This window comes from Rhinolophus ferrumequinum, chromosome 10, assembly GCF_004115265.2.
Source record: "Rhinolophus ferrumequinum isolate MPI-CBG mRhiFer1 chromosome 10, mRhiFer1_v1.p, whole genome shotgun sequence".
NCBI lineage: Eukaryota > Metazoa > Chordata > Mammalia > Chiroptera > Rhinolophidae > Rhinolophus > Rhinolophus ferrumequinum.
Window position 1 is genome coordinate 65,256,115 of NC_046293.1, and position 72,089 is coordinate 65,328,203.

Here is a 72,089-nt window from a genome sequence, read left to right on the forward strand (position 1 = left end):
CTTGGAATTAAATGGGCATAACTTAAAAACTTAAATGAATTACAGAGTTGGTTTTTTTTCCTGTTTGTTTTTAACTTACCTCTCCTCTGTCTTTACCCCTGGACAAGAACAATTCTAGGTTAAGCTTCCTGAGCACAGTGTTAATTCCTAGTTATTGGTTCTTATACAAAAGCTGCATTTTAACATCTTAGCAAGAGTCAGTATCAGTCTTCTCACAGATCTGTCTCCTGGCAAACCAGATAATTATATTGGGGGACCTAAAGTAAGACTAAGTTCTTCCTTCTTCCCACACTTTCTTTTTAACTGCTCTTTGAATGACAGAAAACCACTGGATGACGTGGTTGCATTCCTCCCTTATGGAGACATGAACTAAGAATGGCTTCAATGTTGCTCAAAACTGGACTGTTCTTAGGAGCATTGTGCAGCTTTTTCTATATCTATGGTGAGTGATTGGAAAATCCCCCATTCTAAGTCACCTCATCTATGCTCTATGATAAAAATTGGGGGGGGAAGGAACTTGAATTTGTTCACTTAATGAAGGCACCAAATAGGTCCTTAAGAACAATCCTGCCAGGTTATAGGTGTTCCCTTTGGAATGAGGAGGGTGTGGCAGATTGTATTTCACAAAAATCGCTGCAACAGTATTTCTGGTCCCATGTGCTCTTCCAAACTCTGCCACTTCCCCATCAATACCTTCTGGAGTCTATATGCCCTCCACTTGAACCTGGGCAGAACTTGTACATGCCTCAATGAATAGAATGTGGTAGAAATGACAGTGCATGACTTCCACCTGGTTTTCTCTCTCTTTCTCTCTCTCTGCCTGAGCCTCAATGTAAGAAGTCCAACTATCATGAAGCCATGCTTCTGGAGAGACAATATGCAGAGACTACATAGAGTTACCCAAGGAGCCCAGCTGTTCTAGCCCCCAGATGATTGAGTCTTTTTAACTTGGTACTAGACATATGAGTGAGCAGGACTTCAGATAATTCTGGCCCAGGCACCGTCTATAACTGCGTGACAAAAGCTGAACAAGAACTGCCTAGTTGAGCCCAGTCACCCCCTATAATCAAGGGAGATAATAACAATGATTATTATTTTAAGTTGCTAAGTTTTAGGATAGTTTGCTAGCCATCGCAAAATTTAAAAAACAGAAACCTCATTTAAAATGGAGTCAGGACGCTAGAAGACAGACTCTCACACATGTGTCACTCAACACATACCACTGACCCCAACAGGAAGAGATGTACCTTGCATCTCTGACAGTAAATGATACTACCTTACTACCTCAGGAAGAAGAAAAGATTTCTTCTTGCCCAGTAACAGTTCAGCCAATGGGAGATTGCCATACTCAGCCAATGAAAAGTCACTTTATTTCAAACCTTTCAGTTTCCGCCAATGAACTCTTCCTTAATAACTGCTCCTCCCAAGTCCAATAAAGAGCAGTCTTCTCCTTTGTTTCTCTGGACATGACATGGTTTGCCATTAGACTGCATGTCCTGAATGCAATTCTTTGTCATTTCCAAATAAACCCATTTTGCTGGAGAAATATCTGGCTGTCTATTTGTTTAAGGTCAACAGCAGCAATAGATAACCAAAACAGAGGGCTGGCTAGTCATCCATTGTGAAAAAGGTTTTGGTTAGATATCTCAATTTTCATAAAAGCTTTTTAAAAATCTCATTTGATAACTATCATATACATTGCCACTCTAAATGAGCAACATAGAACAATCACCCTTCAGGCCTTGAGAGAAGATCTAAACTTCAATGACTCTTATGAAAGGTCTGATTCCAAGAAGTTATCTTAATGGAGAACTGTTTGAAGGCTTGTATTCCTTGGGATTTTCTACACATATTCTTTAATTTAGCTAAAATTTTAGAAAATTTTAGTCTTAAACCCTATTTCCTTGGTCTCCTATGAAATTTCTTCCAATGAGTTGCACTGTGGGACATGCCTCAGGTTTCATGCTATAAGACACAGCTTTAGAAAAGCCCTATTGGATTTGCTGTAACAATATCATTGAGGACACTGCCACATCACTCACTGTCCCAGATATAAAGCTCCATACCAGAAATTTATATTAGGGTTAAATTCTAGTAAAAAACTTCAGGAACTAGAATGTTTTGCCTCTGCAGTCATGAGAATTGTGATTGGCCTTCCTTTGTTCAGCAGAAAACTCAAATCTGAATCTGTGGCTCCATAACTATATGGAGCCCTATTGCTTCCATAACTCATTCCATTCCAGTGACTTAGTTTTGCCTAATATATGCTTCCAATGATCCTGGCTGTATTTATTATTTATATTTGATCATAGGTATTCTTACAATCTTTTCCAAATCCCTTGTGGAAGAATACATAATAGAACTAAAGTAAGAAGTAAATATAAGTAAATTACCTTTTGAGACATCACCAAATTATAGTCCTCCCACAGGTCTGGTTTAACGATTCATCCATTTACTTCACAAGTATGGATTAAGCATCTAGTATATGAATCAGGTATTGTATTCAGAAGGGTCAGCGCAGCTGAAAAGATTAAAACAAACAAACAACCAACCACCATCCTTGCCCTGAGGAAAATAGGATGGCTGAAAGTGGTCCAGAAGTTTGGGGCCCAGTAACAGCAAGCCGCGATTACAAACAGTAACCTCTTTGAGGTCCCATCGTCATCACAAAGTCAGATCTCCTAATATTTTTCATAAATAAGCCTGGGGTTGGGGTGGGGCAGAGAACGGAGATGAATATACAGTGTAAGTGCCTGGCCAGGCGCATCTAGAGGCTATCATCTCAAAAAGTCCTTCTAGTTCTAGAGAAATTGTTGGCAAAACTCGCCCCTCATACCCATATTGCCACTTCTATGCTTACCAATTCATTTATCCCCCAAGCGACCAACACTTATACCTCTGGTTTGTGACTCTGGCTGCTGCTAGTTATATTTTGTTACTGTTTTCTTTGACTCCTACTCAGGTCCTCCGCAATCTTCATTTGTACCAGTTGGGTAAAGTTTTACAGGACACGCCAAGGTCCTCTAACGCTGAAAACTCTCAGCTTGTCCTGCCAAGGGCGACAATCCACCTAATCCGACACATCAACTTGAAACCGTCACGTTTAAACCTTCATTACTTCTGACAGCGTTTTGGTGAATGCTTCTAGTTTTCTGGTCTCTGTCTGTCTAGTCTAGTCTTTGCCAGCAGGTGGCTCTGTATCCTTGTCCCCAGGAGTTCCCTCTACCACTTGGAATATTTTGCTCCCTTTTTCTAAGAGAGCTGCCCCACCCTATCCCAACATTGGCAAAGGCAGTTACTAATTCTATTACTTTAGAATCTAGATTCCAAAGAAAATGCTTGATTTGCTAATGCGAGTATTCATAAATACTTTATAATTAAATAATAAATCCCTTCTGGCTTTTCTAAATGCTGGGTTCTAGATACTTAAAAATGGAAATGAGCCTGTCCTTCTGTTGGCCCTTGTCCATGGAGTTTTGACAAACTGTAGTACTCTGAACTAAATTTAAATAGGTGTAAATTGTTTTTTGAAATAATCATGTGCTGTTTTCCATTTACCTAATAAGGGATCTGTGACCTCAGTTCATTTCCTGACTTGTCGAAAAGTATGAGTACTCTTCCTGGTGAACAGTCCTCATGGCTGCCAGTTTTCCCAATGGAACATAAAAAGGAACAGAGATTCCCCCTTCCACATATAAAAACATCATTTAGTGGTAACCTGAGTAATTAATTGTCCACCTCACCTACCATTGAGCACTCTTTGCTTAGTGATGACTTGAAACGTCAGTGCTGCGAATGAAACCACACTCCGGCGATGAGAGCCCCGCAGCTTAACACAGCCTTGAAGTGTGAGGTCATCTCTCATCGATATAGTACATTTCGTCTCCTGCTCCAGCCCTTCATTAGCACCGTCCACCCCGACTCCCCTCAGCATTTTGTCAAAGAAATATCCGTCTCTAAGAACTATCCACACCAGTCTGAATGCTGTTTTGAAGGATATAGTTCAAAATGATATAATTTTTGCATCCTCCTGTTCACCTGGTTGGGTTTATAGGTAGGTCTTAGGGCAATACTCCAGGCTGTACTTCTACAGAGAATAGTAAGGTCTATCCCATAACCAAAGCAGATTTTATACACAACTCACTGCATTTCTCTACCCAGAATAACTTATTTCACAATAGCTGGTTCCACGTCTCCTATTTATCTATATCGTTAAGCACCACCATTACTCCCAGCAGCTGGCCAGTTCCTGTAGAAGCTGTAAGCCACTAGAGAAAGCCTGCAGGAAAATCCTCCTATCTGCCCAAAACAATAGGTATTTATTGCTACTGAACACCAAGGAAATATATTGAATAAAGGGTATAGTCTAGTTATTTCTTTCTTTTTCTTTTCTTTCTTTTTTTTTTATAGCTTTTGATTGGGGAATATTGGGGAACAGTGTGTTTTTCCAGGACCCATCAGCTCCAAGTCAAGTCATTATTTTCAATCTAGTTGTAGAGGGTGCAGCTCACTGGCCCATGTGGGAATCGAACCGGTGACCTTGGTGTTATGAGCACTGTGCTCTAACCAACTGAGCCAACCAGCCTAGTCTAGTCATTTTTACTGCAAACATATCACCTGCCCATGCTTTTTATAAAACTGAGATCACTAGCACTGGGCTTCCTCCGGGTCTTGAAAAACATTGACCTCATGGCCTATTCTATCAGAGAGAACACTTTCTATTACAAGTGACAGAAAATCCTATTTAAAATGATTTAAACAACAAAGGCAAACTGTTAGCTCATGCTTGTGTCATGCGGGGACTTTGGTCCTGCTCCCCGCACCAGAACACAGAGTACGGTGAGGCCAAAACAGAACACCAACGGAGCCATAGATAGGGGAGTCATACCACTATATTCTCACTGGCGGCTGGGTTGGAGACTCAGGAAGCAGGAGTCACACGATCTGCGGCCTGCCGTCCACTTCTCTGCCAACCAACCAACCCACTGGCATAGCCACGACAGTTATATTAGTGGCTAATGGCTAACCGGTGACAGCTGATTGCCACCCAGCACAGTGGATGGCCCTCTGATTACAGCTGATGGCCATCTAATAACAGAGCCAGCACCTTTCCACATGAGGCCGAGAGCCTGGAAACTGCTCTCTGGGAATCTGTCCCCAAAACTTGTAACTCAAAAATCCAGAGTGAATGCTGGCTTTAAGAGGCTTGAACTTGCAGCACAAACCATCTCGTTAAGGACTGGGTTTCTCTCCAACTCTCCACTCAGTGTTGGCTTTATCCTGTCTCTGCACCAAGGTCTTTTGATGGTTCTAGAATCCTCTCATGTTAATGAAATGACTGCTGCAGTTCCAGCACATTCCATCACACCACACCATCCGGGCACACATAAGTAGTTCCTGAAGAACTGAGAGGCTTTCCTAGAAGTCCCAGCAAACATTCCGTGGGTCTTATCAGCTATGACTAAGATGCCTGGCCATCCCTGAACAAACAAGTAGTATCTAGGAAATGAGACTGGAGCTTTCTACCCCAAAGAAAATCAAGATGAGAAATGGATTTGGAGTAGTGAAAACAATGTACATGAAATATTCCTACCCGTTGGGCATTTATCCTATCTTTCACAACCCCCCATGCTACCTGACACCAGTGAAAGAAAACTTTGCTCATCTAAACAGATGTTTAAGTTTTCTACTTTCAACTCAGGGGGCCACTTTCCCTGGCTTATCTCATCTACTACCAAGGCCTTAAATACCATACCTCTCAAAGCTGTACCTTCAGGCCAGACCTGTGCCCTGAATGTCACAGAGATATGCTCAACTGTCTGCTGGATGTCTACATTTGTTTTATTCAAAAGCATTTGAAACTCTATTTTTAAAAACAAGAAACCTCATCTTGTATAAATACACACTAAAATGTTAACAGAAGAAATGATATGACATTTGAAATTTCCATCAAAATACTCCAGTGGAGAGAAGGGGAAGTGTAGGTTTAGCTTAAATCTGATAGATGAAATGGTAGTTGCTGAAGCGATAGGTGAGTACGCATGAAATTACCATACTATTCTTTCTACTTTTCTGTATGCTTGACACTTTCCGTAAGAAATTGTTTAAAGGCATCTTGAACTCAACATGTTTGTGAAGTTAAGATATAATCAGCCACACAAATAGAAACTTAAAATAATACTGGTTTTACAGGAGAAAAGATATTACTCTTTCGTGTAAAAGTCTGGTATTTTACTCCACAGTGTCAGCGGGCCAAGTTCCTTCTATCTTGTAGTTTCACTGTCCCCATGGTGTTTGCTTGTTCTTCATGGTCCCAGATGACGTAATATCATATCACGTTTTGACCAGAAGGAAGGAAAAGAGGAGGGAAATACACCATTCGCTTTAAGAGTGCAGCCCAGAAGTCACACATATCACTTCCACTGAGATCCCATTGCTCAGGACTTAATATGTAAATAGTCTAGTCGCAAGCAAGGCTGGGAAATATATTGTCTTTTGGGGTAGCCATGTTCCAAACTAAAGACTTCTAATTCTAAGAAAGAAGAGAAGAGATATTGAGGGGCAACTAATAGTCTCTTGCCCATTCTGCCACTCTGGTCACACGAATATCCATGTGCACCCTTCTTCCCACACATTTATTTCCTCTCTAGAGGCAGAAATCACCAAAGTCCCATCCAGTTTCTGCATCCAGCTCAAAGTGCACATCTCTGATTAATTCTCAGTCCTCTTTGCGATGTCTACATATAATTTCTCATGGTCTAGAAGCTTATAAACTAAAAGACTTGCAACTAGATTATTTACATATAAACTAAAAGACAAGTCATCTGCTTCCAATCTTCCTGTTAGAAATTGCACAGAAGGAATGAGAGATCATATATATATAGATATATACACACACATATATATGTATATAATATATATGTATATGTTATATATTATATACATATATATGTGTGTATATATATATACACACATATATATGTATAGATATGTGTGTGTGTATCTATATATATATATATATATATATATATATATATATATATATATATCTCACATGGTCTTTTAGATACAGAGGGTGCCAAAAAAAGTATACACATTTTAAGAAAGGAAAAAACTGTATTAAAATTGTAATACTTGTTGGAAGTAAAATCGATCATTCCCAAAAACATCTTTTGAGTGAACGTCATACTACATATTGCTACCGTAATTCAATTCAACTTCGAAAAGTAATACATAGATAACATGTCTTAAAATGTGCATGCATTTTTTTGGCACCCCCAAGATTATATATACGTGTGTGTGTGTGTCTGTGTGTGTGTGTGTGTGTGTGTGTGTGTGTGTGTGTAGATAGATAGATAATCTACTTGAAAAAGGGAAGAATGGAAAAGACACAGCAGCCTCTGTTTCATAGCCATCACCAAATCCTACAGAGCAGTTATTGCAAAGCCTCCCTTCCCTGGTAGTGGAGTTCAGTTCCTAGGTTATCCGTCTGGCAGTTTCTCTTTTGCTGCCTGGCGGGTGGGCGAGTGGGGTCCGTGGAGACCTTTCTCCTGAATCCTTGTCCCTGTCCATGACCCCTAGGTTTTGTCCTATGGGAGGTTCTTCCTGTCCATTCTTCTCTAGGGCCACATCTGAAGTAGGCTGGGTAGAATGTGCTTGACTTGGGATTGCTTAGTTTTCAAAACGGACTTCTGTGGCATCGGCATTGGGAGACTTTGTGCAAGTAATCACACAGCCAAAGGTTTCCTCTGGAATGTTTTAAGTCTGAAGACTGATCTTGTATGGAAAAGGCATGGAACAGATTCTCCGGAAAGGAACAAGGCCTGCTAATGCTTTGATTTTAGGCCAGTGAGACCCATTTCAGACTTCTGACCTCCAGAACTGTAAGACAATAAAGCTGTGTTGTTTCAAACCACTAGGCTTGTGGTAATTTGTTACAGCAACCATAGAAAACTAAGTCTTCCACTGTTAACATAGGGAAGCTGTAATACTACTGAAGCCAAAGAAGGAGGTAAGTTGGAGGTGGCAGGAGGGGCATGTTTGGTGATAGCTCTGCTCCTGACTCTTTGAACACCCCCTCTTGTGCCACACAGAGATAAATGCCATAAAGCCAGCAGTAACAGCTTCCAGCCAGGTATGTGGACAGGCCCAGACTGCAGACTCTTCACCATTTGGTCTTTTCTCTTCTCTGCTCTCCGTGCATTTTCCATTCTTGGCACAACTCTGACTTCTAATATCTGCCTCTGCCCCTCACCCTCAGCTGAAGATCAAGAATTCTCTTCTCCAGCTCACTCTGCACAACTCAACATGTAATTCTGTGCTTGGCACGCTCCTGAATACTGAGACATTTACAGTTTCCAGCCACAGACCTCCCCCACCAGCCTGGCCGGTCCTTACGACTAAGGAAAGTAGGGATTCAGGGAAGAACAATGTTGTGATTGGGATATCATGTTACCAAAGACTCAGCATCAAATAAATCACAGATTTAACCAATGAAATATCAAAAAAAGCAAAGAATCAATTAGAAAAGTCTATACCACCTAAAAATTGTAATAAGTATCTTAAGTCTTATAAAACAGAAATAAGTGTCCTATCTGCATAGATTTCCTAAGACTGACTACCCTATCAAGAACATAATCAGCACATTAAATTCAACATTATTAAATCATAAATTTGACTTACCCAGGGCAAATATGTTAATTATAGAAATATTAATTACTAATTAGACATTTAATTAATGCTTTGCTGATGACTTCCTTTTATTTAGAATAACTTTGAGGCAAAATCTTGGGAACCCAAATCTCAAAAAATTATCCTGAACAATAATTATTGTTGCAGCATCTACGAGTGAAAAATTGTGAACAACTTAAATGTTCAAGAATAGAGAAATAGCTAAGTCAGTTATTCACAGACAAAATATTATTTGATTATTCATATATATCTTTAGGAAAAAATTTTCAATAACATGAGAAATTGCTTATTTTATTGTAAGTGAAAAAGGCAAGATGGAAAATGATACATAACATTATTTCAACTTTGTAAAAAATATGCATTGAGAAATATTAGGGTAAAGTCACACAATGGATAATAAATATGCATGAAAATGATATAAAGGAATATCTGCTGATATAAAAAGACATTTACATTATATCCTTGGGTGAGAAGGGGGCATATATTATGATGCCATTTTAAAAACAAATATATATTTATACATATGCATCAAAATATCTGGCAGGATATACACGAAGGTAATAGGATTATCTCTAGGTATAAGGCTAATTAATTTTTATTTTCCCCTTTTTACTTTTCAGCATTGTCTAAATTTTTCTGTACTTATCATGTATTAATTCTCTGTGGCATATTAAAAAATAGAGTTATATTTAGTCAGGAAATAAAGCAAAGGAAAATACTCAAAGAAAATACCCAATGTATTGATAGTAGTTGCCTCTACACAGAGATTTTTCTTTCATCTCATACTTTTTTATGCATTCTAACATTTCTTTAAAGAAGAGACATTGTTATACTTATTTTTATTAATGGTTAAATTCTCTTTTAGCTGATATTAATATAGCTATGCAAGCTTTGTTTCCGCTGGTACTTGCTTGTTACAACTTTTTGTGTCCCTGTATATTTAACCCTTCTGTGAGTCTTTGTTTAGGTAAGTTTCCTATAGAATCATTTCAAGATCATATTGACTCTGATAACTAGGTCTTTTAATTGGTGAGTTTAATTTGATATACATTGGTTGTGTCCTGATGTATTTGGACATAAACTCTCATTTTTTATTTTGTGTTTTCTATTTATACTTCTGTTTTTCTTTCTTTTCTCCTTTCTGTTTCCTGTTAGATTAGCAAAAAATTTCTAATTCCCACCTTTTTTCTCCCTGGTGTGAAGGCTATACATTGTCTCTCTGATTTTAGAGGTGACCTTTGATTTTTTGAATAACATACATAATAATATAACAATTTAACATATGCTTTTTTCTAACAATGTCTGAAGTTATTCAATAGTTCTATCATACTTCAAAACAGAACCTTAGCACAGGCTATTTCTATCTATTCCATTTTCTTCATCATACTGGCTTTTGCCATATTGCCTTATGGTTGTAACATGGTTGCCACAACTGCATTAGGTATCAAGTTTACATTCAAGGCAGAAAAAAAAGGAGAGGGGAAATAAAGGTTTATCTATCCTTTTTATAAAAGAAAGCCAACATTTTCCCATATTCTACTAGCAGAATTCCAACTAGGTTGCATTGGCTACTACCAAGTCACAGGGCTTTCCTAACTACAAAGCAAACTAGGAAAACTAAAGCAAAAAAGTGTTTGCTAATAGATGAGGATTCCATTTCTACTTTAGGCAAAACTTGAAAATCGTTCATAAAGAAGGAACAAAATGCATCCTTTGTATGAGCTGGAGCAAGTCACTTTCCTCCATTGAAAAATTAGCACATTGAATTAGATTATTTTTGTCGGTGATATGTGGTAATGAAGGCACGGGTCAGGATAATAACAGCAGAATAAAAAGTATTTGAGAAATATTTAAAGGAAAATTCAACAAGTTAGAGACTGAGTGACCCCAAGCTTTTCAACAATTTGCATTTTTTTCTTTTCATTTTTTTTCAACACTACCTAGTAAACAAACACCTGTATCTCAGTTCCAATTGCTTTTACCTATTTACTCAAAGATTTATGTGGTAGGATCAGCACGTTTTACCACCAACCTGTTTAGCATTAGTTTTTGCTTCTGTAAAAAAATGGGGGGACTTGGATTCAAGGTCCTTTCAGCTCTGAAATTTGTTGATTCGTTTTAACAATTAAATTTAGCCAACATTCATTCAATACCTTATATGATTAAGGCATCCTTCCAGATGCTATGCGAACAAAAAGATGAGAAAATGTGTTCATTGACCTCAAGGAATTCACAGTATAATAGTGTGATATAAGGGTTTATCATCGTCATCATCATCATCAATGTTCTTTTCTTCAGGTCTGCTTGCGTCCAAGGCCAGTCTTAACACCATTGGAGGCTAATGCAGAAATAGTTTGTAACTTCACCCTAGGTATTTCCGTTCTTGGCTCCATGTATTTGGGGTTGTTTTTTGAAGAAGGGAGACTGCATATAGAAAAGAGTGGCAGGATTCGCTTAATTTTGTGAGGGTCCATGAAAATGAGATGGAGTTGGGGATACAATAGCTTGCTAGTCGGAACCCATGCTTTGTAACAGCTTACCAAGCTCTTGAGATGAAACATTTCTTCTTGACTCTGGGTGATGAGGAGACATTATTTTTAAAAAACCTGAGAAAGTGCTCACTATTGAAAATTTAATCACTGAATTGGCCATGTGGAAGGTTTATCAGAATTAACTACTGGTAATATCCACACTTTAATGTCACCACTGTTGAGCTAGGATTTAGAATAATGCGGGTTTTGAAGTAAGCGTAGCCTAGAAAGATCCCTTCTCTGAAGTCCCTGGTCTCCAAACAGGTGTATTAAAGCTTTTTGATCTCACAAATCAACATACATGGAAGGTAACATTTGCTTATTTCTACACTTTCTGTGCTAGATAATCTCCTTTGCCCCTTCAGATCTGCTTTCTACCCTCTCCACACTGCTTTTAGCCCATATCAATGGTACCTCTTCCCTCTTGACTTCCAGTTGGGTTCAACTAATGGGAGACCCTACCACAGATCTAAGGTCAAGAGAGGAGTAATATCAAGTATAGAAGTTCCCCCTTATCTTCAGGGGATATATTCCAAGACCTCCAGTAGATGCCTGAAATAGGATAGTACTGAGACTTTATATATATATATATATATATATATATATATATATATATATATATATACATACATATATATATGTATTATTTTTTCCTATACATACCTATGATAAAGTTTAATTTATAAATCAGTCAGTCAGAGATTAACAATAATAAAATTGAACAATTTAACAATATACTGTAATAAAAGTTATGTGAATGTGGTCTCGCTCTCTCTCAAAATATCTTATTCAACTGTACTCACCTTTTCACGTAAAGGAAGCGCTTTACGGCTTCTCTTTGGCATATCTGAGTTGCCACCATCACTACTCTTGCTCTTTGGAGCCATTATTAAGTAAAATAAGGGTGACTGGAACACAGGCATGTGACAAAATGACAGTCAATCTGCGGACTGAGACAACTACCACATGCCTGATGGGTGGGAGCGCACAGTGTGGATATGCGGGGCAAAGGGATGATTCACATCGCAGGCTGGCTGGAGGAAGATGGGGAGATTTCATCACACTACTCACAACGACATGCAACTTAAAACATGAATTGTTTACTTCTGGAATTTTCCATTTTATATTTTCAATCTGCAATTGACTGCAGATGACTGAAATCGTGGAAAGTAAAACCATGGAGAAGGGGGGAACCACTGTATTCCCTTTCCAGGCTTTCTCCATTGTCTGGCTATCCTGAAGGCTACAGCACAGTCAGGTGACCTTCGCCTACAGTTACAGATTTCTCTCTGAGCTTTAATAACCGATTGTTTCTTTGTCCCTTCAGGCTTACCCGACAGTGCTTTGTCATCTTTCATTAGTTTCTCTTAACCCTGCCCACAGCCTCATAAATAAATTCTCCTTCATTTTCCCTGTTGAGTGTGCCATCTCTTTCCTGCCAGGTTCTGACTGACACATCTTTCCAGAGAATTCCAAAGTGACATCTGTGCTTCTAAGGACGACCAGCAACCTCATCTCCCACACTGTACATATACTTTCTAATTTGATTTGATGCTTATAAAGCATTCATCTCGGGACTGGCGCATACCATGTTTCCCCGAAAATAAGACCTAGCCGGGCAATCAACTCTAATGCATTTTGTGGAGCAAAATTAATATAAGTAGTATATACTATAAGACCTGGTATATTATATTATATTATATTATATTATATTATATTATATTATATTATTATATTATATTATATTATATTATATTATATATTATATTATAAAGACCCGGTCTTATATTATAGTAAAATAAGACCCAGACTTATATTAATGTTTGCTCCAAAAGACGCATTAGAGCCTATTGTCCAGCTAGATCTTATTTTCGGGGAAACACGGTATTACTATGTGTTCAATAATTGTTGACTTTTTTCCATTTCTCTCATCCTCAACCTGATATTTCATTTGAGGTAGATATTATTATCCCTATTTTTTTAAAACAGGTCTTGTTGAGGTTAAGTAACTCTTACCCAAAATGGCACAGTTGGGTATCAAATGACAGAGTTGTGTATTAAACTACGATCCGTCACATTGCAGCTCACCATGCCACTTTCACTACATTATAATTTTATTTACATTTGTATTGCTCATTACTACCTACTACAGTGGCCACCGCACAGTAGTTGCATTAAAAATATTTGTTGAATAGTGAAATGAATAAATCCTGTCATTACACATTTATTTAGTTGTATAAGTTGTAGGAAAAAATAAACAGTATAATTACTAATTTTGAGTCCCATTAGCTCCACTAAAAAGCAGTTTTTGATATTGAAAAATACTTCCACTCATATTAATGTTATTGTATTTTGCTGAAGTCCAGCCCTTCACATGGACCTTGTATTTCAATTTCGCCTTCAGTAATTTTCAGAACAAATCATTAAAAACACAACAACAAACACATTTTACAAAGCACAAAATAAGACCACTTGTAACAAACCACACACTTTAAAACCATGACAAGAACTATTTATTTTTTTAAACACATGCTCACACTGTGCTGGAAAATGGTTTATGGTGAACTACAGTAGTGTTCAGAATTTTTATTTTTTAATCAGGTGTGTGACTCCTTATGATTACAATTTTCTAAATGCAAAGCTCCATATTAAGTCCAAAAGTATAGTTATACTGCATAATAAAATCTTAATTCTACGCTTTTCTAATTTTAAAGTTAAAATTTTTTCTTGATTATAAAGTTAATAAATATTGTATGTTATTAATATATATAAAGTTAAACATAGCAATATTGACAACACAAAAAAATGTAAATAAATAAGAAACTAAAAAGACTCATAATCTCACTGCCCCAAAATGATATTAAATTTGGACACATTTCTGTCCAGTATTTTGTCTATACATACTTGAGATAGTTTTTTTTTTCCTTTGGCCAGTACCTGATCATGCTGGTGGTGTGTACATGAGCAGGTGCTATATAGTCTTATTGTTCCAACTTCAGACTTTGAATCGTGAGGGAATGTACAAAAGAACAACACTTAGAGTTGGTATGAGGTGGCTGCAGGTGAGTCAAAGATGTGGCGATCTAGCAATAAGCGACCATTAATGGTGGAATCCAGTAAAGTGACAGCAATTGTCTAGTGGCAGCAATGCTAGTAATGCTTCCTAACCAGTTTATCTCTGCAGCATGATCCTGACTCTCTTTTGCCTCTTTTGATTTCTACCTGTTTTCCAAACTTGGTTCTCAAGCCTTTTGGTTAATTTTGTGAGTTCACTCACCATACATTTCCTTATTGTTTATGTCAATTTGATTCTTGTTTATTTCATTTGCAGCTGAATGCATCCTAAATGATATAGTAGGGTAAACCCACAAATTTGCCAATGTTAGACCATTTTTGACCTATAAAATTGTAATTTTATATTGTTCACTTTAACAGAATTTGGTAACAGTAACTACAGTGCTTAAAATATGGAACTGAATGATTCAAGGAGGGGTAGTAGAGAGTATGACATCCCACTTTTCTGGGCTTGCAAAGTCTTTCTTATTTAGCCACCACAAAATAATTGATCTATTGTTTCTAACGTGGAATATACAAATCTATTCATTCAGATGTGGAAAGATTAGATTATGTACTTTTACATTTTTATTTTAAAAATTGAAAAATTAAGCTTAACTAGTATTTAATATATACTTGTGTCCTCATTCAATTCATATATATCAAATAGTTTTATGTCACTAAGGTATGTGGTAGGCATGAATCTAGGTTTTCCAGGGCCTGATACATCTATATTTTGGGAGCTTTCTTAAATAAAAAGAACACACATTTATTTATTCATAACTTTTTTTTTTAAAGAAGGGCGAAGCTCATAGTGGCCCATGAGGGGATCGAACCTGCAACCTTAGTGTTATTAGCACTATGCTCTAACCAACTGAGCTAACTGGCCACCCCCAAGAACAAAACATTATGAATACAAAATAAGGTGTGAAAGCAAACTGTTATTTAGATGAAGAAATAGGAATTTCAATTTCCTGTGATTTTCTCATAAAGAGAAAAAAAATGTATGATGAGTTCATAATTTTATATGCCTCATTATTTAGTGTATTCCGACAGTAGAGACTTCCATTTTGACTAGACATTAATGAGAACCAAGTCTTCCACTTACAATTTTTTCTGTCTCTTTAGACTAATTTTCTAAAGAATAGTATCTGATTCCATGTTTCACATTTTATTTTTCCTCCACTACCCACCTACTCCTAGTGACTACCGTGGTTAGACTCCTTAGATCATGAAATGACCTCTGACCTTGCATCTTCACATTACAGCAGCTGAGCCAGCACAGTGGCAGTAAAAATATTCCTGGAAAGCATTCCTATATCAGGATCGCTTGTAACTAAATAAGTATTTATGTGAACTTACACATAACTATTTTCCATTAAACCCAAACTAAATGTACCCCCTCATTCAACTTCCACTTAGATCTAAAAAGATGCCTGGTGCACTCCAACGCCCATCCAACATGAAGCAGGGGTATATGATAGAGAGGAAAGTGGAGTGGAAAGGAATAGTGATCTCAAATAACTGGTGCAAGGGGCACAGGAAAGTGAGGGGCTTTGAACCATCAACTTCTTCTACTTCCCACATAATCCCTCCTGTTGAGGCAATCCTGAGGAAAGAGGGGGATTTCTTCCCCAGTGCAGAGTATTCTAAAGAGCATCTCTCACACAGGCATTCAACATACTTCACTTGCAGTGTATTATGATACATGGCAGTTTATGAGAGCCCGTTACGTAGATTGACAGATTATATTTTCTAGCGTTAATTAAGCTAGCCATCACAAAATGCCCAAGTGTCTTAAAAAGAATCCTAAGAAACCATGGTTCATAGCTAATAGCAATAATGTAAGTACAAGTGAAAGACAAGAAAACAGCAGAGCCAACAACAGTAATCTACTTCTAGTATGAATTCTTGTAAGTCATACAATGAGATGAAAACAACGATGATGTAGTCAGATTTGACAAGAGTTGGCTAAAAATTTCAAGCCTATTTGAAATATGGATTTATATGCACTAATGATGATATAAGGTTATGATTAGCAAGACGTTTAGAAAATCTTGTTCATTTCATCCTCTAAAATTTCATACTTCTATGTGTGTTCATGGTATAAAAATGTTAATATGAAATGCCTTAATAAAATAATATTTACATTTACATATATTATAACTGCATATTTATAAATATTATACTAATAGAAATGAGTATTTTAAGAAAAAAGTCTGGGGACCACAGGGCTAAACTATGGTCTGTAGTATATTAGAACCAAAGTCATGTTCCTACAGAGATGGTGGCATTGATTTATTTGAAGTGAGATTGATAGCATGTGTGAACTATTTATGGATTATGGATTTTCCCCAATCATCAGGCCTTTGTCTACATGTTGTCATACCATAGGTGAAATGTGTTAGACAACCTTTGGGATGTCTGCTTAGCTCAAAGCAACCTTCTTTCATGGACAATTCTCCACCCTTTCCTAACTCACAGAGTAGAATTCTTAAGCCATGTTCTTAGTCTGTGACCCCTATCCCCTTCGACAAACTTCACTGGACTAGGAGTAGATTCCTATAAAAACTGAACTGATCAGTTGCTTACTCCTTAGATTTTTGCAATTGCAACCAAGACAGATGGCCATTTTCTTCAATGGTGGAGATCTGAACTCTGAAGTTGATGTTGCCATTGTCGCATAGCCACGTGCAAGGAAAGGCGAGTTCCTCTATACAGAGAAGTAGATGTACAGAGAAGCTTAGAAGGCCAGAAGCAGATATAGAGATAACCTTAGGACATTATTTACTTCTTTTCTAACCTCTCGACTACTCTTCTTAAATATTTTGATTTTATTATCGTTTATACCGTTTAGTGATGTCATTGTGGGAAGGGGTCCAGAGCCAAAGAATGTGAGAAAGACAAGAAAATGGACTCTCCTTTAGAGTCTCCAGAAAGAACGCAGCCCTGCGAACTCCTTGATGTTAGTCCAGTGAGATACATTTTGGACTTCTGACCTCCACAACTATAATAAATTTGTGTGGTTTCAAGCCACTAAATTCATTACAGCAGCAATAGGAAACTAATGCAGGTGGGCTAGAAGGAAGTTCTGCTGCAACAGTTAACATACCATTGTCGAATTCCTCCCAAGGCACTTTGGACTTTCAATTCTATGTAGGTTTGAATAATAGAATTTCAGAACTGAGAGGGACCTTCATGGACGACTTGAGGGAAAGGACTACTCTTAGGTTACTTGGCTAGTCAGTAGTAAAGCCAGGACAAGAACTCAAGTCTCCAATCTTTCATCTGCGTACATTAATAATGATAAGATGTCTAACGAAGACGTTGGTGCATGGAAGGTAGTCAATAAGTGGTGGAGTGTTTTGTTGTTATTATTATGCATTTTTGGTCATCTATAATGATATTTCATTTTTAAAACATCGTCAAGTAAGGAGGTACCCTGTGCTAAAGAACGAAAAATTCAGCTGAGTAAGTTTAGAGACCTACTTGGCTTTACTGAATGACTTATGAATTCCTCAGCATCCCATCTAGAAAAAAGAAAGGTGCTCCAGGAGCTGTATAAAATGGATGGCTTTTATATGTAGAAATGAGTGGGGGAGAAAACATTAAGAGTGAACTATTAAGGGCACCTCTTCTTAGCAGAAGGCAGGGGGTCTTATCAGATAGATTACCAAACTAGTGGTAACCAGGAAATTCCAGACTGATTGGTTTAAAATTTCACTCCTGAGAGAGGCTGAAACTGCAATGAAGTTAGGTATTATTAAGGCATGGTAGGGCTTACTACAAGTGACTCCATTTGGGGTCTGTTGTTTCTTTTTAACACCTGAAACAATATTTTAAAATTATCAAAAAGGTAACCAGGGAGCGAGTGAGGAATCACCTGGTCAAGAAGCAGAAGAGGATTGGGTCTATGCATTCAGAGTGCTTTTGCCCTGGGAGACATTTTTAGATTATTCAAACGATATGGTTGAGAGGTGGAGCTGCACTTTTGACATCTAGGGGAACAAAGTATAGAGTCTAGGACCTGCCAAGAGTGGTGACTCTGGTAAATCAGGTTTTGGGCTGGTCCTCAAAAGGACAGCACCTGGGAGGTAAAGGCAAGCCAAACTAAATTAGTTTCCTCAAGGTTCCCAATCATCTGGATGTGTTGGTGCCCCAAGGTACCTGCCAGAAGAAAATGAAAATCCTTTATTTAAAAAAAAACACAAAACCATCAGAAGTCTCACATTGTATCTTCAAGGGTTTCAATTAAAATGTCAAGCACACAAATATAGTCAGGTAAAAAGACAACACGAGTGAGAACCAGCATGAACACTATACAACAAATAACTAGAACAAAGAACCAACAACAGACCCAATGAGACTCCAGATACTGGAATTATCAGTGACCCAGATCGTATACCAATGATACCTGCTACATTCAAAGAGATAAAAGCCAAGATTGACAATTTTGGCAAAGAATTAGATGCTAACACCATAGGAGAGAAAATTAATAATATAGAAAATAGAAAAAAAAAATCTATTCAAAATGAAGCATACGGAGATAAAAGGATAAAAAAATAAAAAAGAGAAGGTAAGAGAAATAGTAAATAGTAAACAGAAAAGATATAACATTTAATTGGAGGCATAGAGGAAAGAAGAGAGATTGGGGCAGAAGCAATATCTGAAAAAGTAATGACTGAGAATTTTTCAGAACTCATGAAAGGCATCAATCAATGTATTCAGGAGGCCCAGTAAATCCCAAGCATTATAAATAAAGAGACATACACTTCCAAACATATATAATGAAAGAGCAGAACACCAAAGCCTGAGAGAAAAAAAATCTCAAAAAGCAGCCAGAGGGGATAAAACCCCCCTGATAACCTTCCAAGAAACAGCTACACTGACAGCTGACTTTTCACAGGTAACAACAGAAGTCGGAATCTGGAAATCAGTTTTAAGTACACTGAAAGAACATAAACTGCTTCTATCATCACATCTTCTCTGACTCTCTTGTTTTCTTTCACTTATAAGGATAATTGTGATTACTTTGGGCCCACCAGGAAAACAAGGATAATCTCATCTCAAGATCCTTAATCATATCCCAAAGTCCCTTTTGCAATGTAAGGTAACATATTCACAGGTTCTGGGGATTGGGATGTGGCCATCGATGATGGGCCATTATTGTGCCCACCACATTATCTCAAAACTGTCCCCATCTTTTATCATGAGTGGCTGTTCTACGAAGCCCCATGGAAAAAAGGAAATTAGTACAGTATTTCCAAGAAGCAAAAGAAGACAGGGCATTTTGCATACTACCTCATTTAAAACCACCATCAACCTTCAACCTTGACTAAACAAATATTATTACCCCTATTTTAAGGATTCTAAGGTTGAACATGAGAGAAATTAGGTAACTTGACGGAGGTTCACCCAGCTTGCAAAGAGTCTGACTAGAAATTTGTATCCAGATCACCAGATTGACGTCTATGACTCCACGCTTTTTCCTCCATACCAAGTACAGATATTGCTTGGTTCATCATTGTATGAATGATTTCTGGCCAGTTCATATCTTGGGAAACAGACTCTAATTTGGTGGGTTTTTAAATGAATGAAAAAGAAATTAAAATGGGGGGGGGGTCAGGTTTCAAACTGGAACGATATCTTTGAAGTATGGGTGGCAAGAGTTTTTTCTTTACTGAAAATGGTTAAATCACTTTGATTTTATTAAGGCCTTTTTTCCCTCTTCTGTAAAATGGGATGTTTAGACCTAGTAACACCTTGGTTCCCTTCTCACTGGGATATTTTGTGATTGTAAGAGAGAAACCTCTTGCCTCAAGGAGCCTGCCCCTTGTTGGGTGGGCTCTAAGCTGACTGCATTTAAATTAGAGGTATCTGAATTATTCCAAAGAAAACGAACGTCAGATCTAAGAAGGAAAAAATGAAGAACAATGAATTGGGGAAGAGGAGATGAAAGAAGATGACCTAAGACAGAGCCGGAAACATAAACAGCACGCAAATAACATAAGTCGCATGCAAATAACTCAAGCTAACCATCAACGGGTTTTCTGGCATTTACGAGGCAAATGAAACTCTGCTGGTCTCTGAGTAGGGATGCAGGGGTAAAGACCTTGTTCTCGCTCTCAAGGCGCTCGTAGAATGCGAATTTACACTTCGTATTTAATCGTGGACATGTAACTCCCACCTTTCTAGAAGCCCGAGCTGTGAGAAACAGTGGGAAGAGAAAATATTACCACACGCTTGCGTGTGCCTGGGGCAACGTGGAAACAGTCTCTGGAAACTGGGACGTCCCCCCGCCGCCCCCCCCCCGCCGCCCCCCCCCCCCGCGGCCCCGCTCTCGCCTGCAGGCCTAACCCAGACACACAAAAGAAACTGCCTCTACCCTCAGGGACGCAGTTTTTCTTCTGGGCCCGCCGCCTGGCGAGGTTGCACGGGAGACCGCTGCCCCAGGCAGCCCCCCTCCGCCCCCGCCTCAATCCCCCAGGCCTCGGAAGTGACGCAGCGCGCCCCGCCCCCGCCGCCAGATCCGCTGCTGCTGCCGCGGCGGGCGGACCTGCAGGAGGCGGCGGCGGCGGCAGCGGCCGAGGCCGAGGAAAAATGGCGGACGGTGTGGACCACATAGACATTTACGCGGATGTGGGTGAAGAGTTCAACCAGGTACGTGAGGGCCCCAGGCCTACGCCGCCGAAGCGGGCAGGGTTGCGGCCCGGACGCTGAGCCGGGCCAGTCGTGGGCTGCGAGCCGGCGCGGCTGCAGCCCGTGCGCCCTTGCCGCCCGTGGGCCGTGCCGCCCGGCTCCGGCGCGGCGTCCCTCTCGCCCCTCGTTCTACCGCGACGTTTCGCAGACCGAGGGCGGTGCGGCCAGCCGCGGGGGCCCAGAGCGCGGACGCGGGCCGCTGTGCAGCCGCCGTCGGCCCCTCCCTCGCCGCTACCTCGCCTCCCATTGTTAGCGGCGGCGGGCGGGCGGGCGCTTCCCGCCGCACTAGGCCCGGGCAGTGGGGCCGCGTGTGTGTGGCGGGGGTTCAGCACGGGTCGCTACCGCGCCCCCTCCCTTGCCGCCAGGTCGAGGAGCGAGCCCGGCGGGGCGCGCGCCGGCCCCCGCCTCTTCCCCGGCCTTGCCTGCCGCTCGGGCTCCGATTCCTGTCGTCGCTCCATTTTGTCTCCGTGTCCGCGCACGGTCGCCTCATGGAAGGCCGCATTCACCGCCCTTTGTATCCCGCGCGCCGGGTTTCCTGGGCCCTCCTGCTCGCGTTTGCGACAGGTTTCGGCGTGCCGCCTTTCTCCTCCTCTCCTCACACTTTCAGACGGCGGCTTGGATGTGGGCGCGTTTGCAACAAGTCCTTTGACTTTTGGACCCATGTAGATCCTTTAAAAGTCGGTGCGCTGGGTCCTGCCTCGATGGTAGAGGGCTGGCAGTGCCTTTGAGGCCCAGTCGTTCTTGGCCTTTCTGATGAAAATACCTGTGAAGATAGGTGGTCTGGGCAAAAGGAAGACTTAGAAGCGCGATGGTTGGATGGAACAGGAAAGATGGTAGCTCACCAAGAGATCAGTGGAGTGGTTAAAATAAAGAATGCCCACCTGAAATGCTTACGCTATAGTTTAAAAATAAAGGGATGTAGATGTGACCCGATTTTCAAAAGCAAAATGTTAGATACCCTCCAAGGGATCTGCTTTACATTTTGAAAGGGTGCAGAAAGTGAGAATGCAATGTTTTTCCGGTATCTCACAGGCCACCGTTGGCCTAGAACTAAGCCGCGGAGCTGTGATGTCTGATGTTGGGCATCCTTGCAAAAGATCTCGTACTAGAGCAGTGACGTTTAAGCTCTAAACCTGCTGTTCACATCTTTACTGTCTTTTATGTAGTAACACATTTTTAAAAATCAAATTGTGCCTAACTGCAGTGCACCTGAAAGCTTTATTTTTTGTATTTTCCAGGTCCGTATAAGAAACTTAATCAAATTCTACTGATTAATCTGTTTGTTTCTTCCTTTCCGTTAAGGATCTTATTTGTGACTAGGGGCTCAGGATGTGTTTTTTTTTTTTTAATTGCGCAAGCTAGTAATCCTTACCGCTCTTTTTTTCGGGAATGACTTTGTGCCCCTGGTTTAAATATTAGAAACAAATTTTCAGTTAGCTTAAATGTTTCCTACTCTGTTAGAGACTGAATATGTTTAAATGTAACCCAGTGTAATCAAAGGTTAAGCTTTAAAATTTTTGTTTTTATTGTGCTTATATTTTGAATATATGATGCCTTAATGGTGTCAGTGACAAATTAGAAAATTCTGGAGTGCTACAGTCAGATTCTAATGCTTTTAAGTCGGACATAGACTTTCAGGAATTTTTATTTATCAAATGAGTATAACATTTCATGCAAAAGAGGGCCATACCTCCATACCAAGTAAAGGAACAATTAAGTGTTCAAATCTCTTTTCATTAGATTTACTTGCAGGAATATACATTTGCTTTGCCTTTCTACCCACAATAAAGGAAAAATTGGTGTGCAATTTTAGAAGTTGAGCTTTCTTTAGGACCTCTCCATGAAATATATTTTAGGCTTTCATAAACTAAATTGGGGGTGGGCTTTTCTCTATTCCATATTGCTGTATGAAATGATACATGCTTATCTCTGTGCTGTAACTAGTGCTTATCTCTATGACTGAGCAGGAGGTAAGATGAGATTAGAATTTTGTGGCCCTAGTGAGGAATTTACTTCATATGGTTCTTTTTAAAATGTAACTTTGAAAAAAAAATTTATTTTCAATAAAAAAAATAAAATAACTTTTTGTTGACTTGTACCAATAGCATTATATCTCACACATAGTTGTATAATTTTACCAGTAAAATATTTGTACTTTTGGATAGATTAATGGGGGGATTAAATGGAAGCTTTGTTTTGTTATTTTGCATGTCATTGGCCTTTGTACTCTATTGCTTGCTGTAGCAATTCCTGTACAAAATATGGCCAAAACAAGGTTCATCCTGTTTTTTCAAATGTTACTATTATTCAAATAGTTTTCTGAATTTTCATCAGAATTAGAGGCAACTACAAAATTATTACTGATTAATTTGCACTCTATTAGCTGATGACCTTATTTGTATGTGTATAGTAAACATTCACTTTATTGTAGTTGAGTAAAATGTTTTACTAAGTATAACCAGTCTTGATTTACTTTAGCTTCTAAACTGCTGTAAACATTTAAAAAATTTTTTTGTTCTTTAATGTGAACTGCAGTTTTCATTGAATTTGTATACGTACTTTGAAATTCTCTGTAGAGTATGTATTTCCCATTTCTTCTATTTTAAATGGTCGTACTTTCATGAAGGTGTTTTTTGAGTGTGTATTTTGGGAAAGTACAGTATAAAGTGTAATGGAGACAGCTGGATAGCTCAGTTGGTTAGAGTGCCATGCTCTTAACAAGGTTGCCGGTTCGATCCCCACATGGGCCACTGTGAGCTGTGCCCTCCACAACTAGATTGAAACAACTACTTGACTTGGAGCTGATGGGTTCTGGAAAAAACACACTTAAAATAAATAAAAGTTTTTTTAAAAAAAGGTGTGAGACATTCAGCTGTCATAGAAGAAACTTTAATTTGGAGATGGGGTGAGAATAAGTTAATGAAACTATAATAAAGTTCCTTTCTTCACCAGAAGAACTTAAGAATGGGAATAAAGCTGAAGGGGAGAAAGCACATGGGACTGAGCTATTATTCTTTATGGGTGCTCTTTAGTTCTTTAATTGAAGGTCTTTGGATGTAACCAAATCGAGAACAGTTGCCCCAGTGGAAGGAGAATTTGAACGACTTCCAAACCTCTACATTACTTGAATTTGGAGTTGAGAAGAAAGCAGTTCTGTTTTAGCCTTTAGTGTGTATCTGTTCAATTTGAACTGGGATTTGTACTCAAATTATTGTTAATAGCCTAATAATTAATAATTATAGACTTTTATTTTGACCAAAACTAAATAAAATTTAAAACTCAATTTTTCAAAATACATTTCTTGAGTATCTGTTTTATGCCAACAAAGAGGGATGCAAAGTTTCGGTAGTCTCTACCTTTAGAGTGCACTGTAGTGTGGGTGAGAAACACCCATGTAATTATAACACGGACAGGTTGTGTATTGTAGAATCCACTCCTTTATATGTACCTTTATCTGTAGAGTTTTTGCTGGCAGGGAAGAGGAATGTCCAAAATTTTATGAACTTCAGGAAAGCTTGTACTGTATGCATTGAAATAGTGTGTATTTTGCTTGTTTGGAAATCAAAAGCTCTTAATGTAGAATTTATTTACTGATCTGTCTGGCAGTGGGTCACTGTAACAGTGCTGCTTTCTGACCACTAACTTTAAAATGAAACTATATAGGTAGTGGCCGGAAAAAAATTCACTTAGAAGTTAATCTAGACATTCACCTAGACATTCTTATAAGTCAGCTTGCCTTTATTTCATTAGTTGTTATATTTTATATTTAGTGATTGTATATCTCTAGCCAGTTGTCTAGCCAATTTTGGAAAATATGTTTATTAGACAAATCAGTGAAACCTTATTTCTGATAAGTTTATATTTAATAGAATACCCTGTAAGATAACTCTGTAAGGGCAACAGTTTAGTGGTTACCAGAGGGTAAAGGGGATGGTAGAAGAGGGTAAAGGGGGTCAAATTTATGGCGATGAGAACTGACTGGGTGGTGAACACAACGTAAAAAAAAAAGTCTAAGGTCAAGAATGATGAAGTAGGTAGAGATTGATTCAGAAACTTGGGTAGAAATGTTTAGAAGAGATAGAACTCTTCTCACTCAATTTTATTATTTATGAGTGTAGTCCATTCAGCTGCCAGTGAAAGTCCACATTGGTTTATGTGGAATGTTTTCAGTACGAAGTTGGCTTCCTTACTATTAGTTGAGCGTCTTACAGGAATTACAAACTGATTTTAATATCTCCCCAGAAAATAACTGGAAGAAATTAGAAAATGATTGTATTTTCTAAAAAGATAAGTATGTGTTATATTATCTGATACTGGATTTTGTGTGCTATAGCTAGTATTTGTCTTCCTTGGTATAGAGTGCGTTTTGTAAATGCAAAATGCAACTTTTCCCCCTGCATATATTTCTCTGAATGGAAATTACTATTAAATTCCTTTCTTTTTTTATGATTAAATAGAGGAGCTTTGAAACAAGTGGCCTTTGCTGTGCCGTTATTAGTAGTATCATCTCGTGCAGGAATGGTATTACTGCAATTTTAGGACCAAAAGCAGTGTTGGGCTGGTCAAGAAGAATGAAGAGTATACTACAGCTATACCATGGTCATCCCAATGATGGTATTCAGTATATACAGTATGTCTGTGGTATTACAATTTTATGGGAGGTAATTATGGGAAACTATGTCTAAAAATAACTCCTTGAAGGGGAGGGGAGGGTGATAATGAAAAAAAATGATTGAGAAACATTGTTTTTAAAAGTAACTAATAGAATTTTGGTTACTATCCATGTTATTTTTAAGTGTTTTCTCTTGGCCACAGCTATTTGTACACCATGTAGAACATAATCTTGAAGTACAAGATCTTGAGAGGATACCTTACCTTTAGAATGATTGTAGTTGATTTAGAATGTAAGAAAAGAAAAAATTACTTAGTGGAGTTTTAAATAAACCCTGAGAGCTGTTAATTATTGGAAGTTATATATAATGCACAGCTCTATTGAGCTACTGTGAAAAGTAGATAGTTAAGATTGTGCAGCATTTGGGATCTAAAATTATTAGAGGAGTAATGTTGATATTTTCTTGTTTTTTGAATGCCATTAAAATTTCCAAAAGGTAATAATTGAAAAGACTCTTTACGTAGTAGAAGCTAACATTGTTGACTATTTCTCTTTAACAAAGTAGAAACCATTTTCTTTTGTTTGTTCAGTAGACTTTCAGAGTTCACTTTCTTTGTATATGACCTGTGACATACATTTTGCAAAATTTCAGAATATGGGTGTTTTCCCCCCTTTTAAAGTGGGGACAATAAGTAGGTTGTGTTCTGTATTTTTTTTTTTTTTTTAATGTGGAGAGTAGGTGTCATGCTGAAGCTGAAAAGATTACTAATACTACAAAAGAATTTGTGCTTTGAGTTATGTTTTTATAATGGTAGCAAATGTATTTAGATTCATTAATATTTTTTCACCACGACCAAATGCATACCGTTGGGGCTAGAAGTACAGGCTGTGGCCTTGGAACAGAGCGAAGCTAACTAGTCCTCATGGAGATCAAACCCCAGGACCATGGTCTCAATTAGCATCATACTTCAACCAATTGGAAGCAGTCCAACTACCAGACAATCTGGCTGATCCTAAATATTGGTAGAATCATATCAATATGGAAAATTGGTTGATGTCAACATAGGAATTCATGGACGGACAAAAATAGTAAGTGATTGTGATTCACCAGGTTAGTGTAGCTGCAATTATGCTTGTAAATTATTGTCTACTTATGTAAACATTTTCCTAGATTTACAACCAATGAAAAATCGAATAATGTGTAAACTTGTTTGGTGAAAGTATACATTTAAATACTTTTATTTTAGTCCTGCTATTAATAACCCTTGCATTCTTTTTTACTCTCCCTCAGACCACATGTTGTGATTATAGTCTCTGCTGAGGAGGATGGAAACACAGCTTCCTTTGAATAATAATTATTATTATTATAATTCTACTTGACGTACAGAACTGGATTGCAAGAGAGTTTAAAGTGCCCACTACCCTTTCTGGGAAGCTTTTTAGTAATTTTAAGTGTGTTGAATCACTGCTGCAACTACGTCACCTGAAGCTTCAGCTACACTGAAACTTCATAACAAAACTCACCCTCCTTTTTTCTAATTTTTACTTTCACTGCAATTTGAGCATGTTACTTTAACAAAAACTCGGTTCTGAAAGATTATTTTGGTGTTGCTGTACAAGCAAAATTAATGGATTATTCAGTGACTTGTGGTCTGCCCATTGCTGAAGATGGGTTTGTTCTCTGACTTAACCTTGAGATTTTGGATCCCTTATTAAATAAGCCTTACATTCTACCTCATAACAAAAGTGTTATGTAAAGATTCTGTTATATAGTTAGTAAATTGGTTAGCTCTGTTATGCGGAAGATTATCTGAAGATGACTTCACAGATTTCAGGTCCCTTTGGCTATGTGTATAAATGGTGTTTCCCCGTCTAGGATTTTTCTTTTTTAAAAAATCTGACTTTGGCTCCCTTCTGAATAACAAAACAACAGCTCTGTTCCTTTGGGGGCCTATAATAATATTTTGTTGATCTGTTTACAGTCATATTATGAATGCTTCCTCTGGGTCATTCTCTATCCATGTAATAGTCAATCTTTAAAACTACCAGCTCCTCTTTATATGCCATTTGTATAACAATTCATCCTTTAAAAATTGTATTAATGGGAGAGGATGTGAGTTATGGCTGAATTCTAAGTTTGTTGTTTTGTAACTAATTGCCTCTCTATTATCTCAAATATTCTGTATCATAAGAATAAAACACGTCACATCAATTTAAGTACTTAGTGGTGGGAAAAGGGAGGAAAATGAAAATTTTTTCACTTCTATAGGCTAGCTAGGCCTGTGGCCCAGTAATGGTACCAAAGGCAATGTAAATGGTGTTGAGTGTTCTGCCAATACCTGCATTTTCTTGGGCTTATTTACAAATTAAACCCTCCTTATTTCATTTTTCTCCTCTTTACACATGATTCTTTTCCGTTTTCCTTTTCCTTGCTTATTTACGCATGTAAGTGGCATTCACTAGCATTGCATTAATTCAGCTGGTGACACTCAGTGGCAAAGCTTTACTGCCTAAATCCTTGTTCACATGTTTTTTTCTCTTGCTAATTGACTAGATGTCTGAGAAGTCAGGTAAGCATTAACTCTTTGTTGACTGAGAATAATAAAACTGTCGGTAGATACTAATTTGTATAGTTTTAAGTGTGTTTTATTCTTTTTCCCTTGTACCTTTGTTATGACATTTGGAATTATTTACTTACCCACATTTCCTTATTCCCTGTGGCTCAGCTCACTGCTTTTTTCTAAAACTAATAGCTTTCACAGGGTTGGGAAAGAAGATCCTGATATATCACAGAAAATAATAGTTGTCTTTTTCTCTTTTTCTGCAGTTAAATGCTAAAGATTTGTAATGGCTCTGATTTCTGTGATAATTTTGTATCAATTTTTTAAAGCTTATCTATTTTTATTAATTCTTGTGTTACTACTTTTACTTTAATAGTATTTTACTTCCAAGAAAAGTTTTACATTATTAATTTTGCCTCCATATTATTATTTTCCCAGAGAAACATTATTTCCTATATTACAGTAAAATTGTGGGAAAATAGGATTCTTTGGATAGAAATTCACTTTACAGGCACTGTTCAAGAATACATGTATGGCATAAAGTGTAAGATGTGTACCTAGACCTTTGGGCCTTTTTCTATCTTCAACCAGATTTTTAAAACAAAAAATGTTGAATTTGTGTTCAAATCTTAGTAGTAGTCTGACTATTGTATAACTAGAGCATTATTTCTGTATCTCAGGAAGCTGAATATGGTGGGCATGATCAGATAGATTTGTATGATGATGTCATCTCTCCATCTGCAAATAATGGAGATGCCCCAGAAGACCGAGATTACATGGATACTCTCCCACCAACCGTTGGTGATGATGTGGGTAAAGGAGCAGCACCAAATGTTGTCTATACATATACTGGAAAGAGAATTGCATTATATATTGGAAATCTAACATGGGTAAGTAAACTTAGCATATGAATTAAATTATTGGTAATTGATTTTGAGCTGGTCCAGTTAACGTTTTTCTCCAGTTTTATAAAATAAAAATTTGAAGTTACTAGATTGGTGGTTCTATATGTTTGCTCATGCAATGAGGAGGGCAATAAAAGTATCTTTAAAACATAAATTCAGCTCTTCTAGTTTTGAATTTTGTAGTCATTCATCTTATTTTGGTAGCGATTTCAGTGAAACATATTCAATTATTTTATCGTCAGATCAATTATTCTTTTTACCTTACTATTCCTACACTTTAGCTATCCCAATTTTACAAAAAAAAAAAAATGCTTACATACGGTCTTAACCAGGATTCAGAACTGTAAAAGGAGAGAAAGAGACAATATGAATCTTGGTCTAAAAAAGTTTCAATATCTAATCTATGTTATGGGCTTGTTGAGTTTAATTTCTGCTCTTAAATTTGAAATCTTAATTTATGGAAATATTGTTATATATATATTGTATTATAATTTGAGTATGTGAGACTAAGATTAGTGTTTGGGAGATTCATTAACTGGATGTTCAATGTATCTAATTTTATTAGCATTAAATCTTAATTAGAGCATGTGCTCACTTCGGTAGCACATATACTAAATGTTAATTAGAGCAGTGCTACAGAATATTTACATCTTTCCACTATATGCAATAATGTTTCTAAGTAAAGTTTTAAAATTGTGTAGAAATCAAAACTTATCATTCTTTCACATCCTTAATAGCATTTTAAATGTTTCCATTTAAAAAAAAACTAATTAAACTGATTGATCTCCTACCAACCAGTCTGAGCAGTTTTTTACAATGTTGGAGACTGGAGCGGTATAGTTATGGAGAGTGGTTGCTAAGTACGAGTTTGACTCTTACCTCTTCATCTATTAGTTTGTGAAGTTACACAAGCTCTTTAACCTTTCTATTGCACCACATGTAAAATAGGAATAGTAATAGGACTTGCACGTTATTAAGAGTTAAATATTTTATATAAAGTACATGGTAGGTACTCAATACATATGTTTCTTTTTATCTTATGTTAAAGCATAAGATGGAATTTATTTCCCCAAATAGTTTCCTTTAAAGAGAGGAAGCGACAAGTGACATTGGTTTTATTGAAAATTTAAAAGCATAGCAGTTTATAAAGTTGGAAAAGAGCAGAACTTTTTAAGAGTAAAACAATACATATATCTGATCTCCAAGAGTTTGTATCTTCTGATTTCCGAAACTTAGCAAGGCATGTAGTTAAGTCCTCAGGTGCTTTTTTGCTGTTTAAAAATTGGAGACTGACATGCAGTAATTGCACTTCGATTTTTCACTGAGTATTAATTTTCTCCTGTTTATCCTGAGTTTACCCTTAAAAACTAAATTGAAGCAATAGAAATCTTGGATATGGTTTGATGGTTGATGAGGGGGGAAATGTCTTGCAGTGGACAACAGATGAAGACTTAACTGAAGCAGTTCATTCTTTGGGAGTAAATGATATTTTGGAGATAAAATTTTTTGAAAATCGGGCAAATGGCCAGTCAAAGGGGTAAGAATTTTGTTTTAATTCTTTTTTTTTTTTAATGTAAGTTAGTAGCTAGTGATTATAATCTTGGGGGTGTGTTTCCTGAAATTTAATGCTGACTACATGTGTGTAAGCATTAATGCCGACTACATGTGTGTAAGATGCTTTAGTATCCACATTGGCAGGAGGTTCCTGGACAGATTCATATTCATTTCACTTGCCCTGTGATCTAGCTAATTTTCCTGAGTTCCATGTGTGGTTGAAATGTTCATTGAAATAACAGTTTGAAGAAGTGTTACTTACTATCCCTGTGCTTAAGGGATGCAGGAAGATGAGCAACTGGAGAATGGGAGTAACATGGATATTTTGCTTAATTTTTATTAACTATTTATACAAATGTGGTAGGGTCATTATAGGAATGTTATAAAATACAAATATCAAAAATAAAATAAAAGAAAAAGCCACAATCTCACTATCCATAGATGATCACTCTTAACATTTTAGTGAATATACCATACCGTATTTTGCCATGTATAATGTGCACCCACGTTTTTGGCCCAAACTTTTAGGGAAAAAACTCTTTTGTTTTAATTGTTTAATTCAAATTTTTATTTGTTTACATTTAGGTACTTGTTTTTTGTATTATAAAGGAATTTTAGCATTTTTTAACATATTGTGGTACAAGAAATTTTATGTAACAAATTACAAAACACAAGAGCAGATACAAGGTACAAGGAATTAATTTTATGTATAGGTAACAAATTTACAATATTTATGCATCATAGAAGGCCAAGAACTCTTCGTCATTGCAAGTTCATCATAAGTTCAACAAAACCAGTTGTATTCCAGGGTATTATTTTGCATACAGATATTGTTATTGATTTCTAGAGTTACACTTTTAACTCATAGGCATAAATAAAAGTATTAAAAACATTTATATAGATACGTAATTAGTACTACCCATATATAATGCGCATCCTTATTTTTCCCTCACACACACAAAAAGTGTGCATTATGCACGGCAAAATACAGAACTTCCAGGTTTCTTCATAGGGCTTCCTATTTTGCAAAAAAAAAACAACAGGATTGTAACTCGCATGTTTTATAACATGTTTGATACCGAAGTAAAACAAATATTTATCAATAAATACGCATTTTCTCTAATATCTAATTCTTTCCCTTATAACCTTGTATGCTACTGTAATTTATTTTATCGTTTGTATTTTTGGTTATTTGGGTCATTTCAAGTTTTTACCTATTATAAATAATGTTACAGTAGGCATCATTTTATATAAATCTCTTGAATTTTTGCTATAGCCTCTTACTTGGTGTTCCTGCTTTCACTGCAATCCCCTAGAGTCTATACTACACGTAATAGAAGTTGTAAAAAAGTGACATCAATATTTGCTCAGAGTCTTCCTATCTCAGAGTAAAAGCCAGAATGTTTACTGTGGCCTACAAGGCACTGTGTGATGTTTCCTCACCATCTCTCTGACCTTATCTTTTTCCACTCTCTGCCTCCTTATGTTATTTCACCCACTTTAGTCTCTTTGTTGTTCCTCAAACACATTCCTAGTTAGGATCTTTACACTAGCTGTTTTCTCTTGGTTTATTTTCCCCAAAAACATCCACGTGGATCTCACTTCATTCAAGATGGGTTAAGAATCCCCTCCCTGACCATCTTGTGCAAAAAGCACCTTCTGCTCCCATTACTCTGTTTCCTTTATGTTTTTTCTTTATGATGGTGTCTTTTATTTGTTTATTGCCTTGTCTTGTCTCCCACTAGACTGTAAGTTTACGAGAGCAGGGATTTTGTTTTGTTCACTATTGTATCCCTAGCCCTAGAATGTTGCCTGGCATGTAGGAGATGGTGCTCAATAAAGATTTGTTAAATTAATGAATTCATTAAATTGTTTCTAAATGTTGTGACCCAAGATAATCTTGAGTCAAACTGGAATTTGTTGACCAGAATAAGGGATCTATCTAATTAATGGACCATTTTGAATATTAGGGAGAAAAAGGTTCTAACTTCTTAAGAGCACTCCTGATAATAATCTAGAATATCCTATAACTGTACAAAATTGGTAATCATTCATTTTTCGTTTTAAATGTATTTTTCTTAATTGCGGTATTCACATACCATCAAATTCACCCTTTTAAATGTGCAATTCACAGGTGTTTAGTATATTTACAAAGTTGTGCAACCATTGCCACTACCTCATTCAAGAACATTTCATCATCCCCCAAAGAAATCTCATACCCATTAACAATCTGTCTCTATGGATGAGCCTTTTCATTGTAAATGGAATCATATAATATGTAGTCCCATGTGACAGACTTCTTTCACTTAGCCTAATGTTTTCAAGGCAATCCATGTTGTAGCATGTATCAGTACTTCTTTTTATGGCCAAATAATATGCCATTAATTGAATGTACCCCCTTTTTAAATTTCATCCATCATCTGATGGACATTGGGGCTGTTCCCATTTTTGCTATTGTGAAGAATGCCCCTATGAATGTTCATGTACCAGTTTTGTATGAACATGTATTTTCAATTCTGCTAAGTGTGGGTGTATGTGTGTGTGTGTGTGTGTGTGTATCCAGAATAGAATTATTAGATTATATGTTAACTTTATATTTAACTTTTTGGGGAACTGCCCGATTGTCAAAATGGCTGTGCCATATTACATTCCCATCAGCAATGCATGATGGTTCCCGTTTCTCCATATCCTCACCAACCCTTTTTAATTGTCTTTTTCATTTAAAGCTACCTTAGTGGGTGTGAAACGGTATCTCGTGGTTTCAATTTGTGATTTTCCTGATAGTTAATGATGTTGAGCATCTTTTCACAGTGGCATTCATAATAACTGAAAAGTGGAAACAACCCAAATGTCCAGCAGGTGATGAGTGGGTTTTTTAAATGTGGTATATCCATATAATAGAGTATTATTCGGCCATAAAAAAAATTCAGTACATATATATAATGCCACATGCATAAACCTTGAAAACATTGTGCCAAGTGAAAAGCCAGTCACAAAGGACCATTTATTGTTTGATTCTATTCATATGAAATGTCCAGAATACACAAATCTGTAGAGACAGAAAGTGGATTAGTGGTTGGTTAGGGTTGGGGGATGGGAGGAAGTAGAGTGACAGCCAATGGGAATGGAGTTTATTTTGGAGTGATAAAAATGTTCTAAAATTGATTGTGATGATGGTTGTAAAACTCTAAATGTACTGAAAAACACTGAATTGTACACTATGAGTGGGTTGTCTGGTATGTTACTTAAAAAGTTAAAGATGAAAGTTTGAACTATGTAGTTTTAATTCATGAAATATTTTCAGTTCTCTTAGATAAAATTAAATTCAGGCCATTTCCTTTATAATAACAGTAGCATTATTAATCTCTCCTCACTTTGTACCCTCACCCCCCTAAACATCTTTTAGGTTTGCCCTTGTTGGTGTTGGATCTGAAGCGTCCTCAAAAAAGTTAATGGATCTGTTGCCTAAAAGAGAACTTCATGGTCAGAATCCTGTTGTGACTCCATGCAATAAACAGTTCCTGAGTCAGTTTGAAATGCAGTCCAGGAAAAGTAAGCAATCCCTCTGAGGCTTTTATTAAAAGATATGTATTTTCACCGGTGTTGCTAACATTTGTTAGATGTTATACTGGAGAAGTCATCTTAATATTTAGTTTGTTGGAGAATCCATTTTAGAAAGTCCATGCTTTGAATTTGATTTATTTACTGGTTATGACTGGTCCTGTGTACTGGAAACCTACTCCCATTTTTCTCTAGGTGTCACAAACCTAATACTATTCAACAGTGTGCAAGTTCTATAGCCCTGCCATTCTTGTCCTGTCATTCCCATCCTAGAGAAAGGAAGAAACTACATTCTAATCCTTAGATTGAAGGAAACTTATGTGGATGTGTGTTATGGTGGGGGAGAAACCACTGATAACCAGAAAATATTCGTTGATTTCTGCTTGGCACCAAGACTTTTCACCACTTGGTAAAGTGAATATAGAAAAGATTTGCCATTACACACTTATGAATGTAATCGCTTATTGAGATAAGATGGATGATCATGTAATTTACAAAAATTCAAGTGGTTGTTTTTCTTTTAATGTTTTAGCACTTAAGACTTAACTAAAAAATATGTTACAAAATTTAAATGATCTGTGCTTACTGAAATTCAGATTTCTGTTGGAGAATTTTGGTCTTGGCTGCTGCAGAGTACTACTGGTCTTTTGAAAGTAACTATTTACTCATTGGAAATACATTTATGCCTTATATTTTGAGACTTCAAAACAACTTAAATAGATGTGAATGTTTTCCTAATCAGTACTTCTTATGTAGTTTGGACAGGCCCAAGGCATCTATCTATAAGTTAATGTATAGTGTAAATGAATTTTGAGGTGCAATTGTTTCTAATAACAGTGGCTACATTTCATAGAACTATTTTAATAAATGCTATTTATGAGTATTTGGATGTTTGCAGCTACACAATCAGGACAAATGTCTGGGGAAGGTAAAGCTGGTCCTCCGGGAGGCAGTTCACGTGCAGCATTTCCACAAGGTGGTAGAGGACGGGGCCGTTTTCCAGGGGCTGTTCCCGGTGGGGACAGATTTCCTGGGCCAGCAGGACCAGGAGGGCCACCCCCACCTTTTCCAGGTAAAATTTTTTTTTTAAATTACCATGGATATAATGTGTCTACCTAATACCTCTTTTCCTTTTCTCTCTTTTCAAGTAATGCATTATTAATGTGACTTACTCTCCTTGTTATGCTATTTTTGGAATCCAGGAAATTTGATCAAGCATCTTGTTAAAGGAACTCGGCCTTTGTTCCTGGATACTAGGATTCCATGGCATATGGGGCACAGCATAGAGGAAATACCCATTTTTGGCCTAAAAGGTCTTTATTTTTCTCCAAACTTGCTTGACTTATATATAGAATATTTACATCCGTCTTATTATCTTACCTCTTAAAAAATCCTTTCAAGACCATTTTTCCTTGTTTCACTTTCTAGCTTGGCATCAGAGTAGAATATAAGGTGGGTGATTTCACTGTAAGAAATGTGTTATGCTGAAAGATGGAAACTATCTCTAAGCATTGTAATCTTTATTAAAGTTTTTGTTGCAATAATTTTTCTTAAGCGTAAATTGATGTAGTTAAATGTGTAAGGATATACTTCACCTTTGTAGTCGTTAGTGTAGCATTTACCATATGGGTTTTATTTAAAGAGAAAGAATCTTGGTCTATGAGTTATGCTTTAAAAGTATAATCTTGGCATAAAAGTTAAAATACCTTATTAAAGTGTGTTTTTTCTCTCTCCCCCTTTATTCCATAGCTGGACAAACTCCACCACGCCCACCCTTAGGTCCTCCAGGCCCACCTGGCCCACCAGGTCCTCCACCTCCTGGTCAGGTTCTGCCTCCTCCTTTAGCTGGGCCTCCTAATCGAGGAGATCGCCCTCCACCGCCAGTTCTCTTTCCTGGACAACCTTTTGGGCAGCCTCCATTGGGTCCGCTGCCACCTGGTCCTCCACCTCCAGTTCCAGGCTACGGCCCCCCTCCTGGCCCACCACCTCCACAACAGGGACCACCTCCACCTCCAGGCCCCTTTCCACCTCGCCCACCTGGCCCTCTGGGGCCACCCCTTACACTTGCTCCTCCTCCGCATCTTCCTGGACCACCTCCAGGTGCTCCACCGCCAGCTCCACATGTGAACCCAGCTTTCTTTCCTCCACCAACTAACAGCGGCATGCCTACATCAGATAGCCGGGGTCCCCCACCAACAGATCCGTATGGCCGACCTCCCCCATATGATAGGGGCGACTATGGGCCTCCTGGAAGGTAAGTTAGAATGGACCTTTGAAAGTAGATTTGGTGTATTAGATTGCTAAAAGATATCCAACGCTCCATTACTGAGGTTTTTATAAAATGATAGCCTTTTCTCCATATATTTAATTTTCTGTATTATTTTCTCTTGTTAGAAGAGGCAGTATGATACAATGAAAAATATACAGAACCTGGCTGGGAGTAATCGATCTCTGCCACTTACATCACCATGTGGTTTAGGGCAAGTCACTAAATCTTGGGGATTTACTTCCATCATTTCTTAAGTTAAAAGAGGTTAATAAAGATAATTTATTATCTTAAAAAAATACATAAAATGAAAATAAAGTTTAAGGATAAAGGGTCATCATGTCTGCCATAAATAAGTAAGTAAGGTATAATTTCAGCGAGCAAGTAGAATACTTAAGTTATTTTTAAGATTTTTAAATCTGAATCTCATTTATTAATTGATGACACTACACAGAACACTAAAGTTTCTTCATTGTTTTAGAAATCAGATCAGTTTGATAAGTGCTATAGATTATCTCATGCTGATTGGGAGTCCTGAGTAGCAAATTGTAACTTTTCATTAAAATTGGAACAATAATTTATAAGGATATTTGGGTACACAAAGGCTTGGTAAAACACAGGCTTTATGAAAATTAAAATAATGGTGATCCTTAGAAAAAAGCTGAGAGGAAACTCCTGTTGAACTGAGTGATCTCTTAGCCCCCTTCCAAAGTAATTAAAAAATTATCTATGTACTCATCATAATTTGGAGAGCTGTATTTATAATCTCCAAGAAGTATTTGAATTTGCCCTTCAATTTCTTTTGAGTTTATCATTTGATTTTGTAGTCTTTAACTGTCAGTATTACACTACTTTGTATTTCAGTTTGTCTGATAATGTCCTGCAGGATGGATTTGAACGTTTGCCTAATTTCATACAAATGCACAGGCCCCCAGCAGTAAATTTGATATTGTAAATAGAGTCTATTGACAGTTACCTATCCATAGATGTCACATCTTTGTGATTGCCAAAAATGCTTTGTTTTCTTTAGAAAACAAATGTTATACCTGCTAAGCTATAGTACAGATTTTCTCCTGGTCACTTCAATTCCAGTGAGCGACTACATATCAAGTGTTTACCCTTAGTGTATAGGAGTGGGTTAGGTGACTTAGTTTGACAGGATAAAATTTGATTCTCATATCCAGTGTCAAATTTTCAAGATTAAAATGGGGGTGCAGGGGGGTGCGGGGTATAATTGACTAGTTTTTATCGGGAAAAGAACTGATTACCTTACCTGGGATTTTTTTGTGTGTGTGTGTGTGTGTAGAAATAGGATGGACAAGTCAGCATTTAGTTGACATACTTGGATTTTTGAACAACATGTAATTTGGTTGGGATGTTTATAAAGTTTTGGGAATAAAATTAACTTTGTAAGCACGCAAAAGGTTAGATTAGTTATTTCCTTATTTCATTAGCATGAACGGCTGGCTATTGCTTGCTTCAACTCAGTGTCCTACCTACAGTAACTAAGATGGCAAAAAGTTTACCTTTTCCTGTACTGTACATGTGCACTTTTTTAAAGTTGTTAAGCAGCTTTAGAAAATCTTGGCATTTTATTTATTCTTTTTCAACAAATATTTGCACTTACTTAGTAACTTTTATTTTCCAGAAACTCTTCTAGGGATTCGGTGGCAAGCATCATCTAAGATCTTGTCCCTCCTGAAATTCTATTAATCAGTCGTTTATTATCCTTCTGTGTGAGTCAGGCCCTATGCTTAGAGGATGCAAACATGAATGAAACCAAATTCCTGCTCTTGATTATGTAGGCTGTATTTTTTTTTTTGCAGTCAATGTTTTTTGTTTATATATACATTTATGCATATGTATATATGTATGTATTTTGTACATGAAATATGAATGTATATTCATCAAAACAATTATGTTTTTATGTGACAGAAAAATATGTTGTAGATATTTAAATATTTCTGGCCTTCAGAAAGGCAAGATTTTAAGCTGCTATTTTATTTTAGCTATAAGACAGTGGTATAAGAAAATTTTGCTTAGATTTGTTCTCTTTGTAGGAGGAATAGCATACTTCCTAAGCTCTAAGGCACTTGTCAAAAGCAACCAGTATGAATTGCTTTATACTGTTAAAACTAACTTAGAAAATTTGTTGAGTAAGATAATAAGGTTTATTTTGATTTTATAGGGAAATGGATACTGCAAGAACGCCATTGAGTGAAGCTGAGTTTGAAGAAATCATGAATAGAAATAGGGCGATCTCAAGCAGTGCTATTTCAAGAGCTGTGTCTGATGCCAGTGCTGGTTTGTAGATTTCCTTCTGTATTAATATTTCTTATTTATGTTATTAGGAATGACCTAAAACTTAAGTACAGTGTTGAAGATTGATCATTTACATATAGTAGTGATTTTTATATTCCCAAGTCATTACCTGTACTTTTTAAAAAGCATTGAAGGAAGTTGTTTGTCACAGTATAATGGAAAAATCCCCAATTTAAAAATTTTAGGTGTAGATTTAAATCTTTGCCCTGATATTTAATGGCTCAGGAACCTTATGGCAGCTCATTTATTATCATATTTACAAAGTGATACCTGCTTCACACAGCTTTAACAATAAATTGTGCTAATTTCATGCACATACTCCTAAAAGCCTTTTCTAAATGGTGAAAGACAAAAAAACTAAAACATCTTCTGTGGTCATTTTAAAGTGCGCTCTGTTTGTGAAATGCTTTATCACCATAGGTGGTTTGGTGGTATTTTGAAAATAACATTTATTTCATTTCAACCCTTCTTTGTCCCCTTACAGGTGATTATGGGAGTGCGATTGAGACATTGGTAACCGCAATTTCTTTAATTAAACAGTCCAAAGTATCTGCTGATGATCGTTGCAAAGTTCTCATTAGCTCTTTGCAAGATTGCCTTCATGGAATTGAATCTAAGTCTTATGGTTCTGGATCAAGGTAAAACTTTCCTGTCTCATGTCTATTTAAAACTGCTACTTTACAAACAGGAAAAACTATTACGTTTGGGAATTTTAAATAGAACTTTGATTGTACTTATTACTGTTTACTCAGCAGTTAGAACCCTTAAAGGCTTCCAGTTACTCTCAGAATAAGGCTGCAAACGTTGAGGCACCGTGTGATATAGTTCCGGTCTGTCTTTCAGCCTCATTGTGTACCTCCTGCTTTGCTCACTTCTTTAGCCATACTGGTCTCCCTTCTCTTCCTCTTGACACCTCAAGCGCTTGATCATCTCTCTGTTTTTGTATTTGATACTCTTTTATGCTAGGAGCCCTTTCCTTGGTTCTTCACATAGCTGGCTGCCTTCATGCCTCAACTCAGTCTAGCTTCTGGTGGGGGGTAGGTGGGGGAGGGGTCTTTTTCCAGGTTATCCTGTTGTGTTGTTCTTTCTTTCATAGTACTTACCATAATCTATACTTACTTATAATTAATTCACATTTGTTTTTTCATTATACTTGTTGAAAGATGGAAGGGGCCTTATCTGTAGTGTTCACTACGGTATACAGAGGGTGCCAAAAAAATGTATACACATTTTAAGAAAGGAAAAAACTATTAAAATTATAATAATATATACCGATAACAAAAGATGAATACAAGTCATGTTGGACTTCTGTAGTTACAAGAGGCGCTCAAAGTGGTTACCATCAGCATAATTTTAATAGTTTTTTCCTTTCTTAAAATGTGTATACATTTTTTTGGCACCGCACCCTCTGTATTTGTTTATTTGGGGTGACATTGGTTAATAACATAAGTTTCAAGTGCACAACTCTTTAATACATCATCTGTGAAATGCATTTTGTGCTCACCACCCAAAGTCTAGTCTTCTTCCATCACCATATATTTGACTCCATTTACTCTCTTCAGCCTCCCCCCACCCCCATTCCCCTCTGGTAACTACCATACTGTTGTCTGTGTCTATGAGTTTATTTTGTTCATTTGTTGCTTTCTGTTTTATATCCCACACGTGAGTCGAATCATAAGGTTCTTGTCCTTTTCTGCCTGACTTCATTTAGCATGATACTTTCTAAATATCCATCTGTGTTGTCGCAAATGGCAGTACTTCATCCCTGTGGCTGAGTAGTATTCCACTGTATATATGAACCACATCTTTATCCAGTCATCATCAGTGGACACTCAGGTTGTTTCCGTTACTTAGCTACTCTGTATAATGCTGCAGTGAACATAAGGGTACATATGTTTTTACGAGTAAGTGTTTTCTAATTTTTCAGGTAGATACCTGGAAGAGGGATAGCTGGGTTGTATGGTAGCTTTATTCTTAATTTTTTGAGGAACCTCCATGCTGTTTTCAGTAGTGACTCTCACACTATTTCCAATGACTAAACAGTGCTTGATACGGAATGGGTGCTAGATAAATGTTTTTGAACAAGGGAGTTAGTGAATGAGTGATCTATTCTTAGTTTTTTAATTAGGTAAATTCCTTTTTTTTAGCATTCTGCTAACCTTGAAATAGTACACATTTTGGAAAGGTAGATCTTTAATCTTCACATGATATTTTTAGATCTGTCTTTTGTTTACTTTATCTGGTGTTAGAGTCTTCTTCATTAAGTTAAGGAAAAGGAGCTTATCTTTGTCATGGTTCCCAACTTTTGACCTAGTGTGAGGATCTTTGTATCTGAAGAAATTTGTCATAGCTAAACACCATATCTTACATATCTTCTTTTTAACTTTTTAAGTCCACAAAGTGAGCACCTAATAATGTTTGCTAAATCTAGTTGTCTGGTGCAATAATATAAAATAGACATTTAAACTAATAGGCAATTTTTATTTCCTTATTGTAAATTTCAAATTTTGAATAGCAGAGTTTCTAAAAGTATTTTAGGCAATATGCTTGGGTAAATTACTTGTGGGTTGTTTTGTTTGTTTGTTTTTTTAAGCTGGTTCATGAAACATTTCTTTTTATTAAATTATAATATGAATAGTATCCCAGATTTTACCTGTGATCATAATTACTAGGTTTCTCCTTTGCTTCCCACCACATCCCCCAGCCCTCCCAGCAAATGTACCCTCTTTCCCCGAAAATAAGACGTAGCCGGACCGTCAGCTCTAATGCGTCTTTTGGAGCAAAAATCCAAAAGACGCATTAGAGCTGACGGTCCGGCTAGGTCTTACTTTCAGGGAAACACTGTATATACTATTAGAAAGTTTCTCAGAGGAGTATCATATTTTGGATAGTTAGGAATGTAAAATTGATAACTTAAATATAGGTTTAGATAACCTGTTTTAATGGGTGGTAATTTTTGTGTTTTTAAGTCCATTGTATATTAATTTCATGAATTTTATATCTAAACTACCTTCGATAGGTTCTTTAGCTTAACAGACAAAGCCTTTGAATTTTCTCTCCTTCACCTTTTTGTTTTTTCATTCGGTAAACACTACATGTCTGGTTTAGACCTAGTTATAATAAATATAATGGATGATATGTATTGCCCTGGTGTGTCTGGTTCCCAATTTTGGAGTGAATATTTTTAAAAAACGGAATTTCTAGTTCATGCCTGTAGGTGAGTTGGTAAATCATTATTGACAGTTCAACATATCATATGTCTAAACTACATTTATAAATAATTTTTTGCCTTAGGTATTTTTAAACACCAAAATATTAAATATCTTTTTAAGCTGTCCAGTTATGGAGAGCATTAATCCAGTAATTTCTTTTAGAAGACGTGAACGATCAAGAGAGAGGGACCATAGTAGATCACGAGAAAAGAGTCGGCGTCATAAATCCCGCAGTAGAGATCGTCATGATGATTATTATAGAGAGAGAAGCAGAGAACGAGAGAGACACCGGGACCGAGACCGAGACCGGGACCGAGAACGTGACCGAGAGCGCGAGTATCGTCATCGTTAGAAGGTGGGTATTCCTTGTTCCTGTTGCATTTAGTATGTGCATTATTAACAGCAATTATAACTCCGAGGCTATTGTTTATACAGTATATACCTACATTGTAAATGATCAACTACTTGTTCTGAATTTAATCTTCTGGAAACATCAGAGACAAATGACGGGTAAGAAATAACAGGTAAAAAATTTGACCTCTTATCCTTGAATATTGCTGAATTATAACTTTTAGGTTTCAGATTGTTAAGGGTCTTAAGAAAGCAAGAAAATAATCAAGAGGACTCATTGTGTACTTCTAAAATGTAAAAATTTGGATTCTCTTAATCATATACATAGTTTGCATATGATTTAAAATATAAAATACAGAGAGTTAATTCATATATGTGTAATGTGCTTGGGCTTTTAAAAATAAATTTAAAATTGCTCTCCTTGAACTAACTTCATTTATCCCTAAAACTTTTAAACAAAATTTAACACTATAATAGTTTATAATGCCACGAGGATGGTTTCTCAGTGTTGAAAGAGCTTTTCTACTTAAAATTTTTTTAGAAAGAACATTTTTCTTGGCATCTGTTTTTTGTTTTTAAAAGAAAAGAAGCAGTATCCTTTAATTTGCAAAGAAGATGTGAAACTTATTCAATTAAAATGGGTTTAGGGTACTCCATATCTAAGAGTTTTAAATTGTATCAAATCATACAACCCAGGTTATAATAACCTTGAAATAATTTTCTTTGATGTTTCATTCATAAACCATAATCATTGTCTTTTTTTCTGTATTTTAAAACTATTTATTGTGTACATTTTTCACAAAGTGGAAAGAGTTGTCTGTTTATACTTCATTTTCACGTGTAATTTTATTTTTATATTTGTGAACAGCATTAATTCATGTGAAGGGGGCACTATAAGGCTTGTGCATGTGACACAGGTTATTCTGTAAACAAATATTTTTTCTTTATATGTTGGTGACATTCAAATTAAATTAAGCTAAAAGAAACCTTTTATAGATAACTATTCTTTACACAGTTATTTTCCATAATCATGGGAAACACTGAAAATTAAGTCATGGTAATTGTTAGTATTTAAATTGTTAATGGGCAAAATGAGTTTATCAAGTGTATAGTTCTGTGATAGAATAGTGGTTTCTTAAACTACGTTTTAGCAAATGAGATCCTTTTTGGATAATAAAATTTAGAAAATAAGCATGTAATACAGTCGTATGGTTTACCAATAAGCTATTACATTATTTACAGTTTTAAGGGCTTTTGAAGTGAAAAGGCCAGTTTAATACTTTTCCTTGCATTTTGAATATGCATTGTGAATATTTATCAAAATTTTAATTTTAAAATAGTCCTCCACATATTGTATTGTAGAGTTTAATATAAGAAATTCTTAAAAAACGTTTCTTTAATATGATGCAAAACATCTTTCACTTTTACAATTAGCTTAGTGAAATTGACTTTTTTTTAGATATGAGTAAGAATTGAATATTGTATCATGTAAATTTAAAACATTAAATTTTAAAGATGTAGCTTTTTCCACCCCTGGGTTGAATAGATCTGATTTCATCTTACAAAACAATTCTCAGTGTCCGTCAGTTGCTTAGGTTAATTGTGGCCAAATTACTACATGAAATGCTTAACTATATTAGCCATTTCATTTATAAAAGTAAGATACAGGTCCTATGAGTTATACTTGTATTTAGACTTTGTCAATTATCAACCAGCTTCTAGTTACTGAAGGTATGGTAATGAGACTAGCATACATTTTCAGTCATCTCTAAAATTGGGTGTGTCCATCAAGGGGCTTCTGAACCAGTTTATACCCAAAGTTAATGAATGAGTTTTCTTACTGGTTCTTTTTAAACTAGAATAGTAAGCCAAGTAAACTCCTTCTTGAAAAGTTCATTGTTAATTTTAAATACTTTGAATTAACTAACATTACATTTCAGTAATGGGTACACCTAACTATATCATGGCTTGAGTTTCATTACATTCAACATTAACTATGAATTCCTAACTTGCAAACTACTGTTCACATTTTTTCTTAATCACTGATATGTACCATACCAAAATTTCCATGTTTTGTTTGTACATTAATCAGAATTGAGTTGTAATATTGTTATGTGCCTTCATCCAAGCAAAAATTTTACATAAGCATTTCCAGTGTGAAAAATTCTGTTATCGTGGAATATTATACCTTTGCTATACTAAATAGTATTTATTGCGGGTGTAGACATGAATAAAGGGATGGGGACTGGGATTAAATACAGTCAAGTGAAAACTTTTTAAAACAACTATCTGCACATCTTAATCACCATAACAATAAGGTCTGTTGACCTTTTTTAGAAGTTTTTAAATATGAGTCCTTTTGAGCTTTCATGTAAATCTTAAATTGACTTAATGGAATAAGGGTAACTTGGAAGCTAAAGTGAATGTCAGTAAGTCTGTATACAAATAAAACAATGTAATCTATTATTAAAGTGATGATGAATGGCTAAAAGGCAAGTTCTTAATTTAACTGGAAACGATGTTGGCAAACTGTTAATGTCTGTCCCATCTTAATTTTTTTTTGTGTTTAAACTGTTGGTAACTGTTGGTTAATTGCATTCTCTCATTTAAAAAATGTATTAGTTTTTCTAAAAGCAGACAGTATTAAGTTCAAATAGATAATATTTCAATGGGAATATCAGTATTGTAAAATTTCGGTATGTATATATATTGTGCTTCATATTCTGTAATTTCTGCCTCTATTCTCAGACCACTCTGAGCAAAACAAAAGTAGCTCAGTCTTTTAAGATTGTATACTTCTGACAGAAATAATTTTATTTTCGTAGTTCTTCTAGATTGTGTTCTGCTTATTACTTGTTTGGAACAACCTTACTCAGCAAATTTTTGTTAACAATTCAGTTTTTTCTGATATATGAGGTTTCATGTGTTCTCAAATTATCCATTTCTTTGATAAAATTTTTAAGCATCATGTATAAGATAAGGATCAAATAACTACACTGTTGTATGGTTACTTACACCATAAATATCATGATCTTAGATGTTGTTATTGAACAATACTTAGGGTTTTTTGCATTTCTTACTCAGTTTATAGCTTTTCATTAATTCGGGAAAACCAAAGCCAAAGAAACAAGTTTTTTCTTACATATGAAGATGTTTCATCTCTGTACGAGGTAGTGTTCACTTTGAAGCTTATGTGAAAACTAAACTCTTAATTACCTGATGAATGATACTGGTGGTAATAAGATTTAAAAATTATTTATGCAACTCTTAGATCATCTGAGTTCTGCCTAATATTGTCCATTCCTGTGTTTTCCCATATATCCTAACTATTCTGCTTCATTTGGATATGTTAGCTCTTACTTTTTTCACTCTAATTTTCCTTGCTTTTAATATTATTTGTAAAACCTTTCTGACGACACAGCTATCTTAATTGAAGTAACAGGATGGTAGGAAGTGATTCCTTGAATGGATGGTAGTATGTTTTTGCTCACTGTGGTTTAAGAATATGGTTTTGTTTACAAACGATTAGTGTTTCTTGCTAAAAAAAAAAAAAAAGTTCCATGCCAATGTGAGTCATCTTGCTCTTTCACCTTCATCTCAGTGTGAAATTATTACCATTGTTTTAGTTTGTAAATTAGATTGTTCTGAATAAATAACGTTTTGAATAAATATTTAGTTAGCATTGTTTAAAGAAAATCTAATAACAAAAGGGTTATGGTTGCCATATATGCTATCCAAACTTACTAATTTGCCTTCTGTGGTAGCATGTTTTAACTCTTACAGTGAATTCTAAGTCACATTAACAATTTATTTTGAAATGTCCATTTTGTGAAATTTTGGGGGCAAAGCTGAGTTTTCTTTGACTGTGATGAAGTTTATGTCTACTGTTTAGTGAACTGCCTAGAGCAACAATCTTGTATGTTTTATAGTGTAATAAAAGGTTTTAGTTAAAATGAGGTAAGTACCATCTCCAAAGGTAGAAAGATGAAAATACAAAATGTTTTGGTAGCAAGGGAATTTTTTGTAAACATCTACAATAAACATAATTTTGTGTAATATGTTCTATTCAACACAAGAAGGAATTTTAATTTTAAAAGATTTAACTTAACCGTGTTTCCCCGAAAATAAGACCTACCCAGACAATCAGCTCTAATGCATCTTTTGGAGCAAAAATTAATATAAGACCTGGTATTATATTATATTACATTATATTATACCCGACATACTATATTTATGTATTATATTGTATTATACCCAGTCTTATAGTAAAATGAGGCCAGGTCTTATATTAATTTTTGCTCCAAAAACGCATTAGAGTTGATTGTCTGGCTAGGTCTTATTTTCGGGGAAACACGGTATATTTAGATATTTCTGTTTCTTTTACTCACCCCATTTTCATTCGTTAGAGAAATTTTCACATAAAAGTGATTTTTATTTCACTGAGTTAATAAAAGTACAACTCTAAAATTATATTAGAATTATTTAAATTCAATATATTACTGTGAAATATACATTTGAATCTTATTTGAAGGATAAATTTGCCATGAGTTGAGAAATATTGATGGCTAACAAATTTGCTTAAATAAGTTTTTAACAGAAACGCATAATTTGAGTTGTTAGTATTGATTTGATCTTATATTATCTCAAAATCCAGATGCTTCCTGTATTGAAATTTTATTTAGTGCTCACTATCCAGACTTTATTAAAGAGCTCCAGATTCCATTTGTCTTCTTAGTTTTTTAACAACTGTTAACATAGGCCTTTCTTTTATAACTGATAGCTAAAGCAATTGTGTGGCTTTGACATGAAAAGATTTGACCAAATGGTATTCTGAAAACAAGAGCATTGAATGTATTTGTCACTTTTAAGCTTTTTTGATATCTTTGTTTATGTAGATTTCTACTTAGAAATTTGAGACTCTCACACTGAATTGGATTATTGGAAATGGTTGTATTGCCTTCAAATTTGCTTCCGTTTGAGATTGTAAAATTTGTATTTCCAAATGGATAAATGTGAAGTGTTTAGAAATAGAAATGAAAACTGTCAGACTATCCCCGAGATTTTATGTCTCTATGGTGAAAATGAGAGGCTTATTAATAGTAAAGATCTAACTATCAATATAAAGTATAATCAAGCAGAAGATAAGAGCATTCGCCCTGGAAAAAGATGTGTGTTATAATTTCACAAACAGGATTTCCTACATTAAAAGTAGTGAAATTCTCCATTGGAATAATAAATGATAAAAAGTTGCAGTGTGTGCCATATGTTTTTTGGAAGGGCTGGTTATTTTTGTTTCTCTCACCATGACTTGATCTTAATGACTTATCCCTCTCAGCATAACAAAAAAAAACTAGGGAGATAGCATTCTTTTGCAGTAAGATTTATGAATTTCCCATTACCCATTTCTTTTCAGACTAGAACATATTCCTTGTCTATCTTTAATACTGTAATAACTAGTTTTTAAAAGTGCGTTGCAAATAGTGAAAATAAAATACATAAAAGCTGCCTTTCTAGATTTTTTTTTCATGAAATAATTCTACCAAAAAGGTTCATCAACAATAAGATAAAGGTACAATAACAAGTAACATTAAAAGTGGCTTAAGTATCTCTTTGAAACATGTGGGCAAATAAAAACTATTTAAAAGAGAAGTCCAGGACTATAACATTGTTTTTTCCTTTTGCAGTTATAAAATTACGGTTTTTACTGCTAGGCAATGTGAATGCATATGTGTGCTGATGCTCTTAAGATTCTTACAGCCTAGTGGGGAGGAAAGGACATATAAGATAAAATTTATAGTTTGAGCAGAATGTTAATTACTCTTAATTGTAGAGCAAAATATTTTCGATTTTTATGGTAAAATATCACTAAATATTGAGCTCTTTTGCCTCTTAAATCATCTTAATGAAATCCTCTCGGAATTTATAAAGATACGCTGTTTCAGTTATCACTTATATCCAGGTTAATTGAATGTTTCTTTTGTGAATCCACCTGAAGTTTACATATTTATGTATTCCTGAAATTTTAGTTTACCAAATTTATTGGGGTTTTTTTTCTTTATGTGGGTTTTCCATGAAAATTATCATTGTAGATTCTTACTTAGATTATTTTTGGTTACTTATGCATTACATTAGGTATTTAAATATAGGTGGAATAGAGCAAAAGCAAAGTAACTGTTTTAAATTTGTATTATGTCTAAAGATTTGTACGTGGATGTCATATATATTTAAATGTGCATACTGAAGTATATATTTATAAATTTAATTTATAAATTTTGTAACATGGAGTACCGGTTGATTTATAATTTTTGCAGACGTTCCTGTATGTTGTCAAATAAATACAACTAATTTGTAAAATAATTTATTGCATTTTATATTAAGTTCGCATTTAATTGTTAATGCGTTCTATAGAATTGAAATGTGGTTGAATGAAAGATATTTACATTAAAATCATTCAAGTATTTTTCCGTTTATTTTTGTAGTATACATACTTTAGAAAATGACTTAAAAATGTTTCCATCATCACAGAAACAGTAGCTGCCATATTTTCATTTGTTTCAGTGATTAAATTTATAAGGCAATAACATCTAAGAAGAATGAAATCAGAATATTTCAGTTTCAATCATCACAGAAATTGGGAGCATTTCTCCACCACAAAAGCAGCTACTGTTTCAGTTAATTCTTACTTTGTGTTAGATTACGTAACAGTGAAGTAGATGCACGACTTGTGTATGTATAGTTAAGCCAGCGTTTTTCTATGTATTATGGGGAATAGCAAAATCTACATCACAAATTTTGACACATTACAGCTGAAGGAAGAGGAACACCTTCCAAGACAAAACAGTCTTCATGAGGGAAACATGACGCTTGTCCAGCAGTTTGCTTCTTGTGATTGAACTGAACCTGTAAGGATTCATGGATAAAATGAACAGGAATAGATCTGAATAAAGCAAATCTGCATAAATGGTAACCAGTAGCTCTACTTTTATTTTTTATGTTGCTTAACTGTTTTATTTGAAGGAAACCTGTGTGATTTAAAAAGTTATAGCTTTTGCAACTTTATTACTGGTTATATACATTTTGGCCATTATAATGTGCAAGCAATTGGAAAAATGTCAAGTAAATGCTTGTTTTTATAGTAGTTTGTTCTTGTTAAAAATGTTCATATGATAATGTCTGTAAACAGCACCACTTTGATTACAATAGATGTAGTGTTGTAATAAACTGTTTCATGGGGCTGATGTGTAAAGCTGTTCAAGTTATTTGATGTTTACACCTCAGGGAAAGTCTTGTGTTCAGCAATATCTAAAGATAATGTTACTATGACATTTATACTGTCCTTTAAAAAAGCATTGCAATAGCATTTTTGGATATGCATCGATCTAATCTTGCGTTCAGTGAATTAAACATACTAATTAAGTGTCTCTTGCCCTTGATTTTGATATTAGAATAGGTGATTACATGGATATTTAATATTTCTATATTCTGCTTTTCTAGCTGTTTTTACCTAGTTAGCTTGTGATTTTGCTGAATGGTATGTAAAGTTGTAAATTGAAATTTCACAGACATAGCAATCCAGTCAATGTGTTAGGGGTCAAAAAATTTTGTGGTTTTAACATTGTAGTACAAAACCATACATTATTTGCTACAGTAATGCAGCTTATTTACCACACAGATGTACTGAAATGCCTAATTGTAAACTGCTGGCATTGAAGAAATTTTGACAGTTCTGACTTGATGCGGTAGTTATTTGTGGTTTTATATTGATAGTGCTTGTGGTTAATTTTTGAAGCCATGGGCAGTGTAAATACAGCAGACAAATTTAAGTAGAGAGCCTTAGTTTATTTTTCAGTAACTATAGATTTCTGAAGGGTCTGATGTTTATTAACATCGGGTCATATTCTCCTGTGTGTGTAATGGGAGATTATAGGTGTACTTTATCTCCAGTTTAAGGAATTTTGTGTATACTCATGCAATCTATATTGATTCATGCTAAGTTAAAGATTATTTTCAAACCTGCCTTGCATATTGGTCCCTAAGCACTTGGCTAGCTTATGTTCTTAATTGCAAAATCAGCATAGGCAGTGTCACCTTGATTAGACATTTTTAGAGATAGGTCATTCTGAATCACTACTTCAGAAATTTGAGTTAAGATCCTTAAGCAAATTATAATTTGCTTTTGATGTTTTTAAGATCTGATTATCTTTGAGAGATCTGATAATACACATTGGTTTTTAAAAAGTATAGCCAAAAATACTGAAGTATTTTTAGGTACCGTAGATATTATGCCATATGCAACTATAGAAGCCCTCCAGAGATTTGCACTGTAGTGCTTTACTTCCATCTTGTGCACTGTCACACTAGGTCTTACAAAATTAGTTGTTTGAAGTTATTCACATGATTGCCAGTTTTATTTTAAAACATTTTGTGAGTAGAGTATTTGTGCATGGAATCATTGATGTTTATCAGAACTGTTTGCTCTCAAATTTTTCAAGTGTTTTGTTGACAATGTAGTTGCCTTTTTAACATTATTTGAGAGTTGTATCAAAATGATTTTCTTGTTTTGTGTATAGGTGTTGTTAGTTTATGCATTTCCTAGCTTTTTTATATTTTAATTACAATGCCCTAATGCAAAGAAGGATGGACATAAACATATTACAAGGGAAATTAGTTAATAGTAAGCTTAAAAGGTAAGTAAATGTCCATGAGAATAAAATTTTCTCTGAAGAATTTTAAAATGGAATCATAAAAATCTAACTGTGTTTGAACTTGAAACTGGAAATTTTGTACTAATTAAATCCTTCATTTACCTTTTCATTTTTTATCAGTGGAACCCTTTAATTGCTCTTTCTATATCACTCTTCTCCCCGCGTGGCTGATCTCATAACGTGACTTGTTGCAGACAGTGTGAGTGTATTAGACTTGCTTGCTGCTAGTCCATTATTTTTAAGTGTTGTCAGAAGGAAACTTTTTGGTTTGACTAATTGAGTTTTGCAGTCTTTCTCAACCTGATAACACATGAATGTATAGCTGTAAAGGTAAAACTTGCAAGCCTTGTTTTATTTTTTATATTCCTTCTGTTGTCTATGGGCTGATGTAATTTGAAAAAAAAACACCCTTTTTTTAATGTGTAAAAACAATCCAAAGAGATAAATATTTACACAAACACCAAAAAGAGAGAAAGTGTCCCAGAGACCTTTCATTTCTTTTTAAACAGTGGATATGAAAACAAACTTGAGTTTAATTTTAAACCATAGCATTTATTAGTGCTATGCAGTCACATTCCTTTTCAGCCAGTAAAGGTACGAATGAGTGATGCAGCACCTGAATGGTATTGCTTCTGAAGCAACACTTTGAATTGAATGTGCTGCTTCTAGTTAAAGGACGTATGTTGTGGAAAGAATATTCCAGTTTAAGTTTGGAAGTGTTTATTTTGTCAGTTTTCATGAGCAAGACTTGGAGTAAGTTGCAATGGCTATGGATCGTAGTTAGTCCATTTCATGTCCCCTTTATCAAAATAGTCTTAAGCAGTTAACTACAATTTATAAATAACTATGGATTGTAGCTTAAGGTGTTATTTTCATTTAATTCTCCTGTGGAGAATATTGCTTTGTTTTTTACTAGTTTTTAAGGTCAGTTCTTAAACATGAAGGTTTTAATGAATGTTGTATAACATTTTATAGTGAAGGGGGAAAGTTGTTGGAAGGGTAAAGACTTTCTCTTTCCCTTATGTATTTAAATGTGCCAATAACCTAAATACATACTGTTTTATACAATGAGATGCTACTACTACAAGACTTTCTGTTGGAGTGCTCTTGACATTTTGGTTTTCATTACCTGAATGATCATTGCATTTTCTGTATTTTATAAGGTGACTCCAATTTTGTGTTTTAAGCTTTAGCTTGTTATTTTAAGAGAAAGTTTGTGTCCTGATACCTTACTGAAAACACAGTATTGAGAATTCTTGGTGTTTTACAGAAACTGCCTTTTAAACTTTAATCCATTAAGTTCATTTGCATCCCATAGCCGTCTGTAAATGTTTCCCATAGTTGTATGTACTTAAATGCACGCTTATCCATTGTACATGTTAGACATTTTTGTGCTAAAATATATTAAGTGGGATTTTTGTAGCAAAGCATTCTATTTTTCTGTTTTTAAAGTGTGTGTTGTTTGTTGTTTTTTTGTTTTTTTACATTAATCTTCAGTTTAAACACTGGTGTATTTTTTTTTAGCAACTTGACTCTTAGAAGCCTTAGACTAATTTTTTAATAAATATTCAACCAAAAATTATAAATTTATTAAGATGTGGCCTTACATATAGCATTCCTTGTGTTTGTAATGTGAGATTTTTGATTTAGAGAAATCAAGACATTCAGGATTTAAGTTTCATTGTAAGTTGAAATAGAAAACGTGTTAAAATGTCTAGGCTTCTGGGAGGAAGTTCTTATAGTCTTCTTTCTTGGCATTAGAAAGAAGCAATATGAATTTTTATGAGTATTCAAAATATTCCGGTAGTTGTATCCTGTTCAGATTGATTTAGGCTTGTCTTAACCAATGTTTCTTTAAAATTTCAGGTTGGTATTCACTTTGAGTATGCAGCTACTATGGTTTTTGTATGGGACGTATAAGACTTGGGTAGTTATAGACAGATTTTAATATTTTAAAGACTTCCTGCTATATTAACCAACGTATTGTAATGGAGTCTTTTAAAATATTAGGTAGAACTTAATTGAAGTCACACAAATCTTGAAATGGTATCTGCGGATAGTAGATACTATGGAAAGCTTTTCATGTGGGAGTATCCTAAACTCTGCCATGGGTGTAAATGTTTTACATTAATTTCATAATTGAACAGACCCTGCATTCAGTAAAAACATTTCATTTTCAAGATGTTTTTTTCTTGTTTCATTGTTACTGCATAACACTTCTCAGCATTCTGTGAGTTAAATTATTTTAAAATACAATGGTGAATTCATGTTTATTTTTTTACTTTGAAAATTGTAGTACTCAGGTGGCATTTAATGGGAAAGGATCCTTTGGGGTAAATCATAGTGTATTCCGAGGAATGCATCTATAACATTGATGACTTTAGCCTTAAAAAAAGGTCTATTATTCCTTCTTCCTCTTCATCCCATGGTATATTAGCAAAGTAGTTTACAGCCTTATACAGCCTTACAAAGTTGTTTTACAATTTTTAATGGAAAGCCCTTAACAAAAAAATTGTATCATATTGCCAGTATCCATGAATTACTGAATCACGGTTTGTAAATAATTTGTTTAATATCAGAAGGCCAAAGAAAGTCTTAAAATTTTAGCTATTGACTATGGTGACTTCACAAAAAGATTTCTGTGCAAAGGTAAGGTGATATTTGATGAAAATGACATCTTTTTGGTGTCCATGAAAACTAGATTTCCATATTAGCTTCTATTAGAAAGCTCATTCCATTTTATTAAAATGTTTGTAATTACAATTTTGTGTTTAATGTTTACGTTCTGTCTTTTCTTTCTTTAGCATTTAGGTGATTGTTCAGCAGTTTGCTGTATGGCCGTTGTTGGCCTTAAACTGCACTAGGAACAAGCATGGTATTTATCTTGTATTGAAAATAAAACTCAGTTTTGATAATATTTGCAGTTTGTCCTTTTTGTTTGATTTATAATTTGTTAATCATTGTATATGATTTGAACACTTGAACAAAAGATGATATCTATCTTGGCAGTATACAGTATAAGAAAAATTGGACTGTTGTCTGTACTTTAAGTCAGCACCCTGGTTACTATTTGGTATTTTGATGTTCCTTAAAGCAAATGGTACTGGCTAAAATTAAGGTTTAGAAACCTAAAAATTTCTAGGCTCTTTTATTCTTAAATCTAAGATTCAGAAAATATTTATCTAGTTTTAAGGGATTATTAACCTTATTAGACTTTAATCAAAAATATCTCTAGATCACAGCCAAAGTATTTCAGCTGCTAGCTTGGAAACAATATAGAGTATTTTTAAAACAGTAACAAATTGTGATTTCAATAAGGATTTTTGTGCCAGGTATTAGGCCTCAGATTTTTCACCTGTATGCTTCAAAGTATGCTGAAAGTAGCAGTTCTAAACAGTTAAAATGACCATATGAAAAATAACAAATTCCCTTTTCCACATCCTAGTTAAAATTGTGGTTCAGGTTTTGTTAGTTTCCGTATTATTCTTTGTTATGTGTTTACATTTTAAAGAAGATTTCATTCATTGATCCTCACTTGCATTTGAGTTCATTGAAACTTGCAAAGGGTATTTGAAAAAAAAGATTATTAGGAACAGGTGCCACACAAAACTCCATAGGAGTCAGTCAAGGCTTAACTTAGTGAAAGGGGAGGCTTTTTAAACAAAGGATTTGTAGACAATTTTTCCAATCCCCTAGTTTTATTTCCTAACCATTACCATGAACAGGAAATGTTACTAGAAATGGTTTCTAATGCTGTCTTTTCCTATCTTTAGTCTCCCTTTTATATTTTATTAAAATAGTTTTTAGATTTTCGTGTTATATCAGTTCCAGGTAACTGCTGTTGTCAATGCCAGATAACGGATATACACATTCTTTACCTTTCAAAAATCTGCATTCAGCTTATTGGAAAACTTAGAGAAAATAAGAGTTTACTTACTTAATGTTCCACTGAGACCTGAGGAAAGAATAAGACATAACTTGGTGGAAGAGGGAAGAGAAGTACGTTCTAGGCAAAGAGGATTATGTAAAAGGCCTTTTGCACGAGGTAGCATATTTGTAGGAATTGAAAGGATGCCATTTTGGCTAACAGAGTGAGGAACATTGCCTCTGTATAGGACTGGAGAAATAGGCAAGCGCCAGGACTCTGCAGGGCTCGTAAACCACATTGAAGATTGTCCCAAGAATGATGTGGAATCACTGAAGTGTCTCAATTAGATTAGTATTTCAGAGATCTTGGCAGCTGATTAAACGGAAAAGAATAAATGGTGTAAAGTAGTGACGCTATTAAGTCTTCAACTATAGGGAGATAGTGGGGATAATAGAGGTAGAGAAACGGTGATTTAGTGAAAGACTTAGGAGACAAAATTGGTCAGTGGAAGTTTGGATATGACTAGGTGGGGAAGGATGACTTAGAGCTTGTGTTATGATATGCCACTGACGGGAAACGGAGGAAAAGTATGGGTGCAGTATAAAATGCAAGAAATAGCAAGTCATGTAGCTATATGGTTTTGGAGTTTAGAAGACATCTGGGTTAAAACTAACTTTTGTAACAGTTAAAATAGAGAAGAAACCATCTAAATATGAGAATAGTGGAAAAGAGGAAAGTGAGGAGTCTGGCACAACTTTCAGGTTCTTGGTTTGAGAAACAAACATACTGAGATCAGTAGTATAACAAAGTAGCTTCTTCAGGAGGGAAGACATGGGTAGATAAATATGTGGAAGTTTGGGCTGTAGGTAGGTGGTAGAAATACTAAGATCTCTAGTAACTTTCCTTTCGAATGAGATTGAGGGCATTGTGCAATGGGTCCAACCTGAAGTTTGAGAGAATGACTGATGTTGATCTGTAGAAGCATTATCAGGACTTGGTTAGTCTAGCTGAAAGTAGGCTCCATTTTAGTGGTGGCAGTCCACTTAGTAACAAATTCAGTCAACCAGGAGAAGGTAGGTAGTTGGATCAAGCTATGGGATGAGGAAGAGAATAATTCATCACTTTTCAGTTCAGTGGTTGTCTACCCAGCTGCAGAATAGAATCACCCATGCAGTTTTTGGGGGGAGGTTGCCATTATTTTTAAAGATTGCTAGTGTAACTATTATCTCCACAGAGCTTCTTAAATCACCCTATAAAATAGTATTCTTTTATAAGTGAACCAGTGGTCTCTGAGGGGTTATGACCAGCAGGAGGGCGAGTCGAAGTTAGCATGGGTTTATGAAGTGCCAAATCAGCTCTTTTCAGTTACTTGCTCATGTTACCCACTGCCATAAGAGCAGACTTTAAAAGCTATATTAATACCTGAATTGTAAGCATTTAGGAATACTTTTTTTGTTTTTTAAATGATTTTTATTAAAATATAGCTAACATACAACTTTGTTAGTTTCAGGTATACACCTTAGTTTTTCAACATTTAAAATACCTAAAGGAGTGATCACAATAAGTCCAACAACCATCTGACACTGTACCACGCTATCACAGTATTATTGACTATATTCCCTATGCTGTACATTATATCCCCGTGGCTTACTTGTTTTATACCTGGAAATTTGTTTTCTTTTTTATGGTTTCTATGTCCTTTTTTATGGTTTCTATGTCCTTTTTTATGCTTGCTATTTCTTTGTTGAAGTTCTCACTAAGTTCCTTGAACATCCTTATAACCATTGAACTCTCTCTCTAATAGATTGCTTGCCTCCATTTCAGTTATTTTTCTGGAGTTTTCTCTGTTCTTTCATTTCTTTCTCTCCTCATTTTGGCTGCCTTCCTGTTTGTTTCTGTATTAGATAGATCTGGTTCATCCCCTAATTTTGGCCAAGTGGCCTGATGAAGTACGTGCCCTGTGGGGCTCAGTGGCACAGTCTCTCTGGTCATCTGCACCGGGTGCTTCAGGAGTGTCCCTTATGTGAGTTGTGTGTGCCCTCCTATTAGAGTTGAGACTTGATTGCTATTGGCAGGTTAGTAGGTGGGATTGACCCTCAGGCTGATTGGTTGTGGAGTTTTGCCACGTCCACAGCTTACAGGCTGCTGTGCAGGGGGTTTAGCCAATGAGTGGGGTTTGCCCCTGTGAGCTCTAGTGCCTGTTGAAACTGTCCTTTGGGTGTGCCACTTATGGGGCTCATTGGGCAGTGCTCTGCTGTGATCTGAAGCCAACATCCAAGTATGTTCTGGGGCCTCTTCCAAGGGGCTCTGTTCAGGCCCAGGTCATCCACTGCCTGTGACTGGCCAGAGACTACTGGTAAGAGATACAAAGTGATCTGCAGTTCACTGCGTGTGCTAACCCTGAAGGTGCATGTGAGAGGCCCCTCCAAGGATGTCTGCCACTAGTACTGGGCCTGGGGTAGCTCCACAGAATGCCAGGATACCTGGAGGCCTGCTGCCGCCTGCCACCTCCCTGAAGGTTCAGCCACTGATAAAGCCTCATGTGGTACACAAATTGGCTGAGGCAGGGTCTTAGAGTCACTAGAGAGGGAAGAGTTGTGGTCACCAGATTATGTAAATTCTGGTTTGGTGCCACTGCTGAGCCTGAAGCTACTCCTCAAAAGTCTGAGCACACCAAGGCCATTCGCTTCCCTCCTGGGGTCTGTTGGACTCATATCTTCCAAGAAAGTGCAGTATGGGCAGGGTTGGCTGCTGTTGGAGAAAGTGCCTCTGTCATTGGGTGGGGTGGGGTCTCAGTGAGTCAGCAGGGTGAGCTGTGGAGCTCACCAGACCAATCAGACTCAGATTTGGCCTTACGCATAGCAGGAGGGCTCAACACAGGAAAGATGGCACCAACCTTGCACAGGAGAAGGACCCCACACAGAAAATGCCAACTGTCCTGCCCTTGTCCTGAAGCAACAGAACTCAGTACGCCCCTCCGTATATTTCCGACATTCACCGAATTACTGTTCCTCTGCTGGAGCCCAAGGTGAGTGGCTGGGAATGAGTCTGCACAAACCCTTTTAAGAGAACGCATGGGTTTTCTGCCCCCTTCTGTCCCATCCGGATTGTCAGAATCCCCCGTTTTTCACAGCCAGATATGGAGGCTCCTCTTCCTGCGCCAATATTGTGGGTTGGGGAGTGAGGTGTGAGGCTGGGGTCCCTCGCTCCTGTAGGAGGAACCTCCATGGCTGAAATGTCCCTCCTGGTTCTCAACTGCCACGGAGGTTTGGGGTTAGACAGTTCCACATCTCCACTCCTCCTACCAGTCTCTGTGTGGCTTCTTTGTATCCTTAGTTATAAAACTTGGATTCAGCCGGACTTGAGATGGTTCTCCGGGTTGATCTATAATTTAGTTGTAATTTTAATCTGTTCATGGAAGGGAGCAGGCACAGTGTTTATCTACTCTGCCGTCTTGGATCTCCAGGAATTCTTTAAAATGTTCATTTCCACAACTAGCATACCTGCTCTGTACAAGATACTGTGTTAGGTACTTATGTGTAAGACAGGCCATAGCAACTTAGTGGTATCTTGTTAATTTTTTAAAATAGATACTTGCACAGGTTCTACCTACATAATTACTATAGCTATCTTATCAGGTATAAGATAGATGGGTGTAACTAGTGAAAATGTTAAATTGACATTGTGGAAAATTTTGTCATTGACTCAGGAATTGGGCCCCACCACAAGATAGTATAGAATCTTAATACTACTGTTTACCTCTTTAGGTTCTTTTTTTCCTCCCAAAATGATTAAGTCATTTTACATTATTACCTGTATCTTCAGCGTTCCTCCAAAGGGTGACATCACCTTAAAACACAAAATGCAAGAATCTTCCTAAGCATGTAACCTGTCCCAAGAGCATGCTCAATTTAGTAGAAAGTGATTTGCAGAATGTGAAGATTGGAGCTAATACTTAATGATGACTGGTTTTTCACAGTAGTATATTGTAAGCACTTGTCTTTTGAAGTCATTTTTATACAACTCAGAAATTACTCCAGGATTGCTGGCAGCCATTCTACCCTGAATGTATAAACTTCAGCTCTTATATTTCACATTACTTATAAAACATGCTGTGTGCATCTGTGCACACTGGGAGATTGCCTACCATAAACTTACATAACATCCATTTATGTTATCCTGGCATCCTAAATGACCTGAGTATCTGAATGGACGCTAAAGGGAGGATGGAGATGCAGAGTTGAATGGCACAACTCGCATCCATGTTGAGAATATCTGCGCAGTAATCTACCTAAGTTAACCTACCATTGTTAGCTTATGTGAATATTGAAGATGGAATGTGACTTACCAGAAGTTGTTCAGTTGGTCAGCATAAATAGGCAGATAAAGCAAGGAGTCATACATGAAGATTTTAATTTAAATTTTCATTATACCACACATCCTTAGTCTCCTTTGCTGTGGCTCTTACCTAACCTTTCAATTTTGACTCCAAAATGTTGACTCCCAGGAGGCTTAGTCTTCCTGCTTTCCTTGGTACTTTTCGTGTCCACAGCTTTACGTATTGATATTCTGTCAATTTTCTAATTTTATATTTCCAATTCAGACCTTTCCCCCCTAACTGAAGACTTAACTACCTACTGGACATCTCTACTTGAATATCTAATAGACATCTCAAACTTAACATGACAAGGCTGAACTCTTCGCTCTCCACCATTCGCCCACCACCTACTCAGCCCACTTCCCCAACAGCTAACATCAATACGATCGTTTCAGTTGCATAGACCCAAAATGCTGAAATCATTCTTGACTTAACACCCACCTTCAATAATACATCAGGAAGTCTTTTTATCTACCATCAGGAAATGCCTAGAATCTGACCACTTACTACCACTGCTTTCATTCTTTGCCTGTATTACTGCAGTAATTCCTGATAGGTCCTGCTTTTAACCTCCCTGCAGTCTTCTCAGCACGTCTGTCAAGAGTTTTTATCATGTCTCTGTTTAAAATCCTGCAGTGGTGCCCCATTTCTATTGAATCTGACTCTGTCACTTGCTATGTTATCCTGGGTGAATTACACCAATTCCCTGAGCTCCATTTTCCTCATTTATAAAATGGGATATAACACCTACTCTTGCATTGAAAATTAAGTTAGATTCTATGCCCAACACATAGCAGCTATCATACATATTTATTATGGTGAAAGTAAAAATGCTCCAGTCCTCAAAAGTTTCCTCCATGATTTGGCCCCTGTTAACCTCTGATCAGATTTCCCAGTACCTTCTTCACCCATGCTCACCACACCCCAGCCACTCTTGGCCTCCACGTTTTCCAAACAGGCCAAGCATGCTACTGCCTCAGCCTCTACAGAGGCCGTTTCCCTGCCTGGAATGCTTTGGATAATTTCATCACGGTGTCATCTTACTGAGGTTTATTTTCATCTTTTTCTTGAAGAATGGAACCCGCTATCTCCCTACTCCGCTTTATTCTTTAATTTCCCAGGCACTTATTACCTAGCACAATATATGTTATTACCTAGCACAATATATTATATTTGTTGTCCATTAGAATATATAGGGTCTTGTTTTATTTTCTTTTAAGTCCCAAGTGCCTACATCAGCATGTGGCACATAGATGTTCAATAAATATTTGAATTAAATGAATGTTCTTTTAAGGGTAGGTCGACTTAATCATTATTTTGTTAGCTTAAGCTTATAATACAGTTGTAGGAGCTAATTCATCATCTTTCACACTGTAAAAATATAACAAAAATTTCCATTTTTAACCATTTTTAAGTGTACATTTCAGTGGCATTAAGTACATTGACAATGCACTGCCATCACCACTATCCATTTGCAGAACTTTTTCATACAAATTCTTCCCATTAATTCCCCCCATTCCTGCCTCTCCCTGCACCCCTGGCAACCTCTACTATTTTAACCTACTATATGAATTTGCCTATTCTAGGTTCCACATATAAGTAGAAGCATACAGTATGTGGTGCTATGTGACCACCTTATTTCAGTTAGTGTTTTCAAGGTTCATCCCTGTGGCATGTATCAGAATTTCATTTTTATGGCTGAATAATATTCCATTGTATGTATATACCACATTGTGTTTATCCAACTGTTGATGGACATTTTGGTTTCCACCTTTTGGCTACGGTGAATAATACTGCTATGAACACTGGTGTACAAGTATCTGAGTCCTGCTTGTGATTCTTTTTGGTATATTCCTAGGAGTGGAATTGCTGGGTCTTATGGTAATTCTATGTTTAACATTGAGGAACCCCAAAACTTTTCCACAGCAGTTGCACTATTTTACATTCCCACCAGCAATGCATGAGAATTTCAGTTTCTCCACATCCTGACCAATACTTCTTTTCCTAATGGGTGTGAAGTCGTATGTCATTGTTGACTGCAATTTTTAAAGTGGCTCATTTTCATTGAGTCTTTCCAAAGTGTTAATTTAGTTTTTATTGAACCAATTCTGTTTGTACTCACATTTCATTGGCTTACATAATAAGTCATGAAATCACAGGAAAAAGTACTATTGACATAATTTAGGAACAAACACCACTTACTCTGTAAACACATAATTAAGCACAAGTTCGTGGATGTGTATATTGTGAGAATAAGTTGTATAGAGAGAAGGTATACGTAGGTTATGTGGGGGCACTTGAGTCCTTTTACAGTGTTGACATTTTCTTGTGTCATTAAATGGTCTAAAACCTTGCTTACTGAAACTGGTCTACAGACAATGTCAGCACCACCAGGACTGGAAACTTCTTACAAATACCGAATCTGGGGCCCCACCCCAGACCTCACAATCAGAATCTGCATTTGGACAAGATTCCCAAATGTTTTATATGCACATTAAAGACTGACAAATTATGTTTTTAAATTGCTTTTTAATAGCTACCTGGTTTTTCAACTTACACCACGATTTTAACCAGTTCTTTTCATTGGGTATTCAGGTTATTTCACTAGATTTTTGACTAGTATAAAGGGTACTGCAATGAATATCCTTGTAAGTAAATCTAAATGCAAATTTCTGTTTTCCAAAAAGTAGTTTCGTGGAGTGTCTGATTCAATGAATATGGACATTTGAGGTTTTTGACACAGGAAGTTTCCCTCTGATTTACCTTCACCCCAGCTGTATGTGAAAATGCATATTTCTCCACATAATTTTCAATAATGGGTACTTTTTTAAAATACCAGTTTTGGAGGTGAACACTGTATCATGTTTTTAAATATTTAGCGATTTTTACAGTGGCTTAAATATTTTTTAATGTTTTAATTTAAAATATTTTAAGTGTTTTAAATGTTAGTGTGCTGCCATCTAGTGATAGCTTTATTTAAGAACTAAAAGCGTAAGTCATGACTTAGTAATTCCATTTTATAATTGAGGAAACAGTTCAGTGTATGCATTCAGGCTCAATGTAATACAACTAGTAAAGGGCAAACACAAGAACTGAAAAATCCAAACCAAACTCCAATATCCAAGAAGGATCTGAAAGATTCTTTTCTAATCCAGTGTCCCTATTAAGTCATAGCAGTACAGTCAAATAGAATGAAAAAAGTAATAATAATGTCCTGATTATTCTGGTGAAACCAGTTAATATACTAATAAATTTCTGAATTTGCTCAGTACACACAATTAGTCATTTGAAAGGAAGGTATTTTGTACCTACATATTTTGTAATTACCTACATAGATCATTACTTAAAATATATTTAACATTTCTTTAAAGAAGTGTATAGTATCCTGATGTCATTCTGAATAGAATTCTCATGGTTTAAGAGAGTGAGCTTAATTTTACTTGGCTGTGTAGTACTATTTTTTTGTTTTTAACCCTGGTGAAAGCCTATCTTTTTTAGCATTTGAGTGCCTTAAGCATTTGAAATCCTATCTTTTTTAGCATTTGAGTGTATTAAATACGGGATTCAGGAAGAGGATATAAGCCAAGGAATAGTCTTTCTGCCCTTTTGGAGTCAGGAAACATTTCTACTCAATGAATACTCAAAATGACTGCAATGTGCAAAATAACTCAAGCACATAAAGAAAAGAATGTGCTCTGGAAAAAAGGAATTGAAGAGAGTATATGCTGGGCATTTCCACATGTTATTTCTTGTAAGCATCAAAACAGTCCTATCGGGGTTCCTCGTTTTATATATGAGAACACGAATTTAGATTCACAGCAAAGCAGTAATCCACTTTATCTTGGATTCAGAAGGGCCAGCCTAGAGAATGTGACAGGAACTTCTCAGTGGTCATTATTTACAGATGATATGAGATGGTGTAAAAGACTACAACTAAATCATTAGAATTAGAAGGTTAGCAAGCTCTGAATACAAATTCAATACAAAAGCCAGACATAAAAAGTATCTAGTATTAAATTTAACAAAAGATGTGCAAGCCCTCTTTGGAGAAAGTTTTAAACCTCTATTGAAAGACATTACCCCCCATTTGATATAGCAGGAATGCAAATCCAATTTAAATCTCCAAGAGATTTGTTTCTTTTTGTTATTGAACTTGATAATCTGGTTGTAAACTTTATGTGGAAGTTAAAAGCAAATGATAACCAAGAAGGAGATGGAGGATGGATGACTTGTCCTGTCAGATACCAAGACCTATAATAAGATAGTAAAGATTTGGTGCAGGAATAGATAAACAGACCTTGCAACAATATAGAGAGACCAAAAACCACATGTATGAAAACTAGATATATGCTAGAATGAAAGTTGCTATAGACTATACTAGGAAAAAAAAGGTCTTAATGCTACACATAAGTATCAATTCTAGATCAATTAAATGTGGACTTAATGGGAGAAGCAAATCTAGACTGTTTTAAGAAGGAAATGATTTTATGACCTTGGATTAGAGAAAGATTTCTTAAGATAAACGTACAAATCCTAAAGGGAAAGATTGATAAATTTGGGTACATTATATTAAAAGCCTCTATTCATTAAAAGACACCACAAAGAGTGAAAAGAGAAGACGCAAACTGGGAGAAGATACTTAAAACACATAACACTGACAAAGGACTAAAATCAAGAATATACAATAAACTACATACTGATCTATAAGGCAATGGCAGGAACCCATTAGAAAAATGAACAACAGACATGAACTGGCATTTCACAGGAAAAAATTTCATAAATACATGATATTCAACTTCATTAGTTAATCTAAGAAATGCATATTAAAATCACCGGTGCCATTTTGCACCTACAAGATTGGCAAAAAATGTTTAATCAGTTCTAAGTATTGGCTAGGGTATGGTGCAATGAAAAATAATACTGGAAGGGGTGTAAAGTTGGTACAACCACTTTGGAAAGCAGTTTAGCATTACTTGGTAAAGTAAATGTGCATATATATACACTAGAGAAACTCATATCCCTGCACCAGGAGGCATTTACAAGAGTGTTTATAGCAACATTATTTCTAATAGCAAAAACTGGAAATGGCTCAGATGTCCACCAACCTTATAGTAGATAAATAGTAGGGCATTTGTACAATGAAATTCTGTATGTATAGCCTGAAAATAGGAGAATTCTAGCTGCACACAGCAACATCAATAAATCTTAAAATTATGTTGACTGGAAGATGCAAGTCACAGAAGAATCCATACAGTTTTATTCCATTTATACGAAGTTTCCAAACAGGCAAAATTGTGAATGTGGTTCCTACATTAGGGGAACCATAGAAAAGTAATCCATACGAGGAAATCATTAACAAAATCCACCATAGTCATTCTGGGGGCAGGGAGGTAGAGGACTATAATAAGGGCAGCATTCCAGGGGTCTCCTAGGGTGTCAGTGTATTTGTTCATCAGAATGATTAGTACCCATGTGTTTTTACTCTGAACTGCAAATATACATTGTAATACACTCATATTTTGAAATAAAATATGCTAGAAATAGGCTTTTTGTTGTATAAGTCTAACTGAATTCTAGACCAAGCTACGATCGTACCTAGAAAATGATACATGTATTTAAGATAATACTTAAGGTATTTCTCCAAAAACATTATAAATGATACTTTAAAACAATCAGTTACCGACTTCTATCTGAAATTTTGTTTGAGTACAGTTGACTTGAAGTGGGAAATAGTCCAGTGAGGGCATGGAGGTAGCAAATAGATCATGTTACATAGTCTCTTGCTTTATTAGATTCTCAACATGCAAGAAGGGCATGTGTAGTTTGAAAAGGTACATTTTAAAACTACCATATTTCAAAATTTTAAATAACTCCAAAGGAGATCATAAGGTTTATATTTATCAGGAGTGAACTCAAATGACACTATTTTCTGTGGAAAAGTACTGTTACACAATACTGGATAGAGGAAGCCTGGTCACCACTGTCCAGGGTACTGGAGTGGGTGTTGGGAGAAGTGCAGTTACCAGCGATGGTCGTTAACAGGATAAACATTCTGAGATTTTGAGTTGCATCTGAGGCTGCACAAAAACAGCTGTATTCACTATCTTGGATGGGATGCAGTGATACATGCAAGTCATGTATTTGAATGTAGACTGAACAGCCATCCTCTCACTGAGCAGACTGTTCAGGACTTTTATGCCTTCTGGGGCCACGCTGATGAGCCCAACACCTTTGTACTTAGTAACCTACCTGTGCTAAACCATTTTCACTCTTCTTATGGTAGAATGCTACCTGTTTTTATTCAAATACTGTTTTGAAAAACAGCTATTTGTGCTAACAGCTCCTAAATCTTGGAAAGATGACTTCAGTTGGAGTCTGCTTCCTGAAGAAAGTGGCTAAGATGGAGGTCACCAGAACCACAGAATGGGCCCTACCTAGCACAGTGCTGGAAGCAACTACCATTAGGGGGCAGGCCAAGCTGGGTTAGGGAAGCTAGTGTGGGTGTGGTGGTGAATAGTGCCTCACACTGCTTGACAGGCTGTAATTACCGATGAGATCTGTGTATTCGTTCTTTCAGGAATTGCTGACTTGCCCACTTGATGCCAGGCACTGTTCTAGGACCAAAATTAAAAAAAAAAAAATGCCTTCATCTCAAGATTAGTGAAGATGTGGGAAGTTAATTTTTACATGAAGCAGTGAGTATATTTTCATCAATTTGGAGGGCTCCTAATTTATGAATGAGTTCTTGTTGGATATTATGCAGATAAGTTGGTTGAAAAAGATGTAGCTCAGGAGTGTCCCTATTTGAGTGCTTTTATATATGTACTTTCCAGGGTTAGCCCCCAAAGAAGTGGTACTGCAGTATCAGGAAGTCTTGGAACAGGGCTTTATGTGAGGTCAAATATGGGGTCTGAATCAGGGCATCATACACTTATCATCTCTCTAGCATCAGGTAGGATTCTTTCTTTCAACAAATATGCTGGCCACCGACCTAGGCGCTAGAAATGCAGCACTGAAAGGGACAGGTAACATCCTTGTCTTGGGGCTTACTTTTAGTGAGGAAAGATAGACAGTAGTCAAATATACTAGTTGGTGTTGAAGTTATTAAGTGAAATAAAGCAGGGTACTTTTATATAGGTTTGTCAGGGAAGGCCCTTGTAAGGTGCAGTTTGGACAGAGATCTGAAGATAGTGAGGGAGTCAGCCATGTAGATAACAAGGAGACCGTTCTTCCAGAGGGACTAGTACGTGCAAATGCCCTAAAGGGTAAGTAAAGAAGCAAAGGCTGGTAGGATGAGGGAAGAGAATGGTCAGAAATGGGTTTAGGAAGGTATTTGGGCCATAATTGTGTACGGCTTTATAGGGAATGGTAAAGATTTTACCTTTTACTCATGGTGTGACAGGAAACCTGGAAGGCTTTGAGTAGAGGAGTGACAATCCTACATTCAATCATTGGTTGCTATGTGAAGAATGAGCTGTTAGGGGGCAATTGTGGAAGCAGGCAGACCAATTGGAATGATTTCGCATTAGGGTAGGTGAGAAATTATAGTGGTTTAGATTAAGGTAATAGCAGTGAAGAAGCAGTAAGATTTTGAGTGTGTTTTAACGTAGAGCCAGCTTCATTTGTTGATGGACAAGAGATGAAAGCAAGAGAAAGAAATCCAGGATATTTCTAGTTTTTGACCTAAGAAACAAAACAGTGCTGTCTTTTACTGAGATGAAGACTGGAGAGTGGGGATGAGAACTTTGTTGGTAGGAGTGGAAATCAAAAGTTTTGTGTTGGGTATATTGAGTTTGGGAAAGCTACTAGACCACCTAGTGGAGATATCAAGTCATCGTTTGGATATACATATCTGGAATTGTGAGAATCAATGTCTAAAGAGTATTTAAATCAGGTGAGATCACTGCAAGAGTGATGCTGGATAAAGAGAAAAGGTCAGCAGACTGAACTATAGGGTGCTCCTAAGTCTAGAAATTGGGAAAATAGAATAATGCAACAAAGAAGACTGAAGAGGCAGCCTGTGAAGTAAGACAGCCAAGAAAGTGGAAGAGAAGGGAGGGAGGAGAGAGAGAGAGGGAGAGGGAGAGAGAAAGCGGTAGAAGGGGGGAGAAGGGTGTCTCAGAAGCCAAGTTTCACCAAAGAGGGAGTCACGTGTGTGTCACAAGCTACTGAGGGATTCAGTAAGGTGACTGATTAACCATTTGACGTTACGATCTGGCATTCATTGGTGACTTTGAGTAGTATGATTCTAATGGAGTGGTGGGGATAAAGGATGATCGGAATTAATTTAGGAAGGGGGGAATGGGGAGAGAGAGAGGAGATAGTCTTAAAAGAGTATTGTTGTAAAGAGCAAAGAAATGGGAAAGTAGCTGGAAGGGGGATGTTTTAATCAACAGAAGCCTGAGGTGTTGCACAAACCAAGCGTCCTGATGATGTGTTCAGAATGGACAAGCCACATTTGAAAGGCTATCTTCTACTTGTTTCCGTATGTAAAGTTGAAGTCCCCAAGAAGTACATATTTTTACAAAATATCCGCCCTCCAATGAACTACTGGTCGGGGTAGCAGGAGCATAGAAAAGTCTGCAATAGTGACCTCACTGAGGCCTCCGCTGCCCTAACTGTGAAGCTTCTTTTTATGTCACATAGTAAGCCTGTGTCCTCGTATGGGACTTGGAGGCCATAATGGACTTTTACCAGAACTTAGTGCGTGACCACTTACAGAGAGCCTCTGTTGGTAACAAATGCAAGCACTTAGCAAGGACACACACAATAACTCAAAAGCCTTACCTAATGCAGTCACACCTTACTATGGGGAAGTTCATTTGCCTCCATGTCTGAGAATATTCCTTGTATATATTTATTCAGGATTCTTTGTGGGTTAGCATATGGAATAGGAAGCCATTCCTTTTGGGGCCATCATGTAGGCAATTCTAGCGACTGAATTTTTTTTTAAAAGTGAAGAATAGTGAGCAGTGAACTTAGTGACAGCTTAGATCAAAAGTTCCTTCCACCTTTTCCTAGAAACCAAGCAGAGCAACAAGAGGGCAAGGGAGGGGAGACACGGCTATGTATTAGTTTCCTAGTGCTGCTGTAGCAAAGTAACACAAAACAACAAATTAACTGACTCACAGTTCTGGAGCCTAGAAGTTTGACACCTAGGTGCAGTTACGGCCATGCTCTCTGAAAACTGGAGGGCGATCCTTGCGTCTAACTAGCTTCTGGTGCTCTGTTGGCAACTTTTGGCATTTCTTAGCTGGAAGTGGCATAACTCCACTCTCTGCCTTCATCATAGCTTGGCGTTCTCCCTGTGTCTCTGACTTTTCATGGCTGTCTGTTCGTTAGGACACCAGTCACGTTGGGTTAGGGGCCCACCCTCCGCTAATATGACTCAAGTCTTAACTGATTGATTGCATCTGCAATGACCCTATTTCCAAGGTCACAGTCTGAGGTACTAGGATTTAGGACTTCAACTTATCTGTTTGGAGGAGGAGGAAAGGGGAGACACAATTCAACCCACAACACCCGGCAAACTGTATTGTTAGCAAAACTGGATTACAAATCAAAATCCACAAATGACAAAATATGTAAGTAGTATTGGAACAGGTGCAAATGGACGGAGGACTGTCGGAGTAGTGGGGGGAGGGACAGGTACCAGCTTTTAGAAGGAGCCAGCAAGGATATACGGTGTAAAGTACTTGGCATTACACTGATACAAAGACACTAAAGAAAAAAATGTGAGGAAGAGCAGTAAAGCTCGGCATTAGACAAAAAAAAGTAACCAGAAAAACAGTTCATAGGGAAAATGAAAATTATAACCAGCACTATCCTTGGACCCAGACAAAAGGGGCCCCTGATCTGGGTCCCATACCTTGAAGGGACCCACATATCACAAGCACACACATTTGTTGAAGAACACAAAGGGAGCTCTGTCACTTTGGATCTAATGGGTCAGTGTCAGCACAGTGCAATTAATATCTCTAAACTTCGGCTCTTGTGTGAATATCCCCACTCAGACCTCTAGGGAAATGCTTCTCCAAATCCTTTGCCCAGTATCTTCAAAACAAAAGACAACCTTGTCCAAATACCACGGCAGGTTTGTGGGTTGTACTGCTACTGACATTGCTTCGTCGATCAGCGAGGACCGGAGTGTCAAGTTTTAGGAAGCAGAGAAGACAAATCAATTAACTTGACAAATTCTTCCTGGCAGCACAAATACGAAAAGCAACTAAATTATTGTTTCCCACTAAGTGCCAAGCGTTCATTTTCTTCTCTTTGTGTTCAAAGAGTACCAAGTGTATACGCCTCTGTACAAATGTGGTAGACTTTTAATAAAATTATGTTTCAGTTTGTAATCCTATAGATCATTACTGGCAACGGAGTGCAAATGATGTGAGGATAGTACAGCAACATTATAAGTGGTTGTGCTGAAATAAAGGCAAAAAAGGAAATCAGTACGTGAAATATGTGTACTTAATTTACTTAGTCTACAAACATTGCCAGTCCATCAAGAGAACACTTAGACATATGCAGTAATAATTCAATTTAGTTCTCTGATAATTACTGAATTTCAATAATATAAAAAGCATAGCTTTACACATTTTTGTTCGTGTGAAGGTATGTTTGTCAAGGAAGAAGGGTAGATAATATTTTATTTAATAGTTTTAAAGCTTGATTTATAGCTTTTAAATTTAGACATATGGTCAGGGTTCCCATTTGTACTCTTGCCCAGGCCCTGCAAGAGCCTGGTAAGAAGTTGGCCTGCCAAACATTTGCCATGACTTAAAATCAACAGGCAATGAAGCAATTACAGGCGTTTCTCCTTACCCACGGGGGATATGTTCCAAAACCCCCAGTGGATGCCTGAAACCTCAAATAGTACCGAACCCTATACATACTATGTTTTTTCCTATTCATACATAAAATTTATGTATAGATAAAATTTAATTTATAAATTAGGCACAGTAAGAGATTAACAACAATAATGAAATAGAATAATTATAATAACATATTGTAATAAAAGCTATGTGAATGTGGTCTCTCTCTCAAAATCTTATACTGTACTTACCCTTCTTGTGATGATGTACGATGATAAAAGGCCTATGAATGACACAGGCATTGTGACGTAGCATTGGGCCACTACTGACCTTCTGATGATACATCAGAAGAAGGAACATCTGCTTCAGGTGATCCTGGGTTGTTGGGCCATGATGATGTTGATGGTTGGGGAAATTTAATATTTTTAGACCATGGTTGGCTACGGGTATCTGAAACTGTAAAAAGTGAAACCACAGATAACGGGAGACTATGTACTGCTATGGTAGAAGAAAACAATGTAAAAATGAAGAATATAGATGGCCAAATAACAGAAGATGAAATATGAAATCACAGACTGAGGAAAGAAATAAGAGAAAAAAGCAAAACCACTGTAGAAATGAAAATAAAACTGAAAGGAGCACAGTGAGATCAAAGTGTTTTCTTTTAAAGTTTAAGAATTATTGCTTTTAAAGAAGAATTTTTAAATTACAGAGATAGGAGAAAGGTAGGCCACAAAAAAAAAAAAGGCTAAAATTCATAATTGAACTTCTAAGTAGAAAAATCAACGTAATTTCCTGAACTGAAGACCCAAATCTATACAGTGAAAAGGCACACTCTGTACTAGGAAATATTGACCCAGAATGGTTAATACAGAGAATTCTGTTTCCAGCAATGGCAGAATAGATGTCTTGGGCCTACTCTCTCACTGAAAACAACTGGAAAACCTGGAGAAATTATATACCTGTTTGGAAGCAAGAAATGCATGAGGTATTGTGGGGTTAAAAATCTAGGGGAAAAAAAAAATCTAGGAAAGGAGATGAGCGTTTGGCATCTGAGACCACTTCTCTGCCGATTCTGAAAGTAGAGGCCAAGGGGCCTAAAAGCTAAACACAGTTTTCAACAGATGCGTGTGGCTTAAGGGACAAAAATTAGAGTGGAAGTCTGCAAGGAAAAAGCATATACCTCAAGTTTTAATTTGGGACCCAAAAGGGCTCATCCAGCCTCAGCTTTTCTCAATCCCTTTTTGGATTAAAGGGACTGCAAGTGACATTAGTCTACCTGCCTGGCAGAAACAAAAGTAAGTTATCTGGAGGAAGGATAGCATCATCCAGAGCTTTAAACTGTAGTTCATGACATGCAATTCTGACATTTCAGTCAAAAGAAAAAAACCTGACCTAATCAGAAGACAAGGCATGGACAAAAGCCAAGAGAAATAACAGACAATGGGAAGAGGTCTATAAGGGATCTAATGATCGAAGCCAGTGGTCAGCAAAATATGGCCCAAAGACCAAATCCAGGCCCCTGTCTGTTTTTGTAAATTAAAGTTTATTGGAACACAGCCACATTCATTCTTATATGTATGTCTGTGGCTGCTTTTTGTACTCAACAGCAAAGTAACAACAGATACTGTATGGCTCACAAAGGCTAAGATATTTACCGTCTGGTGCTTTACAGAAAAAGTTTGCTATCCCCCAATCTAAGTAGCTACCTCTAGATACCAAAACAACAGCAATTTTGCTTTTCCGCCCGCTCTCCCGCCCTTCAACCCCAGCACGGGCTCCTGCTAAGCCAGTGCCTCCCTGTTCTCCTTCCAGCCGCAGTCGTGATCACCTACTCTGACCTCATTAGCCATGATAAGATGTACGCTGACATTTACAAGATCCGGAGATCACGGATGTCCTGTGCCTGGAGGTGGAGGGAAGATGCCTCCACAAAAGGCCCTAAAGGCTCAGTACCGAAAGCACAGTAATCACTGGTATTGATATTGTCACGAACCATCATTGT

The 72,089-nt window shown here is 36.5% G+C and overlaps 1 protein-coding gene and 1 pseudogene across 4 annotated transcripts; both read left to right on the forward strand.

Annotated features, from left to right (window-relative positions):
- The first annotated feature begins 20,752 nt into the window (after positions 1-20,752).
- CPSF6 (cleavage and polyadenylation specific factor 6) lies at positions 20,753-53,941 on the forward strand. Of its 4 annotated transcripts, none has more exons than XM_033116534.1 (11): positions 20,753-20,936; positions 28,829-29,038; positions 30,487-30,590; positions 34,014-34,159; positions 35,067-35,240; positions 35,371-35,481; positions 35,918-36,422; positions 38,623-38,738; positions 39,241-39,394; positions 42,131-42,323; positions 49,126-53,941. In XM_033116534.1, the coding sequence occupies exons 1-10, from the start codon at positions 20,877-20,879 to the stop codon at positions 42,318-42,320; spliced, it is 1,770 nt and encodes a 589-aa protein (XP_032972425.1). In that variant the 5' UTR covers positions 20,753-20,876; the 3' UTR covers positions 42,321-42,323; positions 49,126-53,941. The 4 variants fall into 4 exon arrangements, with proteins under 4 accessions (XP_032972425.1, XP_032972427.1, XP_032972426.1 ...); XM_033116535.1 differs by having other exon boundaries at positions 20,765-20,936; positions 42,134-42,323; positions 49,126-49,553; XM_033116536.1 differs by lacking the exon at positions 35,371-35,481 and having other exon boundaries at positions 20,764-20,936.
- Positions 53,942-71,913: 17,972 nt separating this feature from the next.
- LOC117028217 (translationally-controlled tumor protein-like) overlaps positions 71,914-72,089 on the forward strand; it is a 460-nt pseudogene continuing 284 nt past the window's right edge.

Excerpts from the sequence above, each read along its gene's own strand:
- CPSF6 (XM_033116534.1), top strand. The coding sequence starts at position 20,877 with ATGGCGGACGGTGTGGACCACATAGACATTTACGCGGATGTGGGTGAA. Across the intron at positions 20,937-28,828 it reads TGGGTGAAGAGTTCAACCAG|GAAGCTGAATATGGTGGGCA; the intron begins GTACGTGAGGGC and ends TCTGTATCTCAG. Across the intron at positions 36,423-38,622 it reads GACTATGGGCCTCCTGGAAG|GGAAATGGATACTGCAAGAA; the intron begins GTAAGTTAGAAT and ends TTGATTTTATAG.